At 43.5% G+C, this 65912-nt stretch overlaps 2 protein-coding genes across 2 annotated transcripts; both read left to right on the top strand.

The window, feature by feature from the left end:
- Positions 1–16678: 16678 nt before the first annotated feature.
- Positions 16679–36562, top strand: LOC143767262 (uncharacterized). Its single transcript, XM_077255468.1, has 7 exons — positions 16679–16766; positions 24289–24438; positions 24568–24747; positions 24831–24954; positions 25030–25127; positions 26133–26223; positions 33603–36562. The coding sequence occupies exons 1-7, from the start codon at positions 16740–16742 to the stop codon at positions 34715–34717; spliced, it is 1785 nt and encodes a 594-aa protein (XP_077111583.1). The 5' UTR covers positions 16679–16739; the 3' UTR covers positions 34718–36562.
- Positions 36563–45939: 9377 nt separating this feature from the next.
- Positions 45940–65506, top strand: LOC143767260 (uncharacterized). The gene is made up of 7 exons (XM_077255466.1): positions 45940–45976; positions 56610–56759; positions 56889–57068; positions 57920–58043; positions 58127–58224; positions 58476–58566; positions 63717–65506. The coding sequence occupies exons 1-7, from the start codon at positions 45950–45952 to the stop codon at positions 64868–64870; spliced, it is 1824 nt and encodes a 607-aa protein (XP_077111581.1). The 5' UTR covers positions 45940–45949; the 3' UTR covers positions 64871–65506.
- Positions 65507–65912: the final 406 nt, after the last annotated feature.

The following is a 65912-nucleotide window of genomic DNA, read 5'->3' as shown; positions in this document are numbered from 1 at the left end:
TGATTGCTGTCTGGACTCAGGCCCTGTGACTACTACAGCAACCATCATCCAGTGAACTGTGGGGTGTCATTGGCCATTACTGAGATAAGTGAGAGGGAGGCATCAGTGATGGCGAACCTGTGGCAGTCCAGCTGTTGCAAAACTACAATTCCCATCATGGCTGGCCATTCAAAGCAAAGGCTTTGGCTGTGAAGACATGATGGGAATTGTAGTTTTGCAACAGCTGGAGTGCCACAGGTTCGCCATCACTGGAAGAATTCCCCCTCCCCCTCACTTATCTTAGTTCACGGCACCCCACACAAGTTAAATAATAGCAAGACCAACAAAAGAAACCAACTGACAGATGAACAAAGAAGTCACTAAGCAGGTAAGTTAATTCTAATTATACATATTTGTTATTTAAACTATACATGTCGCAAAATTATGTTTTTTTATCAAGGTGACACACCACCCAAGTTATGCTCGATTTTTTGGCGAATTTTGACACACCGAGCTCAAAAGGTTGCCCATCACTGTACTAATCAGTCTCCTTCTTACTAAAATCGTCCCTCTCCAATCCGTCCTGAATGCAGCAGACAGAATCATATTCCTCGCTAACCGTTACACCGATGCCTCTGCCCTGTGCCAGTCATTGCACTGGTTATCCATCAGCTACAGAGTTCAATATAAACGTATTACTCTCACCCACAAAGCACTCCACGCTTCAGCACCACTTTTCATCATCTCCATCTTCTCAGTCTACCACCTTACCCGTGCCCTCCATTCTGCAAATGCCCTAAGATTAACATCCTCAATAATCCGAACCTCCCACTCCCGTATCCAAGACATTTCGCTTGCTGCGCCAATTCTTTTGAATGCACTACCCAGGACAATTCAATTAATCCCCAATACCCACAGTTTTAACCCCTTTCTGCCATTGGATGTACTATTCCGTCCATGTGGGGTGGGCCTTACTTCCCAAGGATGGAATAGTACGTTCAGAGCGATCGGCTGCGCTCACGGGGGGAGTGCGGCCGATCGCGGCCAGGTGTCAGCTGACTATTGCAGCTGACATCCGGCACTATGTGCCAGGAGCGGTCATGGACTGCCCCCGGCACACTGCGATCAAACATGATCGCAGTGTTCCGGCGGTACAGGGAAGCATCGCACAGGGAGGGGGCTCCCTGCGTGCTTCCCTGAGACGATCGGTACAAGGCGATGTGCTCAGCTTGTACCAAGCGCCTCCTCCCTGCAGGCCCCGGATCTAAAATGGCCGCGAGGCTGCATCCGGGTCCTGCAGGGAGGTGGCTTCACAGCTCCTGCTCAGAGCAGGCGCCCGGGAAGCCTCCCTGCTGTGCATGTCAGATCGCTGATCTGACACAGTGCACAGCAAAGTGTCAGATCAGCGATCTGTCACTTTACTGTGATGTAAAAAAAAAGTAAAAAAAAAAAATTACATGTGTAAAAAAAAAAAAAAAAAATTCCTAAATAATAAAAAAAAAAATATTGTTCCAATAAATACATTCCTTTATCTAAAGAAATAAAAAAAACCAATAAAAGTACACATATTTAGTATCGCCGCGTCCGTAGCGACCCGACCTATAAAACTGTCCCACTGGTTAACCCCTTCAGTGAACACCGTTAAAAAAAAAAAAAAACAAGGCAAAAAACAACGCTTTATTATCATACCGCCGAACAAAGTGGAATAACACGAGATCAAAAAGACGGATATAAATAACCATGGTACTGCTGAAAACATCATCTTGTCCCGCAAAAAAACGAGCCTTGATACAGTGTCATCAGCGAAAAAATAAAAAAGTTATAGTCCTCAGAATAAAGCAATGCAAAAATAATTATTTTTTCTATAAAATAGTTTTTATCGTATAAAAGCGCCAAAACATAAAAAATGACATAAATGAGGTATCACTGTAATCAGGGGTGGATTAAGGGTAGCCAGGGCTGTTCAGACACTGTGGGCCCCTGGTCATGTGACGGGGTCATATGTTGGGTCATGCGACGGGGTCATCATATACCTGAACCAGATTATTCCAGAAAAATAGTTGCTGTGTGAAACTATAACCTGTCAAACATCCATTGATCTAGTCAATTTACCCTTCAGTTAGGAAGAAAAAAAAACAAAACAAAAAAACCACAACACTATCACCATAAGTGCCAGTATTCAGGAGATCTGTACTTAGTATGCAGTGTCTGTGTAGAGGTAATACAGCGATCACTGGTGACATTGTACACAGGAGCTCAGTATATAGTATACAGTGTATAGTGTCAGTGTATAGGTAACACTGACTCACCAGTGACGTCTCTAGGTGAAGTCCTTCATCTTTCATCCAGCACAGACCGCCATCATTTCTTCCAGCCAGGACTTGTCTCTACAGGAAATAACACAGTTATCTCAAGGTCCATTTGCAGAACACATTACTTAATTTTTCCCAACTTCTACATTACACCACATGAAGAAAAAGAGGCGACATAGTGTCACTCTACACAGTAACAGGACCGCTCCCCATTTAAAACAGTGTCCTCAAAAAATAAAATAAATACATCACTGCAGTAATAATATCCCTTAATTAGCCCCTATGGTAATAATATCCCCCATCCTGACCCCGTTTATCTCATTGCTGGCGCCCGCCATATGTTCTCCCATCCTGCCCTCATGAGTATCCATCCTGCCCCATATGATCTCCCCATCCTGCCCCATATAATCTCCCCATCCTGCCCCATCAGTCTCCATTGTATCCATCCTGCCCCATGATCCTGCACGATCTGTCTCCAATCCTGCCCCATGTCTTTCATTCTGCCCCGTGTCTCCAATCATGCCCCGTATCTACATTCTGCCCATGTCTCCAATCCTGCCCCATCTGTCTCCAGTCCTGCCCCCCAGTGTGTCCAGCATCTCTGTCCCCAGTGTGTCCAGCATCTCTGCCCCCAGTGTCCAGCATCTCTGCCCCAGTGTCCAGCATCTCTGCCCCCAGTGTCCATCATCTCTGCCCCCAGTGTCCATCATCTCTGCCCCCAGTGTCTATCATCTCTGCCCCCAGTGTCCATCATCTCTGCCCCCAGTGTCCAGCATCTCTGCCCCCTGTGTGTCCAGCATCCTGCCCAGAGTGTGTCCAGCAATCTGCCACAGTGTCTCCAGCATATTGCCCCAGTGTGTCCAGCATTCTGCCCCCAGTGTCCAGCATTCTGCCCCAAGTGTGTCCAGCATCTTGCCCCCAGTGTGTCCAGCATATTGCCCCCAGTGAGTCCAGCATTCTGCCCCAGTGTCTCCAGCATATTGCCCCCAGTTTGTCCAGCATATTGCCCCCAGTGTGTCCAGCAATCTGCCCCAGTGTCTCCAGCATATTGCCCCCAGTGTGTCCAGCATATTGCCCCCAGTGTGTCCAGCATATTGCCCCCAGTTTGTCCAGCATATTGCCCCCAGTTTGTCCAGCATTCTGCCCCAGTGTCTCCAGCATATTGCCCCGTTTGTCCAGCATTCTGCCCCAGTGTCTCCAGCATATTGCCTCCAGTGTCTGCAGCATATTGCCCCCAGTGTGTCCAGCATATTGCCCCCAGTGTGTCCAGCATCTCTGCCCCCAGTATCCAGCATACTGGCCCGGGCCACCCGGATTGCCGTTCGCAAAAAAACCAAAGTTCTTCTCACCTGTCCGCACTCCTTCGGCGAAGCTCTCTCCTTGCAGCTGAAGCGCGCACTCGCCGGCGACTGACAATGACATCAGACGCCGGCGACGTGCGCCCTGCAGCTGACGTCAGCTGCCAGCCTCCGATTGGCTGGCGGCTGTTACTGTAACTATTAACGTGCGGGTGCACGCCCGCACATCAATAGCGTTTAACTGCCGCAGAGCCGGTAGGGGCATGGTGAGCAGATGAGATGGGGCCGGATGCAGGCCCCCTCTCCCCTCCGGGCTCATACGCCAGTCAGGGCAGTAATGCCCTGATGCCGGCGGGCAATCTGAGCGGAAGCCCAGGGCCCCCCCACACCACTGGGCCCTGGGCTACCGCCCCCAGATTGACCCTATTATTATCCGCCCCTGGCTGTAATCTTACTGACCCAAAGAATAAAACTGCTTTATCCATTTTACCAAGCGCGGAACGGTATAAACGCCTTCCCCAAAAGAAATTCATAAATAGCTGGTTTTTCGTCATTCTGCCTCACAAAAATCAGAATAAAAAGCGATCAAAAAATGTCACATGCCCGAAAATGTTACCAATAAAAATGTCAACTTGTCCCGCAAAAAAACAAGACCTCACATGACTCTGTGGACCAAAATATGGAAAAATTATAGCTCTCAAAATGTGGTATCGCAAAAAAAGCATCTTTTAGTGTGTGACGGCTGCCAATCATAAAAATCTGCTAAAAACCCACAATAAAAGAAAATCAAACCCCCCTTCATCACCCCCTTAGTTAGGAAAAAATTAAAAAAAATGTATTTATTTCCATTTTCCCATTAGACTTAGGGCTAGGGTTAGGGCTAGGGTTAGGGTTGGGGCTAGGGTTAGGGCTACAGTTAGGGTTGGGGCTAAAGTTAGCGTTGGGGTTAAAATTAGGGTTTGGATTACATTTACGGTTGGGAATAGGGTTGGGATTAGGGTTAGCGGCAGGGCCGGCGTTAGGGGCAGGCAGACTAGGCAGCTGCCTGGGGCCCCCGCTACCCTAGGGGCCCCCAGCCAGGGGCAGACATACTGCAGATGGCACTGCTCCAGGGCCCAGAGGTGGAGGGGGCCCCTGCAGGCAGGCCCGGTATCATGCAGGATCGGGCCCATCTCACTCCCTCCTGTAATCATGGAACACCGGGTGCTGGGGAGAGAGCGGGGCGGGAAGTGCAGGAGATCAAAAAGAGGGCGTGTCATGCAGGGAGAGACGCTGGCCAATGAACGCTTTCCTTACTTCACAGTGACTGACCAGACTGGGGAGAGCGTTCACTGGCTGCCGTCTGTCCTGCTGCATGGAGCGTCCCAATGGTGAGTGCTCACCTACAGTCAGGGGCCCCGCAGCACAGCACAAAGAGACAGCAGTGGAGGAAGAGCAGGACTTCTTCTGCTCCCTCCACTGTTCTGTTCAGAGCAGGCTGCAGCGTCTCCTCACAGAGAAGAGATGGGGGAGGAGCTCACTGCAGGGGACAGCACCAGGGGGCTGATATCAGTCCTGTCTGCTCTGTGCCCCATCCCCCACAGTGGGGTCTACAGCCCTCTCCAGCTGAACTGACCTCCTGCAGAGCTCATCTGATCACCTGTACAAGATTAGTATGTATGTATGTATGTATGTGTGCATCTGTGTGTCTCTATGTGTATGTTTCTGTGTGTGTATCTGTGTATGTATGTACGGTATATGTGTGTATGTATGGTATATTTGTATGGCTGTGTGTGTATGCATGTACAGTATATGTGTATCTGTGTATGTGCAATAAATTTGTATGGATATATGGTATATATGTATGTTTATGTGCATGTACATACAGTATATGTGTATGTATATGTGTGTACGGTATGTGTATATACTGTATGTGTGTATGTACGGTACGTGTATGTGTATCTATGTTCGGTATATGTGTGTGTATGCATGTACGGTATATGTATGTATGTACGGTATGTGTATTTGGGTGTGTGTATTTTATATGTATGTACGGTATGTGTGTACTATATGTATATAACTGTATCTGTGTATGTACGGTATATGTGTGTGTGTATCTGTGTGTATGTACGGTATATGTGTACGGCATTTGTGTGAGTGTACGGTATATGCATGTGTGTATGTACGGTATGTATGTATGACGGTATATGTATGTGTATCTGTGTGTATGTATGGTATATGTATGTGTTTGCATATACTGTATTTGTATGTGTATCTGTGTGTATGTACGGTATATGTATGTGTATTTGTGTGTATGTATGGTATATGTATGTACGGTATGTGTATACTATATGTGTATATAACTGTATGTGTGTATGCATGTAATGTGTATGTCTGTGTGTGTATGTACGGTGTGTGTATCTGTGTGTATGTACAGTATATGCCGGAACAAAAATCATTGTTCTCATCAGCCCATCGCCCAGTTAAAACTGCAGATATTCTGCTAAGATGATACTGTATGGGGACAGATTGATTTACTAGTGATCATTCTGTCCCCATCATTGTTACTCAGCCAGTGTAAAGAGGCTGGAAACAAGTGGTGAATGACTTCACTATTTTGTTGATCACACTCGTTTAGTGGCCTGAAATCAGCGCATGTAGCTACAACCAAAATGTTTCTGTTTGATGGTGCATTTGGGGCCCCATTTTAAACTTTTGCCTAGGGCCCCACTTTGCCTAAAACCGGCCCTGGTTAGCGGTGTGTCAGGGTTAGAGGTGTGGTTAGGGTTACCGTTGAGGTTAGTGTTAGGGGTTTGTTTGGATTAGGGTTTCAGTTATAATTGGGGGGTTTCCACTGTTTAGGCACATCAGGGGCTCTCCAAACGCGACATGGCGTCCGATCTCAATTCCAGCCAATTCTGCGTTAAAAAAGTAAAACAGTGCTCCTTCCGAGCTCTCCCGTGTGGCCAAACAGGGGTTTAACCCAACATATGGGGTATCAGCGTACTCAGGACACATTGGACAACAATGTTTGGGGTCCAATTTCTCCTGTTACCCTTGGGAAAATACAAAACTGGGGGCTAAAAAATAATTTTTGTGGAAATTTTTTTTTTTTATTATTTTCACGGCTCTGCGTTATAAACTGTAGTGAAACATCTGGGGGTTCAAAGTTCTCACAACACATCTAGATAAGTTCCTTGGGGGGTCTAGTTTCCAATATGGGGTCACTTGTGGGGGGTTTCTACTGTTTAGTTACATCAGGGGCTCTGCAAATGCAATGTGACGCCTGCAGACCAATCCATCTAAGTCTGCATTCCAAATGGCGCTCCTTCCCTTTGGAGCTCTGCCATGCTCCCAAACGGTGGTTCCCCCACATATTGGGTATCAGCGTACTCAGGACAAATTGGACAACAACTTTTGGGGTTCAATTTCAACTGTTACCCTTGGAAAAATACAAAACTGGGGGCTAAAAAATTATTTTTGTGGGAATTTTTTTTATTTTTTCGGCTCTACATTATAAACTTCTGTGAAGCACTCGGTGGGTCAAAGTGCTCACCACACATCTAGATAAGTTCCTTAGGGGGTCTACTTTCCAAAATGGTGTCACTTGTGGGGGGTTTCAATGTTTAGGCACATCAGTGGCTCTCCAAACGCAACATGGCGTCCCATCTCAATACCTGTCAATTTTGCATTGAAAAGTCAAACGGCGCTCCTTCCCTTCTGAGCTCTGCCATGCGCCCAAACAGTGGTTTACCCCCACGTATGGGGTATCGGCGTACTCGGGACAAATTGTACAACAATTTTTGGGGTCCATTTTCTCCTGTTACCCTTGGTAAAATAAAACAATTGGAGCTGAAGTAAATTTTTTGTGAAAAAAATGTTAAATGTTCATTTTTTTTAAACATTCCAAAAATTCCTGTGAAGCACCTGAAGGGTTAATAAACTTCTTGAATGCGGTTTTGAGCACTTTGAGGGGTGCAGTTTTTAGAATGGTGTCACACTTGGTTTTTTTTATCATATAGACCCCTCAAAATGACTTCAAATGTGATGTGGTCCCTAAAAAAAAAATGGTGTTGTAAAAATGAGAAATTGCTGGTCAACTTTTAACCCTTATAACTCCCTAAGAAAAAAAAAATGTGGTTCCAAAATTGTGCTGATGTAAAGTAGACATGTGGGAAATGTTGCTTATTAATTATTTTGTGTGACATATCTCTGTGATTTAAGGGCATAAAAATTCAAAATTGGAAAATTGCGAAATTTTTAAAATTTTTGCCAAATTTCCATTTTTTTCACAAATAAACGCAGGTAATATCACAGAAATTTTACCACTATCATGAAGCCCAATATGTCACGAGAAAATAGTGTCAGAATCACCGGGATCCGTTGAAGCATTCCAGAGTTATAACCTCATAAAGGGACAGTGGTCAGAATTGTAAAAATTGGCCTGGTCCATAACGTGCAAACCACCCTTGGGGGTAAAGGGGTTAAGCATGCCCTAACAACGCATTTCTTCAGACTGGTCTTCTGCCTCAACATATTGATTTAACTATCCCTGTTTTTCCCATACAAAATTTTCTTCAAAACCAGGACCCTCGTATTATCTGCTCTCACACCCTTCATGTAATTAACAGCCCTCTGTGTCTGTGCTGTTACACATACTGGTTGGTTACTGGTTCATGCAGCATTACATGAACACCCTATTTTTTACATTGATGGCTGAACCATACAATGAAAGAAATTGTTATTATCCACCTTTTGTGTCTGTCCTACTTCCTCCATAGATTGTAAGCTTGCAAGCAGGGCCCTCATTCCTCTTGGTATCTGTTTTATGTGATTATTGTTATTCTACAGGGTGGGCCAATTATATGGATACACCCAAATAAAATGGGAATGGTTGGTGATATCAACTTCCTGTTTGTGGCACATTAGTATATGGGAGGGGGAATTTTCAGCTACTGGATATATATATAACACTCACCTTCCGAAGCTGCATTTTCATTGGAGTACCGATTCCTCACATAGGGGTCTCTGCAGGCTGTCTCCCCCAATCACCTTTGCTTCAAGTCGTTCTGTTCCTGGAACGACTGCTGCCACTGCCACTGCGCCTGCAGTCCTTCTTGTGCTGCTCAGCTGCTGTCAGGACTCTGAACATTTTTTATTACCTTTTTGTGCATTACTGCCCTTTTCCAAGATGGCGTCTTTGGTCTCGTGCACTGTGTCTTCCTGCTATAAAACTCCACCCCAGCCTTCAGTCTGTGCTAGTGTATTCTGCCTTGCATCCAGCTCCTCACCTCTGGTGACTTCCTGGCTATATACCTGCTCCTGTGAACCTGTGGGGTTATCCTGCTACTCTGCTCTGAGTTCCTGCTGCATACACCAGTTCCAGTAATCCTCCTTCATCTGCTGCTCGTGTTTGCTTCCTTCTGCATTTGCTGGACATGTTTCTGCTCTGCAAGAACCTGAGACTATTACCCAGACCTCCCTGGTTGAGCTAAGATATTATTTGAACTGCCTTATAAGCATATCTATCTGTGTTGTGGACTAAGCAAGGACTTATTTGTGTCAAGTATCCTCAAGAATAATTGTGCTTCATAGACTTTCTGCGTGATTGCATTTTCCTCTGAAGTTTCCTATAGACTGCTGAGCTGCATTTGATATTTGCACCAAGTGTTGTGGACTTGAGTTTCTCTCTGCACCTGTTTGAATCACCGTGTGATAATATAGACTTTACCACTTATAAAACTGTGTCCTTTAGTTGTCTTGTTCCACGCAGAGTCTCCTGAGTTATCCCCTATAATTATTACAGCTGCCTCCGGTTGGTGCTCCATATCCAGAGAGGACATTGTAGCGTGCACACATGCTACAGCCCCACGCCACTCTAAAAAGGTGCAACACTCCTCCTCCCCATAGTCCCCCGAAAGTACCTCTGTGCACTTCCGGTTCACGAGCGCTTTAATCCTGCCGCCGGAAGTTAAGTGCCCTTGGCTCCAAGGATGAACGCAGTAAGCCCACTCTGCCTGCATTGCGCCCGCACGACCCAGGGCGGCCTCCTCAAGACCCTGGGATCGCGACATCCATACATCAGACAAGGAGGGATCTGCATGCAGAACACCCCCGACCCTGCTTCCGGTATCCCAGGCTCTGCCGTTTCCACAGACACCGTGCAGCGGCTGCTTGGACCCAGGTATGTCTTCTTCCCGCAGGTTCCCATCAGGACAGGAACTCAAAACTGAGGAGGCAAGGGGACCACCCCCCTTTTTAACCTGTAGGTTCCTTTCCTGATGGTGGGCGGATTCCCTCTCTCTGTGGGTGCTGTCGTGGCGGTAGGAAAAGATTTTTCCTGTTTAATTACCTGTACTCTGTAGGGCAGGGGTGTCAAACTGCATTCCTCGAGGGCCTCAAACCATGCGTGTTTTCAAGATTTCCTTCTCATTGCACAAGGTGCTGGAATCATTCTGTGCAGGTGATTAAATGATCACCTGTGCAATACAAGGAAATCCTGACAACATGACCTGTTTGCAGCCCTTGAGGAATGCAGTTTGACACCCCTGCTGTAGGGAGTCTTAATTAGTTTTGTCACCAACAATTTCCTCATTTCTCATATGTCAACTGTGTAATTCTACTTCAGGTTGTACATTGTAAGTTCTTTCTCCTACTGCGATTTTGTATGAGAGAGGAGAGGGGTGAATGCTTCCTTACTGAAGATATGTTATGGATCTTATTGTTTTTTATGACAAATACCACCGCACTATGGAAAAACAACCGCCATGGCTAAAATACTGCTCAAGTGGCCATTTGTGTGAATGAGCACCGAATATGAAGCTTTGTAAAAAAAAAAAAATAATAATAAAAATTAGGTTGTGTTCATTCACCTGGTTGACCACTGATAGCAGTACACTAATTTTTTCAACCTTAATAACTATGTAACTATTACAGTCATTGATAGACCATTATTTTTAATCTTTAAAGAGTCCATAATAACAGGGTCTGTACCACAGGACTGGCGTATAGCAAATGTGGTGCCAATATTCAAAAAGGGGACAAAAACTGAACTCGGAAATTATAGGCCAGTAAGCTTAACCTCTACTGTGGGTAAAATCCTGGAGGGCATTCTAAGGGATGCTATACTGGAGTATCTGAAGAGGAATAACCTCATGACCCAGTATCAGCACGGGTTTACTAGGGACCGTTCATGTCAGACTAATTTGATCAGCTTCTAAGAGGTAAGTTCTGGACTGGACCGAGGGAACCCAGTAGATGTAGTGTATATGGACTTTTCAAAAGCTTTTGATACGGTGCCACACAAAAGGTTGTTACATAAAATGAGAATAATGGGGATAGGGGAAAATATGTGTAAGTGAGTTGAGAGCTAGAACCAAACAAGACAAAGTGTATGCATACAAATTGGGATCACCACAATTCAAAATTTATACAAAAAACATCTTTATTTAGGGAACACCATACAAAAAACATAAAAACACTTAAAAACCCCATAATATGACCTGGGATAACGGGTCCATACAAATCACAGATAAATGCTATAGCACAGCAAACAACATTGTACAGCCCATATGCACAAATACACAGATCACAGAACCAATATTGTATAATGTAACGTGTCACCACACACCAGATCAAATAACCTTAAATAAAGCCAGGCACATATTTCTATGCCCCCTGAGAAAGGAAATGATGAGTGATACACTTAAAAAGTAACAAACACCGTCCGGATCCCTAGACCCTGATGTTCAGGTCCTGTATATCTTACCCTACCTAACAAGATAGGCAGTGATAGGGCTCCTGGCAGGGTGGGTTGAGTGGATTTTCTGGCAGGCTGTACAGTTGCTTAAGACCCACGCGTATCGACGCCTATAGCGTCTTCCTTAAGGTCAGTATGCCATACACGGTGCGGTTCCCTACCTTAAATAGCTATATCATTTCTTTTTACACCTACCAGGTGTGAGCAGCACTGTCATTCATGGCGCGCCAATCTCGGCATCTCACAGGGTCTAATGCGCAGGTGCGACTGCGCTCATCGTCATCTCGCAACATCCGTGGCCAGCGCATGCGCACTCCATGATTCTATGTCCCCCCGTCTCCATGTAAACATCAACCAAGCTCCTAGTAATAGCTATGGCGCCTGCGCAGGATATGCAGGCGCGTTAATGGAGGCACAACTAAGTCAGTCAGCGTCGCACAGTTCTCAATGCGCCTGCGCGTCTGTGTTTTTTAAAATATTTAGAAGTTCTGCGCCTGTGCACAACTTATTGTCAGGGAGAGTATATATCCCCCTAGTGGGCAACTACCCAACTCGCACCCAGTGCCGGCATCATCACATGACGCGCCGGATTATAACACCATTGAGATGAGCAGAAATCTAAATGTGGCGCAAACTACAATAGATAGAAACGTCTGAATATAAGCGGCGATTGCCATTACGACCTAAAACGAACACAGGCTGGTTCCCGTTAGCAATAGTTTGAAAGAGGCAAACAAGACCATACATCAGTATGCCTAGACGTAAACGTGAACTAAAACGGGCGCAAACTCCCCCTATTCCCAATGACCTGGAAAGTGGCGCAGAAAATGAATAAATGCGCCTCGATATATACGGCGCTTGCTCTTGCGGACTAGACCGGGCACAAGCTCGCCCTTACTCCCAATAGATTAGGTAGTGGCGCAAAAGATAGATGCGCCTAGATAAAAGCGGCGGTTAACCTTACGGTCTAGAGCGGGCGCAAGATCGCTCCTCTACACAATAGTCTAAATACTGCCACAAGAGACCATAAATAGATACGCCGAGGATTAATGCAATTGCCATTGCAGACTTGAATCTATTAGAAATGACCACATTAGTAGGCTGAACCAATGTGGTCATATAGTATGTATGCGCATACATTTTTATGGGTGGAGTAAAATTACTCAACCCTGATAGAAAAAAGGCTATAGGCCCGGCATCAAATCCTCAGACAATGTATCCCTAATATGCTGCAAACACACGTAATCAAACAACGTAACGGATTTTAAGGGTGCAATACAGATATTACACCCTAACGGGGAGTCCTATAGTTTCAATATAACAATCGTGTAGCCACCGTGCAAAGTTAACATCTAGATACAGTGGGAACGCATCGTGTATGACATACTGACCTTCAGAAAGACGCTATAGGCGTCGATACGCGTGGGTCTAAAGCAACTGTACAGCCTGCCAGAAAATCCACTCAACCCACCCTGCCAGGAGCCCTATCACTGCCTATCTTGTTAGGTAGGGTAAGATATACAGGACCTGAACATCAGGGTCTAGGGATCCGGACGGTGTTTATTACTTTTTAAGTGTATCACTCATCATTTCCTTTCTCAGGGGGCATAGAAATATGTGCCTGGCTTTATTTAAGGTTATTTGATCTGGTGTGTGGTGACACGTTACATTATACAATATTGGTTCTGTGATCTGTGTATTTGTGCATATGGGCTGTACAATGTTGTTTGCTGTGCTATAGCATTTATCTGTGATTTGTATAGACCCGTTACCCCAGGTCATATTATGGGGTTTTTAAGTGGTTTTATGTTTTTTGTATGGTGTTCCCTAAATAAAGATGTTTTTTTGTATAAATTTTGAATTGTTGTGGTGATCCCAATTTGTATGCATACACTTTGTCTTGTTTGGTTCTCTCTATTATTAGTATGCAGGTGGTGATCCCCTAAAGTGTATTATATATACAGATGGTGCCCGCTCACTAAGTGTTCTTTTGTAGTGAATTGAGAGCTGGCTCAGGGATAGGAAACAAAGGGTGGTTATTAATGGAGCACACTGACTGGGTCGCGGTTAGCAGTGGGGTACCACAGGGGTCAGTATTGGGCCCTCTTCTTTTTAACATATTTATTAATGACCTTGTAGGGGGCATTCAGAGTAGAATTTCAATATTTGCAGATGACACTAAACTCTGCAGGGTAATCAATACAGGGGAGGACAATTTTATATTACAGGATGATTTATGTAAACTAGAAGCTTGGGCTGATAAATGGCAAACGAGCTTTAATGGGGATAAATGTAAGGTCATGCACTTGGGTAGAAGTAATAAGATGTATAACTATGTGCTTAATTCTAAAACTCTGGGCAAAACAGTCAATAAAAAAGACCTGGGTGTATGGGTGGATGACAAACTCATATTCAGTGGCCAGTGTCAGGCAGCTGCTACAAAGGCAAATAAAATAATGGGATGTATTAAAAGAGGCATAGATGCTCATGAGGAGACCATAATTTTACCTCTATACCAGTCACTAGTTCGACCACTCTTAGAATACTGTGCACAGTTCTGGTCTCCGGTGTATAAGAAAGACATAGCTGAACTAGAGCGGGTGCAGAGAAGAGCGACCAAGGTTATTAGAGGACTGGGGGGTCTGCAATACCAAGATAGGTTATTATTACACTTGGGGCTATTTAGTTTGGAAAAACGAAGACTAAGGGGTGATCTTATGTTAATGTATAAATATATGAGGGGACAGTACAAAGACCTTTCTGCTGATCTTTTTAATCATAGACCTGAGACAGGGACAAGGGGGCATCCTCTACGTCTGGAGGAAAGAAGGTTTAAGCATAATAACAGACGCGGATTCTTTACTGTAAGAGCAGTGAGACTATGGAACTCTCTACCGTATGATGTTGTAATGAGTGATTAATTACTTAAATTTAAGAGGAGACTGGATACCTTTCTGGAAAAGTATAATGTTACAGGGTATATATATTAGATTCCTTGATAGGGCGTTGATCCAGGGAACTAGTCTGATTGCCGTATGTGGAGTCGGGAAGGAATTTTTTTCCCCAATGTGGAGCTTACTCTTTGCCACATGGGCTTTTTTTGCCTTCCTCTGGATCAACATGTTAGGGCATATTAGGGCATGTTAGGTTAGGCTATGGGCTGAACTAGATGGACTTAAAGTCTTCCTTCAACCTTAATAACTATGTAACTAATTGGGTTACATCCACAGCATATAAGGTCTCTGCAAGGACCCATCATAAAAGTAATTCTGGACGTCAACCAGATCAGGCTATAAGTGGTTAACACTTCATTAATACCTATATGGTTACAATACAATAGTACATTCACCATGTGAGGGTTACGGCTAGCTTTGTACACAAACAGCTACGCTCCATACACACACGGCTCCACTACGTACACGTCGTACACACATGGCTCCGCTATGTACATGTCGTACACACATGGCTCCGCTATGTACATGTCGTACACACAAGGCTCCGCTTCGTACACACACGGCTCCGCTTCGTACACACACAGACACGGCTACGCTCCGTACTCTTACGGCTCTGCTCTGAACAGATCGTACACACGCGGCTCTGCTACGAACACATCATACATACACGGCTAAAACCCGTACTCACACAGTTCCGCTGTGAACACGTCGTACACACATGGCCCCGCTCCGTACACACATGGCTCCGCTCCGTACACACATGGCTCAGCTATGTACACATAATACACATATGGCTCTGCTACGTACACATCATACACACGGATCTGCTAAGTACATGTTGTACACACGGCTCCCCTACGTACACACACAGCTCCGCTATGTACACTACGAACACACATGGCTTAGCTGCAAACACGTCGTACACACACGGCTACGCTCCGTACATGTCGTACACACATGGCTCCGCTCTGAACACGTCGTACACACACGGACACAGCTACTCTTTGTACTCTTACGGCTCAGCTCTAAACACATCGTACACACGCGGCTCTGCTACGAACACATCGTTCACATGCGGCTAAAACCTGTACTCACACATCTCCAATGTGAAAACGTTGTACACACAAGGCTCCGCTATGTACACATATGGCTCCGTTCCGTACACTCTGTACTCACATTTTACAGACATGGTTCCAGTCTGAACACGGTATACACAAACGGCTATGCTCCATACACACACGGCACCGCTATGTACACATCGTACACAAACGGCTATGCTCCATACACACACGGCTCCGCTATGTACACATCTTAGGCTGCCGTCACACTAGCAGTATTTGGTCAGTATTTTACATCAGTATTTATAAGCCAAAACCAGGAGTGGAACAATTAGAGGAAAAGTATAATAGAAACATATGCACCACTTCTGTATTTATCACCCACTCCTGGTTTTGGCTGAGAAATACTGATCAAATACTGATAGTGTGACGGCAGCCTTACACATACAACTCCGCTACGTACACATCGTACACACGGATCTGCTAACTACACGTTGTACACACACGGCTCCACTACGTACACATATAGCTCTGCTCCGTACACATCGAACACACACGGCTCCGCTCTGAACACATCGAACACATACGGCTCAACTATGTAGACACCGAACACATATGGCTTCGCTCCGTACACGCTCTGAACATGTTGTACACACACGGCTACGCTCCATACACACACGGCTACGCTCCATACACACACGGCTATGCTTCATACACATGGCTCCGCTATGTACACATCGTACACACATGGCTCTGCTCAGTACACACACGGCTCCGCTCCGTACACCTCGTACACATGGCTCCGCTCCATACACCTCGTACACACGTGGCTCCGCTCCATACACCTCGTACACACACGGCTCCGCTCCATACACCCCGTAAACACACGGCTCTGCTCCGTACACCTCGTACACACGCGGCTCCGCTCCATACACCTCGTACACACGCGGCTCCGCTCCGTACACCTCGTACACACATGGCTCCGCTCCGTACACCTCGTACACACGCGGCTCCGCTCCGTACACCTCGTACACACATGGCTCTGCTCCGTACACCTCGTACACACATGGCTCCGCTCCGTACACCTCGTACACACGCGGCTCCGCTCCGTACACCTCGTACACACGCGGCTCCGCTCCGTACTCCTCGTACACACACGGCTCCGCTCCGTACACCTCGTACACACGCGGCTCCGCTCCGTACACCTCGTACACACGCGGCTCCGCTACATCCACCCTATAAACCCCTCCTGACCCCACACATAAACTTCCCCCTCATCCAGCACCATGACAACCAGCCTAGCAGAGTCCTGCGTACACTGAGACCCCTGATCATGTGACCCCTGGCTCCTCCCCTCCTGTGACCTCATCCCAGGTCCTGTGCGCACAGAACAGCCATATATGTGGTGTGCGGCTCTGCAGGTGGAGGTAGGTGGGTGTTTGTTATTACTGGGAATGGTTCTCATGTTCGGCAGTGACATATTGATGATTTCTCCCCAGGATAGCTCTTCAGTGTGAGGTTTTTGGCTCTGACATCATTCCCGCCACCGATCAGCCTTTATCTTCTCCAGCAGCAGTAGGATGTAATCCGTGTACATTGTGTAGTGTATATTGGAGTTTATCTCCCATTCTGGTGAAGATCGATCTCTTCAGTATATGATACTATGTAATAGTGATCAAATGATTGCAGGTTCGAAAAAAAAAAAGGAAGAATAATCCTAAGGCCGTGTTCCCATGTAGCCTAAATGTGAACACGCAGAATGTCCAGACGCACAACGGGCAGGAGCTTTCATGAAAACGCACCACCTTTGACAATTAACAAAGATTTTCTGCACACAATTCCGCACCATTTACTCTATGTGGGATCATGGCCTAATAAATTTTTTAAAAACTAAACAATAATTTTAAATTCCCCCCTCACCCCATTTCCCATAAAAAAATGAATATTTGATATTGCTGTGTCTTTAAAAGTCTAATATATGAATACATAAAATGAATGCACCCTTATAGGAAAGACAAAAAAAAGTGTCAGAAGTGCCATTGTTCAATAATCTCGGCTTTATAACAATTGCAACAAAAAGCGATCAAAATGTATATATAAAAAATAAAACTGTAAAAAATACTCCTCACAGCTCCATCAATGAAGAAATATAAAAACTACAGGTCTCGGAAAGTGGTGACGGGAAACAATTTTTCTTTTTTTTTTTTTCTTAAAGCTGTTGTCCCTTTTCAGTTAATGGTCATCCACGGCTGCAAACTGTTCTGTACTCACCACCCTGGCGAATATACAGTGTCTGGCACTGGCTGCGGCACGAACATCATGTTGGCAGCTCGAGTTTAAAGGGAACCTGTCACCCCCAAAATCGAAGGCGAGCTAAGCCCACCGGCATCAGGGGCGTATCTACAGCATTCTGTAATGCTGTAGATAAGCCCCCGATGTATCCTGAAAGATGAGAAAAAGAGGTAGATTATACTCACCCAGGGGCGGTCCCGCTGTGGTCCGGTCTGATGGGCGTCGCGGTCCGGTCCGGGGCCTCCCATCTTCATAGGATGACGTCCTCTTCTTGTCTTCACGCTGCGGCACAGGCGTACTTTGCCCTGTTGAGGGCAGAGCAAAGTACTGCAGTGCGCAGGTGCTGAGCCTCTCTGACCTTTCCCGGCGCCTGCGCACTTCAGTACTTTGCTCTCCCTCAACAGGGCAAAGTACGCCTGTGCCGCAGCGTGAAGACAAGAAGAGGACGTCATCCTATGAAGATGGGAGCCCCCGGACCAGACTGCGACGCCCATCGGACTGGTGAGTATAATCTAACCTCTCTTTCTTATCTTTCAGGATACATCGGGGGCTTATCTACAGCCAGGGGCGTAACTACCGCGGTCGCCATTGCGACCGGGCCCCGCAGGTCAGGGGCCCCGGGCCGGCAGGTCTGAGCAGGGCCAGGCTGGCCATCAGGCACTTCTGGCAAATGCCAGAAGAGCCGATGCCAGTAGTGGGCCGCTGCACTGTTCCTCCCCCGGAACCCCCCCAGTGCCGCCGCCGCCGCATTTAACTATACCGGCGTCTATGACACCGGTATAGTTCAATGCAATGATGGGAGGAGAGAGCGTCACCTGACGCTTCCTCTCCCATCATTCCCCGCTCTGCCTCTGACAGTACACTGCGGGTGCGCGATGACGTCATATCATCGCGCACCTGCAGTGTCCTGGGCAGACTGCAGCCGCCAGGAGCAGCGCGGGCAAAAGGAAAGGTGAGGAGAGTTTTTTTTTTTTTTCTTTTTAACCGGACTGTGGGGCCATTATTGGGGGGGGGGGGGGGAGATGAGATGAGATGTGGGCTGTGCTCTATATATCCCTGTGCGGGCTCTGCTGTATATACCCCTGTGGGGGCTGTGCTGTATATATCCCTGTGCGGGCTCTGCTGTATATACCACTGTGCGGGCTCTGCTGTATATACCACTGTGCGGGCTCTGCTCTATATACCACTGTGCGGGCTCTGCTGTATATAACACTGTGCGGGCTGTGCTGTATATACCACTGTGCGGGCTCTGCTGTATATAACACTGTGCGGGCTGTGCTCTATATACCACTGTGCGGGCTGTGCTCTATATACCACTGTGCGGGCTGTGCTGGCACCCAACACCATGTTGCAGTGCAGGAGATTCCTGCAACAGTCCGAGGCGTATCTAGGGGAAGCGGGGCGGGGGAAGGTGGGGGGGTTGCGGAGGCGGGGGAAGGTGTGGGGGGGTAGGGGGGGGGCCCCATTTGGAAGTTCGCACCGGGGCCCATAACTTTGTAGTTACGCCACTGTCTACAGCATTACAGAATGCTGTAGATAAGCCCCTGATGCCGGTGGGCTTAGCTCGCCTTCAATTTTGGGGGTGAGAGGTTCCCTTTCATACCTCACAACTTTAGGGGAAGGGAAAGAGGGACAAAGTCAGCGGCGCGCATAGCGCGCCGCGGCAAATTTTAGGCCACACCCATTTCACAACTAGCCACGCCCCAACCACACCCATTTAGCACTTCTGATCACAATGTTTCGTTAACAATAATTATGAACAAAAAAATATGGCCACACACGACGCTCCATACTGTACAATGGCCATTGGCCACATTATGCTCCATACTGTATAATGGCCCCACATGATGCTGCGTACAGTATACTTGCCCCACGTGATGGTCCATACAGTATAATGGCGCCACATGATGCTTTGTACAGTATAATGGCCCCACACGATGCTGGGTATAGTATAATGGCCACACAATGCTGGGTACAGTATAATGGCCCCACACAATGCTGGGTGCAGTATAATGGCCACACATGGTTACCCCACCCCCATCATTGCCTTCTCCATCAGTACACACAAACACCTTTCACCGCGCTCCCTCGCAGCAGCCGGCAGCTTCCACTCCCACGGCGCTGAATGGTGTCATCCAGCTGCGCCGCTGACTGCTGTATCCAGCATTACAGCTCAGTCCCCATAGAATGTAATACAGCACAGCCCCATAGAATATAATGCTGCACAGCCCCCATAGAATGTAACGCAGGCAGGTGGCAGCCCCCATAGAATGTAACGCAGGCAGGTGGCAGCCCCCATAGAATGTAACGCAGGCAGGTGGCAGCCCCCATAGAATGTAACGCAGGCAGGTGGCAGCCCCCATAGAATGTAAGGGGTGCTGCACCAGGTTGGTGGAGAATCCGATGGATGGGTACCAGGGGGAGAGTGGGAGCGGGGTGCGCGCACCATGGGGAGACAAAGTTTAGTTTGTCAGTCCTCCTATGCTGTCAGAGTCTCTGCTGTAACCGCAGCAGGGCAGCGCTGCATGGAGAGGGGGAGAGACACATACATTCACTTACAGTCTGGAGATCCGCTCGCTGCTCCCGCGGTCACACAGACACGGAGTGTCTCACAACTCTGCCCCCGTGCCAGAAACCAGTCCGGGTGCTGCCGCTCTGTCCTCAGAGTCCGCCCACGTCTATAGTTGAGGAGGAAGCCGGAGGCGGGCGGTGAGGCAACTCAAGGGGGCGTGGCTACAACGCAGTCCCAGGGAACGGAACGAACAGCGGGTACTAATCGGGCTCTCTCTACGTCCCGGAAGTGGGCGGGGCTTCACCGGCGGCCGCAAATTCGGGATTTTAAATGCCCGAAGCGGGACAGCGGGACCCCGGTGCCAAAGCGGGACTGTCACGCTGAAATCGGGACGGTTGGGAGGTATGCCCTTTAAGCAGAATGCCCCATTCAGGGCCGCTGAGCTCAGTGATTGGCTGCCACAGTGTCGATGTGATGTCAGTGTCTCAACCAACGCACGACGCCTGGCGCTACATTTCCAACAGTATTTGGGAGATCGGTTCTTTAGCTGGGAATAGGGGAAATATTGATAAATTCTAGCGATAATGCAGTCCTTATAGGACTTTCTTGACCTTATTAATGACTATCTGCTGCAGTATTGGTGATGGAATGTATTTTGCTATAATAGAGAAGACTCCCCTCTTCATCCAGGTAATCCTCGGTGGTCCTGCAGTGATCAGATACAAGAAGAGCATCGGTCACTGGATCTGATGGGAATTTGAGTCATTTTATAATATGACACGTGTGTTGAGTTTCCAAGCTGTAATATTAATAATTAAATTTATACAGCCCCAGAATATTACATTTTACTATTTAGATGATACATGTATAAACAATATCAGACATTACAGAGTAACACATCCGTTAAAAATTCAAAAGAGTGTTGAGGTAATTTGATAAGACTGGCTAGTATGTTTACATCTGTCATCAAGGGCAACATAGGCCTATATGATTCTACCAACTTGGTTTCGGCAACACCACACAGTGAGCCTCATTCCAAGTAATCTTGGAAAATTTCTAACAATTTGTAGTGAGAAGGATGTCCCCATATTTTTTATAAACGTCAACAGATAGTCCATCAAGCCGTGATAACCAATGAAAAGGTGTTGAGTCAGACACCACCTCCAATTCTTCTACAGTAAGAGGAGTTGTTACCTTTTAGACACTGTTCACACTAGCAGTATTTGGTCAGCATTTTACATCGGTATTTGTGAGCCAAAACCAGAAGTGGGTGAAAAATGCGGAAGTGGTGCACATGTTTCTATTATACTTTTCCTCTGATTGTTGAACTCCTGATTATGGCTTAATCAGAGGAAAAGTGTCATAGAAACACATCACCACTTCTGTATTTATCACCCACTCCTGGTTTTGCCTTACAAATACTGATGTAAAATACTGAACATAGATTTAGGTAATTGAGCCTTTACTAAGAGCAGTTTTGTAAAGTATAGAAAGTGAGAAATTCAGATTGTAAAGAATCAAGAAGAGAGTTATCTGAACGATAGTGGATTAGACAGGTTAGACCAATCATTACAGTAGTTTAGAGATTAGAGTATGTTTGAAAGTGATAGGAATATATCAAAAGTAAAAAAGGTTAAATATTTTAGTTGGGCAGTGATGACGGGGGATTGTTAATGAGATTTGTGATAGGGACCTGCACTTTAGGACTAAGGAGAAAGTGACAGGTTTCTAGTGTATTACTGGATAATTAGGTGATGTTGGTGGTGAAGTAGGCTTGTTTGGAAAAGTGAAAATGGAAAGCAATGGATGAAGTATTCTGCCAAATGTGATTATTTTTGTTTTCTCCACAAATCACATTTGGCACACTAGAGCATCCATGAAGAAAACCTGTTTGTGACGTGCCAGGTTTTGTATCATATGTCTATATGTACAGCATTCTATAATGCTGTATTTAAGCTCCCAACCCGACCTGGAAGAGAAGAAAAATAAGTTCTATTATACTCACCTGCGGGGCGGTCCGGTCTGAGGGGTGTCGCTCAAGTTAGTCCGGCGCCTCCCATCTTCTTGCGATGCCGTCCTCCTGCTTGGTTCATGTGGATGACGCATCCCTGCATCATCCACACACACAGTCTTCTCGGCATCGCACGCCTGCGCAGGTGTACTTATCTGCCCGCAAGCGCTGGGGAAGGTCAAAGAGGCCCAGTGACCACCCCGCAGGTGAGTATAATAAAAGTTATTTTTCTTCTCTTACGAGTCGTGCTGGGTTCTTATATAGAGCATTATATAATACTGTATATAAGCCCTGAAAAGTGGTGACTGTAACTTGTATTGGCCAAACCTGGTGACAGGTACCCTTTAAGTGTTTTTTATACTGTTTATTATTAGGGACAATGACAACTGTATATGTTTCACAAGTTGCTGGGTGTTAATGGCATGAAACTTTCTATTTGTACAATATGTAGGGGTGTCCTGAAAGGAGCAACAAAGGAAAGAAGTGGAAGGGAAAAGATGGGTATCCGGCTCACCGACCAGGAAAGAAGTCTTTTTTTTAGAGCATGAGAGAGGAGAGTTAGCAAAGACGTAACCTGAGCAGAGCTGGAAGAATACTAAGTCTAGTATACTCCTGTTTTCATGTGTAGGAGAGTTATTAAGTTGTGGAAGACAAAAAGAGCAAGTTAGAGAGAGAATATGAAAAGCGGATGTCGAGAGTGGATTTTCAGTAGGGATAGTAAAGCTCCTAGTGAGGAGATCGGGTACGTCACAGATAGAAACTGGGGAAGTCAGGTTAGATAGTGATCTTGGAACTTGTGGGGTTGGCCCTGAGGACAGTAAACAAGTGTCCTTTGCAGAGAGAAGAGGCGGAAGAGTCTGACAGTGTGGACCTCAAAAGAGGGAAACATAAGTGAGAGGACAGGGGAATAATTTGAAAAGTGTTTTGTGTTTGTTCTCTTCTTTGGGGTTAAGAGAAAAATGTAGCCCACCATACAAGAGAGCAACAGTGGAGGTGGTCTCCAAGTGTTGAATCCAGATTTCAGTGATAGAATTTGAAAGAAGTTGGTTGAGAACATAAGGGTAGTTTGTTACACACCGACCATGAGTTCCAGTTAAAGGAGACTGGAAAAGGCATGCAATAAATGGTAATAAGATTAGTATGTTTCCTGTGAAATACTGAATAAGCAGTACATTTGAAAGAAAATAGCAGCTAAAACAAAGATTCAAATGCCCTGCCTAATAGCCAAATTTATCCGCCCGGACACTTTGACAAATATGGCACCTAGACAAAGATGGCATCTGCACATGTGCTTCTGCTTAAAGGGAACTTGTCGCCAGGCTTTTCCTGTATGAAGTAGTGCCAGAAATTGTAACAGCATAATAAAATGCTGCCTGTATGATCCCAATGCGTTCTCCATAAAACAAAAAATAGCTTTAATTATACTCACCTACGGCGCTTCCTCTCTTCTCTCTTTGTGCGGATGACGCTTTCTTCATCATCCAGACACTGAACGGCATCACGCTCCTGCGCAGGTGCATCTCTCTGTCCTGCCGAGGGCAGCGCAAAGTACTGTTGTCGGGGTCGTAAACGACAATATACCCTCATTCACCAGTCATTCCAAATTAAACTATAAGCATGTGGTACCGGGTAAGAATGAGTCAGACAGGTAGCTGGTTCAATCTCAGTGCATGCTCATGTGACCATGTGTCAGCCACAGTCATACCAACTGAACTTTATTTTCCAAATACACAGTACTAAAAAGGAATGCATTAGGCGGAGTTTAAGCAGCATACATCTAGTGCTCAGTCTCTCTCTCTGATTCGTCAGAACGTCTCCCGGGGGTTACTTCTTTCTTCACATTCCAGAGTTATCTTTTCAAGAGAAATGAAACTTAACCCTTCACATTCTAAACTGAAATGAAGAATGAACACTGGCAGCCATCTTTAGATACAATTACATTTGCATTAGCTAGCAGATAGGAAAAACTTATTGTTTCACAGTATAAGATATATAAAAGTACAAAAGGTATATAAGAAAGTATATTTTCACCTTGACACTGTAAAGAGCATGTTCAGGTAAAGGCAAAAGAGCAGTGGCGCATGTTACATCGGTTCATTATAATGTTACATCGGCTCATCTTCCTCTCATTCAGGTTCTAACAATATCGGATCCTCTCAGTGGAGATCTTCTATATAAGAGTATTTTCCTGATTGACTCATCAAGGATGGATAGGGACAGGGACAAGATGGCGGAGAGGATATTACACCTCACCCTAGAGATCCTCTTCCGGCTTACTGGAGAGGTGAGAGATTCTGATGACGTCACATTACATCATTCTTATCTATGGGAATAACAGATGGACAGAACTGGAGAGGTGAGGACTCTGGGAATGTCTGTAGTGAGGTTTATTAATGTGTCTCTCCATAACCAGGATTACACAGTAGTGAAGAAGACCTCTAGTGGGCGCTGTCAGGCCCCTGTGTCTGAGGGATGGGGAAGACCCGCGAGCCCAATCAAGGAGGCTCCACCTCATCCCCTGATACATGAGGACATCAATGACCAGAAGATCCTAGAACTCATCTACAAGATGATTGAGCTGCTGACTGGAGAGGTGACACTGCTGGGAATGCTGGGATATTATACAGTAACGCTATGGAGGGATCGGGGGGATGACGGTATCATTGTATGTGTCAGGTTCCTATAAGGTGTCAGGATGTTGCCGTTTATTTCTCTATGGAGGAGTGGGAGTATTTAGAAGGACACAAAGATCTGTACAAGGACGTCATGATGGAGATTCCCCGGCATCTCACATCACCAGGTAATAGGAATAAAAGCACATTGCCTCTATCTGTATTTAAAGAATGAATTCAGTCCCTGTATGTGTTTCCTCCAGTTCTATCCAGTGAGATGACAACACCAGAGAGCTGTCCCAGTCCTCTTCTTCCACAGGACTGTTTAGAAGAAGATCCCAATGTTCCTCAGGATGATCAGGTAGATGGAGAGAATGTGTCACACGATCTTCCATATGATGTGTAGAAGGCTGTGAAGGTTTTGTGTTCAGTCTTGTTTTTTCCACCAGTATTATTTATTTATTTTACCTACTTACTGTATATAGCACCATTAATTCCACTGCACTTTACAAGCATGATCATCACTGTCTCCATTGGGGCTCACAATCTAATTTCAATAACAGTATGTCTTTGGAGTGTTGGAGGAAACCAGAGTACACAGGAGAAACCCACGCAAATACGGGAGAACATACAAAGTCCTTGCAGATGTGGTCTTTGGTGGGATTTCAACCCAGAATACCAGCACTGCAAAGCAACAGTATTATACACTGAATGGCCAGTTTATTAGGGCCCCTTGTCTTTAATGATTAAAGCTTCTCAATATAGAAATTAGACCCATGAGTTGACTTGAGAAAAAAACATTGAAGGTCTCTGGCTCACTTCAGTACTCCATGTCAACTGGTACTCTGGAATCCTGTGTGCCTCTTCAAATTATTCGACCCCCTGCGAGATAGAACAAGCTGTTCAGAGCATGTCAGTACGGCCATCTATTTTGGAGCAATTGCGAGAAGCTATCCTGTTATCATAGGCCAATATTTTTGCAAAATGATCTCAACACCTGGTGCAGCCTATGACATTAGGAATTTTCTGGTATGCTGAAGGCCAAAGAAAGTCCAATGCGATACCAGATGGGTGTCTCTAGTTAGGTGGCCATTCTGTATATGTTTTGTACTTGGTGGAGATGACTTGGAGAAAGATGATCATAGACTTTAGATGTTGTCTGGATCTTCTCACAATTTTTTGGCTATGGAGACTGCTGGTTAAAATTAGGAGCCGGCAAGTCGGATTTATACAGGAGACCTGCAACTATGTGATAACTACTGCTGTCGTGTCATTTATGGTCATCATGCAAATTGATTTTTTTCTACTTTAAATAAATGCTTATGACCTCTCCATCTGTCTGTGACTTTTACCATGTTTGTTTCAGGATAAAGATCTGACCCATATTAATACTACAGAGACATATGCGATGGGTGATGATTGGTGTAAAGTGGAGATATGTACAGACGACTATCCAGGCGAGTAGTAACCACTAAATGCAATTCTACTCATTCACTGCCTGTTCAGCAGAGGTTTTTAATTTATGTAAATTTTACAAGTTGCATTTTTCACTTAGGTTGATAGTTCTTAGAGGAATCTAAACTCCTCTGAAGTAATTCACAGACCACAAGCCAAAACATTGATTGAATGGTACGTCATGTCGGAGACAGACTGTAATCCATCCAATGCAAAAAAAAAACCTTTTTGTGCCACTTGCATGTGACTTGCTGTTGTGCAACAATTTTGGAGCAGCAATTTGACTGTAAGAGAGCAGCCAAAAATTCAATAGTTTTGGAGTTTATGCAACATCAAGGTTTTTATGTTGGTCAATGCTTGCCAGTGCGTAACCATAAAATTTAGCACAGATGAGCAACTATAGGAAGGCCAGGTATTAAAACTTCGGCATTTTGTAGAATCAATTTACTGATCATCTAAATAAATGTACAATGAAATGAACTGTGTAAGTTTGTTACGAAGTCCTTAATGATATGGATCAATGTAGAAATGTTAAAAGGCAGGAACAAGATCCTGGGCTCTGGTAAGAACACACACCCAGAAGTCAAAAGAATAAGATAAGGCCTCCGCTTTCATATTCTTGTCTGCAAAAAAAAGTTCAGGAGAACAGTAAGGACCTATATCCTTGTTGAGGATTCAAGCGATGGGCACATGTTGTATAGATAGATCGCTAGATAGATGTATAAATAGTCAATTAATTACGAGTCCTTCTTTTTATTGGAAGAAAAAGCTTTGGAGAAGTATTAAAAAGTTAAAGATTTTCTTTAAGTATTTCCTTAACCCTTTCACGACATGCGCCGTACATGTACGGTGCGTGTCCGGTCTCCCCGTATGATGTGGGCTCCTGCGATGAGCTTACATCTTTTCCAGCACATGTCAGCTGATTTGAATAGCTGACATCTTCCCCCAACGGCTGCTGGTGAAATCGCGATCTACCCGCGCCTGTTAAATGCCACTGTCAGTCTCTGACAGCAGAATTTAACACGATCGTGCCGGAAGCGCGTCACTAATCCCGCCCATCGGTGCCTCTGTCGCATGACTATGGGTCACCTATGGGTTGGCATGACAAACCGGGGTCTACAGGTGGTTGTCTTTGCTGGATTGCTATGAGCGCCGCCCGGCAAGTGATCATTTCTGCTAAACAGAGCATGGCTGAAAGGCTGGATGAGCGCAACTTCTAGTCTCCCACGGAGACTATTGAAGCAAGTGAAAAGTAAAGAAAATGTAAATATATAAAAAAAATTAAAAGTTTAAATCACCACCCATTCACCCCATTCATAATAAAGTAATAAAACAATACACATATTTGGTATTGCTGCTTTCAAAATCTTTCAATATTTTAAAAGGATTAATTCGATCGGTAAATGGCAAAATGAGGAAAAAAAGTCAAAACTACAGAATTACGTTTTTTGCTCACTGCAACAGTGCATTAAAATGCAATAACGGGCGATGAAAACACTGTATCTAAACCAAAATGGTATCAATAAAAATGTCAGGTCGGTGTGTAAATAAATAAGCCCTCACCCAACCCCAGATCACGAAAAATGGAGATGCTACGGGTCTTGGAAAATGACCCATTTTTGTAACAAACTTTGGATTTTTTTTCACCCCTTAAACCCTTTCTGACATTGGACGTACTATCCCGTCGAGATGGGGTGGGCCCGTATGACCACCGACGGGATAGTACGTCCAGCGCGATCGGCGGCGCTCATGGGGGGAGCGCGGCCGATCGCGGCCGGGTGTCAGCTGACTATCGCAGCTGACATCCGGCACTATGTGCCAGGAGCGGTCACGGACCGCCCCCGGCACACCGCCATCAAACATGATCGCGGTGTGCCGGCGGTACAGGGAAGCATCGCGCAGGGAGGGGGCTCCCTGCGTGCTTCCCTGAGACCCCCGGAGCAACGCGATGTGATCCCGTTGCTGTGAGGGTCTCTTACCTCCTCCTCGCTGCAGGTGCCCGGATCCAAGATGGCCGCGGCATCCGGGTCCTGCAGGGAGGGAGGTGGCTTACCGAGTGCCTGCTCAGTGCAGACGCTTGGTAAGCCTGCAGTGCTGTAAGTCAGATCGGTGATCTGACAGAGTGCTGTGCAAACTGTCAGATCAGCGATCTGTGATGTCCCACCCTGGGACAAAGTAAGAAAAAAAATTTCCACATGTGTAAAAAAGAAAAAAAAAAAATTCCTAAATAAAGAAAAAAAAAAAATATTATTCCCATAAATACATTTTTTTATCTAAATTAAAAAAAACAATAAAAGTACACATATTTAATATCGCCGCGTCCGTAACGACCCCACCTATAAAACTGTCCCACTAGTTAACCCCTTCAGTGAACACCGTAGGGGAAAAAAAAAAAACGAGGCAAAAAACAACGCTTTATTATCATACCGCCGAACAAAAAGTGGAATAACACGCTATCAAAAAGACGGATATAAATAACCATGGTACCGCTGAAAACGTCATCTTGTCCCGCAACAAACGAGCCGCCATACAGCGTCATCAAAGAAAAAATAAAAAAGTTATAGTCCTCAGAATAAAGCGATGTCAAAATAATTATTTATTCTATAAAATAGTATTTATCGTATAAAAGCGCCAAAACATAAAAAAATTATATAAATGAGGTATCGTTGTAATCGTACTGACCCGAAGAATAAAACTGCTTTATCAATTTTACCAAACATGGAACGGTATAAACGCCTCCCCCAAAAGAAATTCATGAATAGCTGTTTTTTTGTCATTCTGCCTCACAAAAATCGGAATAAAAAGCGATCAAAAACTGTCACGTGTCCGAAAATGTTACCAATAAAAACGTCAACTCGTCCCGCAAAAACAAGACCTCACATGACTCTGTGGACCAAAATATGGAAAAATTATAGGTCTCAAAATGTGGAGACGCAAAAACTTTTTTGCTATAAAAAGCGTCTTTTAGTGTGTGACGGCTGCCAATCATAAAAAATCCGCTATAAAAAATGCTATAAAAGTAAATCAAACCCCCCTTCATTACCCCCTTAAAAAATAATAAAATTAAAATTTTTTATTTATTTCCATTTTCCCATTAGGGTTAGGGCTAGGGTTAGGGCTAGGGTTAGGGTTAGGGCTAGGGTTAGTGTTGGGGCTAGGGTTGGAGCTAAAGTTAGGGTTAGGGTTGGGGCTAAAGTTAGGGTTAGGATTGGGGCTAAAGTTAGGGTTAGGGTTTGGATTACATTTACGGTTGGGATTAGAGTTAGGGGTGTGTCAGGGTTAGGGGTGTGGTTAGGGTTACCATTGGGATTAGGGTTAGGGGTGTGTTTGGATTAGGGTTTCAGTTAGAATTGGGGAGTTTCCACTGTTTAGGCACATCAGGGGCTCTCCAAACGCGACATGGCGTCCGATCTCAATTCCAGCCAATTCTGCATTGAAAAAGTAAAACAGTGCTCCTTCCCTTCCGAGCTTTCCCGTGCGCCCAAACAGAGGTTTACCCCAACATATGGGGCATCAGCATACTCGGGACAAATTGGACAACAACTTTTGGGGTCCAAGTTCTCTTGTTACCCTTGGGAAAATATAAATTTGGGGGGCTAAAAATCATTTTTGTGGGTCAAAAAAAGGATTTTTTTATTTTCGCGGCTCTGCGTTGTAAATTTTAGTGAAACACTTGGGGGTTCAAAGTTCTCACAACACATCTAGATAAGTTCCTTGGGAGGTCTAGTTTCCAATATGGGGTCACTTGGGGGGGTTTCTACTGTTTGGGTACATCAGGGGCTCTGCAAATGCAACGTGATGCCTGCAGACCAATCCATCTAAGTCTGCATTCCAAATGGCGCTCCTTCCCTTCCGAGATCTGCCATGCGCCCAAACAGTGGTTCCCTCCCACATATGGGGTATCAGCATACTCAGGACAAATTGGACAACAACTTTTGGGGTCCAATTTCTCCTGTTACCCTTGGGAAAATACAAAACTGGGGGCTAAAAAATCATTTTTGTGGAAAAAAATATTTTTTATTTTCACGGCTCTGCGTTATAAACTGTAGTGAAACACTTGGGGGTTCAAAGCTCTCAAAACACATCTAGATAAGTTCCTTAGGGGGTCTACTTTCCAAAATGGTGTCACTTGTGGGGAGTTTCAATGTTTAGGCACATCAGGGGCTCTCCAAACGCAACATGGCGTTCCATCTCAATTCCAGTCAATTTTGCATTGAAAAGTCAAATCGCGCTCCTTCCCTTCCGAGCTCTGCGGTGCACCCAAACAGTGGTTTACCCCCACATATGGGGTATCAGCGTACTCAGCACAAATTGTACAACAACTTTTGGGGTCCATTTTCTCCTGTTACCCCTGGTAAAATAAAACAAATTGGAGCTGAAATAAATTTTGTGTAAAAAAAAATTTAAATGTTAATTTTTATTTAAACATTCCAAAAATTCCTGTGAAACACCTGAAGGGTTAATAAACTTCTTGAATGTGGTTTTGAGCACCTTGAGGGGTGCAGTTTTTAGAATGGTGTCACACTTGGGTATTTTCTATCATATAGACCCCTCAAAATGACTTCAAATCAGATGTGGTCCCTAAAAAAAAAATGGTGTTGTAAAAATGAGAAATTGCTGGTCAACTTTTAACCCTTATAACTCCCTAACAAAAAAAAATTTGGGTTCCTAAATTGTGCTGATGTAAAGTAGACATGTGGGAAATGTTACCTATTAAATATTTTGTGTGACATATCTCTGTGATTTAAGGGCATAAAAATTAAAAGTTGGAAAATTGCAAAGTTTTCAAAATTTTTGCCAAATTTCCGTTTTTTTCACAAATAAACGCAAGTCATATCGAAGAAATTTTACCACTATCATGAAGTAAAATATGTCACGAGAAAACAATGTCAGAGTCGCCAAGATCCGTTGAAGCATTCCAGAGTTGTAACCTCATAAAGGGACAGTGGTCAGAATTGTAAAAGTTGGCCCGGTCATTAACGTGCAAACCACCCTTGGGGGCAAAGGGGTTAAATAAAAAGCCTAGAAATGTTTGGTATCTACAAAGTTGTAATAACCTGGAGAATCATAATGGCAGGTCAGTTGTAGCATTTGGTGAACATGGTAAAAGAAAAAACAATTGTGGAATTGCATTTTTTTTTGCAATTACACCGCACTTGGAATTTTTTTTCCCATTTTCCTGTACACTATATGGTAAAAGCAAATGTGTTGTTCAAAAGTACAACTCATCCCACAAAAAACAAGCCCTCACATGGGGCTGTTGACGGAAAAATAAAAAGTTATGGCACTGGGAAGAAGGGGAGTAAAAAACCGAACCACAAAAATGAAAACGTGCTGCCTCGTAAAGGGGTTCAGACAGCTCACCAACAGTAGAAATGTCAAATTCCAAATTGAACTTTAAAGACTTCGTGCTCCTTCGCACGTCTTTGATTTTTCTCTATGCAAAAATTGACTAATTTCCATTAGTGTTTTGAATACGGTTTGGTCAATGTGTAACATGAGTGTTTGGTCAGGATTTCATCAGTTGGGAAAAAAATGGAGTTTTCTCAAGCTTCTCCTATCAACTAGTCTGTGAGAAATGAGCAGCATACAGATGGCATCCAAATGCTTTCTGATATTTTTTCAGGGATCCATGGACTTGCATTGGCGAGTTTGATCCGACACTTGGATTAAGGGCTTGTGCACACGCTGCGGATTCCATTGCGGAATTTTCCGCAGCGGATTTGATAAAACCGCAGTGCAAAACCGCTGCGGATTTATCGAGGTTTCTAGTGCGGTTTCCTCTGCGGGTTTTCACCTGCAGTTTTCTATTGGACACGCCCCCTGAAGAAGGAGATCTGTACCGAAACGTACGTTGGGGAGTGAGTCCCAGCTCACCTGCTTTGCACCACTATGGGTAATAGAACTTAACTTTATTTATTGACCTTGCTACTGTCTATTCATGTGTGGTATATAGTGAATGTGGCCAATACATATATAGCTGTTTGGAGTCAGGAGGTCCTTTCTTTGAATTTTTTGCTGGTAGCTGGTTGCACCTATTGGAAATTTACTATGACCAATATATGCCTCGCAGCTGAGCCAATTTATCAGCCACTTAATGAATTAACATTTATAGCAGTAATTGTACCTTCCTTTTTTCTATATTTGCCCATGGTGCTTTGCATTGTGAGCGGTACTCATCATCTTGGATTTTTTGTCACTGACCCAGTATATATAGTTCTTCTTTGTACTGCTCTATACGTTGCTTTTTTAACTTTTGTATTGACTGTTGTGTGATTTGCAGGTTCAAAATAAAATATTGTTAACTTTGTATGTTAAACTAGTATTGACTCAGTTCTCTTTTTTTGTTTATATTCTGTATATTTGAGTCGCTATTATCACAGTATGCAATCAGCATACAGATGCGAATTAACGCACCGCTATACATGTAGCTAAGAATGGTTTGGAGAATGTTTTTTTCTAGTTTTCTATTGGAGCAGGTGTAAACCCGCAGCGGAATCCGCACAAAGAATTGACATGCTGCGGAATATAAACCGCTGCGTTTCCGCGCGTTTTTTTCCGCAGCATGTGCACTGCGGATTTTGTTTCCCATAGGTTTACATTGTACTGTAAACTCATGGGAAACCGCTGCGGACCCGCAGCTGCGGAAACGCTGCGGTTCCACAGCGAAATCTGCAGAGTGTGCACATAGCCTCACAGTGGACAAGTCTCCATGCTCATGTGCAGACCACTCACAACAAATCAGACATGTATACTACTCCATAGACTAATTAAGATATGAGTTCTACCTGAAAAGCGCACTGATACATCTTCTATGAGAAATACCGACGTCTGAATGAAACCTAATGGGGATTATGCCCATGGAAAACTGAGGCAGGGAAGAAAGCCTGTTTTAACTGCTTTAAAGGGAACCTGTTACCAGCAAAAGCGCGACTAACCTGCAGATATGGGCTTAATTTGCCAGTTAATAGCGCCTGCACATAGCTGAATGTTGTGGGGAGAAAATTAACGTAATTCCCCCTAGCAGTGTTCTGGTTTCAGTCACGAGGGCAGCTCTGATTCAGTCACTGCTCTAAGAATAAAGATCTGCGGCTGTAACGGTGTCCCAATATCTGAATTTTGTTAACTATGCTTACCAGTAAGGTGAGGCAAATTGTTAGTAAGCTTTGTGTGTCACCCTAAGCGTGGTCAAAGATTGAACCAGACATGTAGACAGAAGTCTGGTGGGTGGATGTGTAAGTAGGAGATTAGTCAGTTGTACATTGAACTGGGCTGCAATTTGTACAGACCTTTTTATATAGAAATGTAATGAAATAAATAATTGATATGATGTGAAAGCACTGTTATTAAAAAAAGACAAAATTGTTTTTAATCTTGACAGACGACTGTACCAACAATTCAGAGGGACACGTTATAATTTCAGATTTTAAAGTAGAAGATGATATCACACCAGATGCATATGAAGAATATTCCATTACCATTGTCCCAGATACAGATCCAATTCTTCACAGCAAAGTTATGTCACCTGATCCTTCTCAACAGGGTCTATCTACTGATTCGTCACAGCAAGATAAAAATAATACCATGGATGTTGAAAATCAAAGAGAAAACACTGGGGAGAAGCCATTTTCATGTTCCGAATGTGGGAAATGTTTTTCTCGGAAATCCGATCTTGTTAAACATCTGAGAACTCACACAGGGGAGAAGCCCTATTCGTGTTCTGAATGTGGCAAATGTTGTTCTCAGAAATCTGATCTTGTTAGACATCAGAGAATTCACACAGGAGAAAAGCCCTTTTCATGCTCTGAATGTGGAAAATGTTTTAACCATAAATCAATTCTTGTTACACATCAGAAAACTCACACAGGGGAGAAGCCATTTTCATGTTCTGAATGTGGAAAGTGTTTTAATCGCAAGTCAATTCTTATTAGACATCAGAGAATTCACACAGGGGAGAAGCCATTTTCATGTTTAGAATGTGGGAAATGTTGGTTTCAGAAATCTGATCTTGTTAAACATCAGAGAAGTCATACGGGAGAGAAGCCATTTTCATGTTCAGTATGTGGAGAATGTTTTAACCAGAGATCAACGTTTGTTAGACATCAGACAATTCACACAGGGGAGAAGCCATTTTCATGTGCAGAATGTGGGAAACATTATAACAATAGATCAAAACTTGTTATTCATCAGAGAAGTCACACAGGTGAGAAGCCATTTTTATGTTTGGAATGTGGGAAATGTTTTAACCAAAATGCAGATCTTGTTAGACATCAGAGAATTCACACAGGGGAGAAACCATTTTCATGTTCTGTGTGTGGAAAGTGTTTTCGCCAAAACTCATATCTAATTCAACATGAAAGAGCTCACACAGGGGAGAAGCCATTTTCATGTTCTGTATGTGGAAAGTGTTTTGCAAACAAATCAAATTTTCTTAAACATCAGAGAATTCACAAAGATAAAACTCCATTTTCTTTTTCCATTAAATCAGTTTATTGACAAATTCTAGAAAGAAAAAAAACAACAGATCAAGTCATATCAGGCTGTGGAGACTGAGTTGGTTTCTATTTTGGTGAAGTCGGTGTAAAATGGACAGACTCAGACTCCTAAAATATATAATAAATTGGGTACAGTAGTTCACTGCAGTATGAGCAGTAAATTTTTTTCATAAGAATTTTGGAAAGTTATGAAGCCTCTTATAATTATCTGTTCTGTTCCAGATCTAAGGATCTAGGCTTTTTTTGTGAGATGGATCTGTTCTACACTTTATGCACATGCTCAGTAGTGAGTCCAGTGCTGTGGAGTCAGGAGTTGCAGTCGGAGTCACAGTAATTGAGGAGTAGGAGTCAGAGGTGTTTGGCTTACCGACTCCACAGCATGTCATGCAAAAGAATCAAACAGGAGAGCATTTACAGCACTAAGTGTTGATTAATACATGTATGCAATTACCAATAAACATCTATTATATAAAAACAAGTACAAGGGTGGGTCAAAATTAATACGTATTCTGGCTGTAGAATTTTTTGTAAACAACTTTCAGAACCAACATACATAATTTTTCGAAATAATCTGCATTGTTTTCAATACACTTTTTCCACTTGTCACCATGGTTTCGTATTCCCTCATTCAACATTTTTTTTCTCTGATCTGCGAGCCACGAATGAGCTGCTCTTTTTACCTCTCCATCAAATGGCTTGCCACATACAGTGGCTTGCGAAAGTACTCACACGCCCCTCCCCACCCCGGCATTTTTTGTGTTTTGCTAATGCACAACCTGGAATTTGAATGTTTTACTTGAGAGTTTGCATCAGCTCATGTAAAGAACATGCCTACAACTGTGAATCTTTGGATTTATTTTTATTGGGAAGCAAACAACAATAGGACAAAATAACTGAAAACTTCAGTGTGCATAAGTATTCAGCCCCCCAAAGTCAGTACTTTGTGGAGCCTCCTTTTGCAGCAATTACAGCTGCAAGTCACTTTGGATAAGTCTCTATGAGCTTTCCACATCTTGCCACTGGGATTTTGCTCATTCCTCAGGAAAAAACTGCTCCAGTTAGATGGTTTGCTTTGGTGAACAGCAATTTTCAAGTCTGACCACAATCTCTCAATTGGATTAAGGTCTGAGCTTAGACTCGACCACTACAAAACATTTACACATTTCCCATTAAACCACTCCACTGTTTCTTTTTCAGTATGCTTCGGGTCATTGTCTTGTTGGAAGATGAACCTCCATCTGTTGCGGTACTATGTTCTCTCCATTTGATAATAATGGATTTGATAGTGCTCTGGAGGATCATCAAAAAGTGGGATTTTTTTTTTTACAAACCAACCCTGACTTGTACTTCTCAATAACTTTGTCCCTGACTTGTTTGGAGATCTCCTTCGTCTTCATTGTGTTGTTTGGTTAGTGGTGCCTCTTTTTAATGGTGTTGCAGCTTCTGTGGCGTTTCAGAAAAGGTAAAGTGTTTATACTGACCGACATGTGACACTTAGATTGTACACAGGGGGACGTCCTCTCACTACTCATGTGACTTATGGAGGTAATTGCTTGCACCAGACATTTTTAGGGGCTTCATAGCAAAAGGGGTGAATACATATGCACATGCCAATTTTTAGTTATTCAATCCCATAAATGTAATTTATGCCTATATTTTTCTCCCTTCACTTCACCAACTTAGACTATTTAGTGCTTATGCATTGCACACAAATCGATTAACAAAAATATTTAAACACAGGTTGTAATGCAACAAAATACGTAAAAAGTCAAGGGGAGGGGAATACTTTTGCATGCCACTGTAATCCACTGTCATTAAGCTATCCAATAAAATTGGTTCATGTGCATACTCTATTTCATCAGTTGTAGATGTGGACAAGTGTTTGGCAGCACTTCATGGCGTCACTATCCATTCATACACTCGCCACAGCTAAACAAACCTACTTCTCATCTCTCATATCCTCCCTGTCTCACAACCCTAAACAGTTATTCAACACCTTCAATTCTCTCCTCCGTCCCCCAGCACCTCCTCCCTCCTCACTTATCTCTGCTGAAGACTTTGCCTCATTCTTCAAGCAGAAGATTGATAACATCAGAGACAGTTTTGGTCAACAAGCCCCAGAGCCCTTCCTCCCAACTTCCCTACCCTCCACCTCCAAAACCAACTACTCCACCATTACAGAAGATCAACTCGCCACTCTACTCTCAAGATCGCATCTCACCACCTGTGCACTTGACCCGCTCCCAACCCACCTCATCCCAAACCTCACCACAATCTTCATCCCAACCCTAACCCATCTCTTCAACCTATCACTAACAAATGGTGTTTTCCCCTCAAGCTTTAAACATGCCTCCATCACACCTATCCTCAAAAAGCCCTCTCTTGACCCATCCTCTGTATCTAGCTATCGCCCTATATCACTTCTCCCCTATGCCTCAAAACTACTGGAACAACACGTCTACCTTGAACTGTCCTCCCATCTCTCTTCTTGCTCCCTCTTTGACCGCTTACAATCTGGCTTCCGGTCACACCATTCCACTGAAACTGCCCTAACTAAGGTCACCACTGACCTTTTAACCGCCAAGAGCAAGCGACACTACTCTGTTCTCCTCCTCCTCGACCTGTCGGCTGCCTTTGACACAGTGGACCATTCCCTATTATTACAGACCCTCTCATCCCTTGGCATCACAGACTTGGCCCTATCCTGGATCTCATCATACCTAACAGACCGGACATTCAGCGTCTCCCACTCACACACCACCTCCTCACCTCGCCCCCTCTCTGTCGGAGTCCCACAAGGTTCAGTCCTTGGGCCCCTGCTCTTCTCCATTTACACCTTTGGCCTGGGACAGCTCATAGAATCTCATGGCTTTCAGTATCACCTCTATGCTGATGACACACAGATCTACATCTCTGGACCAGATATCACCTCCCTACTAACCAGAATCCCTCAATGTCTGTCCACTATTTCATCCTTCTTCTCCGCTAAATTTCTGAAACTTAACATGGACAAAACAGAATTCATCATCTTTCCCCCATCTCGCGTGACCCCCCCAACGAACCTATCCATTACAGTAAATTGCTGCCCACTCTCCCCAGTCCCACAAGCTCGCTGCCTCGGGGTTATCCTGGACGCTGATCTCTCCTTCAAACCACATATCCAAGCCCTTTCCACTTCCTGCCGACTTCAACTCAAAAATATTGCACGAATCCGTTCATTCCTCAACCAAGAATCTGCAAAAACCCTAGTCCATGCCCTCATCATCTCTCGTCTTGACTACTGCAACCTCCTGCTCTGTGGCCTGCCCTCAAACACTCTCGCACCCCTCCAATCTATTCTAAACTCTGCTGCCCGACTAATCCACCTGTCCCCCCGCTATTCTCCGGCCTCTCCCCTCTGTCAATCCCTTCACTGGCTCCCCATTGCCCAGAGACTCCAGTACAAAACCCTAACCATGACGTACAAAGCCATCCACAACCTGTCTCCTCCTTACATCTGTGACCTCATCTCCCGGTACTTTCCTACACGCAACCTCCGATCCTCACAAGATCTCCTTCTCTACTCCCCTCTTATCTCCTCTTCCCACAATCGTATACAAGATTTCTCTCGCGTATCACCCCTACTCTGGAACCCTCTACCACAACACATCAGACTCTCGCCCACCATCGAAACCTTCAAAAAGAATCTGAAGACCCACCTCTTCCGACAAGCCTACAACCTGCAGTAACCACCGATCAACCAACCGCTGCACGATCAGCTCTATCCTCACCTACTGTATTCTCACCCATCCCTTGTAGATTGTGAGCCCTCGCGGGCAGGGTCCTCACTCCTCCTGTACCAGTTATGACTTGTATTGTTCAAGACTATTGTACTTGTTTTTATTATGTATACCCCTCCTCACTTGTAAAGCGCCATGGAATAAATGGCGCTATAACAATAAATAATAATAATAATAATAATACACACTTGTTTGCGGAAAAAACTGGGACTGGGATAACAGTGACCTTCTACAGAAAGTGCTGATAAGACGGTCAAGAGAAATTTAATTTAACCAGAGTGTGGAAAAGTTTTGACCACCCCTCGTAGGATCCAAATGAAGTGCATTGGATCTCCTTGCTCCCTCACAACCTGCAGCAATTCTTCGTGGCATAGATGTCACTAAGGGTTAAAATCTTTCTGCATTCTGCAGGAACATTGGGCTATGAGGACAAAACAGTTTCTTGAAATTGGCTCAGAAATTGGGCTTCAAGATCACTTCTCACTTGAGTTTTTCCTTTCTTAGTATACTCTCAGTACAGTTGTACAAGTAAACCCTACAAGGCTGACCACTTCAAATACCAACCCAAGGTAATCTCGCACTAGTGACCATGCCTTGTTCGAAAATTACTCAGATCATCTATTTTTCCATTCTTTTGTGGATTCACAGCGAAAGTATCTAGTGTCTAATTTCCATAGAGGGAAGCTCCAGTTAGGAAAGGGCAGATATCTAATGAAGTATCCATTCTGTGTATACCAACCATTTGCATACAATAATTCATGCTTGTATATACAGTATAATTACATCCTAATTGTGTTATCTGGTGCCTATTTCTTTCTCCTGATCTGACACCGATCATGAAGAAGTGCGGCTAAACTTGTCTCGATCATTAGCTGAGCATGAGATAATTGACTTATGAACTGTCCTACTCTCGTTATGTCAGATCAGGCGGAAGAGAGAGATGTTGGACAACCTCTTTAAAATGTGTTCCCAAAGATTAATAAACATCTGCTTTTATAAGCTATATCGTGTTTGGATCATTTTTTCATTTAGGGTATGTGCACACGTTCAGGATTTTTTGCGGTTTTTTTGCATTTTTTTCGCAATAAAACCGCGATAAAAACGCATATATATGCATCCTATCATTTAGAGTGCATTCCGCAATTTTTGTGCACATGATGCGTTTTTTTCCGCGAAAAAAACGCATCGTAAAAAAAAAGCAGCTTGTTCATTAATTTTGCGGATTTTTCTCGTTTTTCTCGCTATTTAATGCATTGGGAAAGCTTCGGAAAAAAAACGCAAAAAAATTGCGCAAAAATGCGAAAAAAAAACGCATGCGGATTTCTGGCACAAATGTCCGTTTTTTGTCGGGAAATTTCTGCAAGAAATCCTGAACGTGTGCACATACCCTTAAGCTACAAAGTCAAATGCACATTACAATGATACAAAAGCAGTGTATGAGTTTAATCAATACAGGTCAAAAGTCCTTGTCTTATCGTATAGCTTTTCCCCTGCTTGACTTCCATCTATCTCCTCCCTTCTCTGGTTCTATGAAGCCAGAGCTGTCCATCAAAAAAGGGGGGATAGGGGCAAAGATGAAAAGGTCAATTTAAATGATTGGCCCTGCCATGAAGCACCAAGCAGCTGGAATTTTTTTTGAACAATCATTCTATGCTGACAGAGTCCCTTTAAAAGCATGTGTGAGATTTATTTCTGATTTCCTGTCAAAAACAGTAGGAATTTTGTATGACCGCCAAAATCAGTAAAAAATATTCTATAGTAGACAGTGAAGGAACTGGGATTTATTGTCAGTATGTCACATCCACTGGTTACACCGCAGAAAGTATAGTATCATGCAACCTTGCAGGCGAAGACCCTTCATCAGATGTATAGGCTATGTTCACTGCATATTGATCAAGATGATTCAAGGGTGTGGGGTGGGATTCCCCTAAACAGGGTTAAGCAGAATCCAGGTTTGAATCCCTTACAGAGTTATTTTCCTCCTATTGAAGCCCTAGATTCCTCTTTCATTGCCCCATAAAGTATGATGCCAACCAAAGTTCCCCCCCCAAACACGGTATGATACCCATACAGTGAATTACTACAAAGAGCCCTCGAGATTCACAGTATGATGACCCTACTGTACCTACCTGGCAAAGTATGATGACCCCGACACAGCCCTCCGCACAATATGATAGTCGCCACACTGTATGTTGGCCCTCACATAGCCCTTCAAACAGTATAACAGCCCACACATAACCCTCCAAACGTTATTATGGCCCCCACATAGCACTACAAACAATATAATGGTCCCCACATAGCCGTCCAAACAGTATAATAGCCCCCACATGGTCCTCCAAACAGTATAATCACCCTAAATAGCCTTCCATATAGTAGAATTGGCTCCACATAGCCTTCCATTTAATATAATAGGCTCCCTTAGCCCTCCATATAATGGTACCACATAACCTTCCATATAATATAATGGTCTCACATAACCCTCCATATAATATAATATCCCCCACATTGCCTTCCGTATAATATAATGGCTCCATTATGCAAAAGAATAGGATATCAGGAAGGGGGCAAACACTTTTTCACATAACTGTATACAGTATCATGCCCCACATTCCACTATATATCGTATGATGCTCCCACAGCCCGTAAATACATTATAACATAACCACAACTCCATACATAAAGTATGATTCCTCCACAGCTCTCTATATACAATATGATGACCCTGCAGTTACCTATATACAAACCCCTAGACACAGTATGATGCAACACAGATCTCTATGTACATGATGGCCCAACAACCCCTATTTACAAAGGAGCCCACCGGCGCCAGTGGGGGAGCAGATGGGAGTTGTTTTTTTTTTTTTTAATATATATTAGCGAGCACATGGTGGCCACACTAATAATAATAATAATAATCTTTATTTTTATATAGCACTAACATATTCCGCAGCGCTTTACAGTTTGTACACATTATCATCGCTGTCCCCGATGGGGCTCACAATCTAAATTCCCTATCAGTATGTCTTTGGAATGTGGGAGGAAACCGGAGTGCCCGGAGGAAACCCACGCAAACACGGAGAGAACATACAAACTCTTTACTATAATGGATGACTATGGGCTGTGCATTATACTATATGTATGACTGGGTTGTGCTTTATACTACATTGATGATTATGGGCTCTGCATTATGCTATCTGTATGACTATGGGCTGTCAATTATACAGTATATGTATGACTATTGACTGTGCGTTATACTATACAGCTCTGGCAAAAATTAAGAGGCCACAGCAAAATTATCAGTTTGTCTATTTTCTCTTTATGGGTATATTTTTTTAGTAAAATGTATATTGTTCTTTTATTCCATAAACTACTGACAACATGTCTCCGAATTTCCAAGCAATAAATTTTGTATTTATTTTCTGAAAATGAGAAATGGTCAAAATAACAAAAAAATGCAGTGCTTGCAGACCTCAAATAATGCAAAAAAAGCAAGTTCATAATCATTTAGAAACAACAATACTAATGTTTTAACTCAGGAAGAGTTCAGAAATCAATATTATGTGGAATAACCATGATTTTTATTCACAGCTTTCATGCGTCTTGGCATGCTTTCCACCAGTCTTTCACACTGCTTTGGGTGACCTTATGCCACTCTTGGTACAAAAATGTTAGTAGTTCTTCTTTGTTTGATGGCTTGTGACTATCCATCTTCCTCTTGATTACATTCCAGAGGTTTTCAATGGGGTTCAGGTCTGGAGATTGGGCTGGCCATGACAGGGATTTGATGTGGTCATCCTTCATCCACACCTTGATTGACCTAGCTGTGTGGCATGGCGCATTGTCCTGCTGGAAAAACCAGTCCTCAGAGTTGAGGAACATTGCCTGAGCAGAAGGAATCAATTGTTTTTCCAGGATAACCTTGTATGCGGCTTGATTCATACATCCTTCGCGAAGAACAACCTGCCCAATTCAAGCCTTGCTGAAGCATCCCCAGATCATCACCGATCCACCACCAAATTTCACAGTGGGTGCAAGACACTGTGGCTTGTATGCCTCTCCAGGTCTCCATCTAACCATTAGATGACCAGGTGTTGGGCAAAGCTGAAAATTAGACTCATCAGAGAAGATCCAGTCCTCTATGGTCCAGTCCTTATGATCTTTGGCAAACTTCAGCCTTGCTCTCCTTTGCTTGTCATTGATGAAAGGTTTTTTTTCTAGCTTTACATGATTTGAGTCTTGCCTCTAGGAACCTGTTACGAACTGTTCTTGCCGTGCACTTCACCCCAGCTGCCATTTGCCATTCCTTTTGTAGGTCACTTGATGTCATCCTGCGGTTGCTGAGTGACATTTGAATAAGATGACGGTCAGCCCGGTCAGTGGAGAGTCGTTATCGCCCTCTGCCGGTCTGTAGCTTAGTTGTCCCCAATGTCTGCTACTTGACCTTGTTGTAATGGACTGCCGTCTTAGAAATTTTAATGATGGAGGCAGCATGGCGCTCACTGTGTCCCTCTGCTAGTAAAGCCAGAATTGAGCCCTTCTTTTCCTCACTCAAGACTTTTCTTTTCAACTCCTTTGGCATGGTTAAAAGTTATTTATTTATTTTACTATTACTTTTGGGATATTACTAGCACTTGTTTTGCCATCCAGCTTGTCCTATTGCAAGAGGATTCTGAACACCACAGCAGTGTTTTTTATACTTTCCTTCTATAAATAAGATTTGGGTCAGGTGATCACCTAATCATAAGTATATTAAGTAGAATGAGGTGTACTCTGCGTGGAATTCAACTGACACTGGAATGGAATGGCTGTCAGACATGTAGAGAAGCTGATTTTTATAAAACTGCAGTGGTCTCTTAATTTTTGCCAGGGCTGTATGTATGACTGGGTTGTGCCTTATTCTATGGTTATGGGCTCTGCATTATACTACATGTATGACTGTGGGCTGTGCATTATACTACATGGATGACTATAGGCTGTGCATTACAGGGGCGGACATACTGCCTGTGAAGCCCATGCAACTGCACAGGGGTACAGAGGGGGAGAGGGGTCCAGCGTTGGAAAGTTCACTATTATGTCTTCTGTAGTGTTGAGCATTCCGATACTGCAAGTATCGGGTATCGGCCGATACTTGCTGTATCGGAATTCCGATACCGAGATCCGATACTTTTGTGGTATCGGGTATCGGGTATCGAAACAACATTAATGTAATAATGTGTAAAAGAGAGAATTAAAATAAAAAATATTGCTATACTCACCTCTCCGACGCAGCCCGGACCTCAGCGAGGGAACCGGCAGCGTTGTTTGTTTAAAATTCGCGCGTTTACTTGGTTACGTGAAGTCCCGGCTTGTGATTGGTCGCGGCGGCCATGTTGCCGGGACGCGGACCAATCACAGCAAGCCGTGACGTAATTTCAGGTCCTTGCAGGATTTTAAAATTACGTTCCGGCGTTGTGATTGGGCGCGTCGTGGTCACATGGGCGACGTAACCAATCACAAGCCGGGACGTCACGGGAGGCTGGACACGCGCACATTTTAAAATGCGCGCGTGTCCAGCCTCCCGTGACGTCCCGGCTTGTGATTGGTCGCGGCGGCCATGTTGCCGGGACGCGGACCAATCACAACGCCGGAACGTAATTTTAAAATCCTGCAGGACCTGAAATTACGTCACGGCTTGCTGTGATTGGTCCGCGTCCCGGCAACATGGCCGCTGCGACCAATCACAAGCCGTGACGTCACGGGAGGCTGGACACGCGCACATTTTAAAATGCGCGCGTCCAGCCTCCCGGCTTGTGATTGGTTGACCGCGATGCAACCAATCACAAGCCGGGACGTCACGGGAGGCTGGACACGCGCCCATTTTAAAATGCGCGCGTGTCCAGCCTCCCATGACGTCACGGCTTGTGATTGGTTAATGGCGGCCATGTTGCCGGGACGCGGACCAATCACAGCAAGCCGTGACGTAATTTCGTCACGGCTTGCTGTGATTGGTCCGCGTCCTGGCAACATGGCCGCCCTGACCAATCACAAGCCGGGACTTCACGTAACCAAGTAAAAGCGCGAATTTTAAACAAACAACGCTGCCGGTTCCCTCGCTGAGGTCCAGGCTGCGTCGGACAGGTGAGTATAGCAATATTTTTTATTTTAATTCTTTATTTTACACATTTATATGGATCCCAGGGTCTGAAGGAGAGTTTCCTGTCCTTCAGACCCTGGGAACCATCAGGAATACCGTCCGATACTTGAGTCCCATTGACTTGTATTGGTATCGGGTATCGGTATCGGATTGGATCCGATACTTTGCCGGTATCGGCCGATACTTTCCGATACCGATACTTTCAAGTATCGGACGGTATCGCTCAACACTAGTCTTCTGTGTTTCAGAGACATAAATACATTGGCCAGAAGGTGGCAGCATTACAGTGTTAGGGCCTCTCTATAGCGCTGGAGGCTGTTGGAAGCCATTTTGGCCTCATGGATGCTGTTTATCTCTCCCTGATTTTCAGCCCAACTGGTTGTTTCCACACAGCACAGTCAGTGAGGTATTTTCCCCTTGTTAGAGCTCACCATATTGTATTATGTAGCTACTCCGTTCTATATGTTTTATATCAAAGTAGTCTTGATATTACAGATGTTTATACTACCGCCATGTTGTGCAATTACACTGTGAATGTCCTGTACTATACATAATGTATGGTGATATGTTGTATGCCTTGTACTGAGTACTTTCATTTTTTCTCATAGTTTTACACTATCCTATTAATAAAAGTTGTAAAGGACCCCATGTGTCTACCTGAATGTGTCAATAGGAAAGAGTTTAGCTGTCTGTCAACTCGCTTTTCTTAAGCACAAAGTTGAGGGTGCCAGAACAGTTGCCACTGTATATACCAGGATGGAGGGGACCCAAATCTTGCATTGGGGCCTATCAGACTCTAGTTATGCCACTGTATGTACATTCTGACGCCCCTATGTACAGTATGATGGCCTCTACAGCTCTGCCTCGTACACGCGCAGCTCCGCTCCGCACACCCCGTACACACACGGCTCCGCTCCGTACACCTCTTACACACACGGCTCCTTTCCGCACACCCCGTACACACACGGCTCCGCTCCGTACACTTTGCACACGCACGGCTCCGCTCTGTACACCTCGTACACACACAGCTCCGCTCCATACACCTTGTACACACAGCTCCGCTCCATACACCTCGTACACACGGCTCTGCTCCTTACACCTCGTACACACACACACACACACACACACACACACACACACACACACGACTCTGCTACATCCACCCTGTTAACCCCTCCTGACCCCACCCAGACACTTCCCCTCATCCAGCACCATGACAACCACCACACACAGCAGACACTGAGGCCCCTGATCATGTGACCCCTGACTCGTCCCCTCCTGTGACCTCATCACAGGTCCTGTGCGCACAGAACAGCCATATATGTGGTGTGCGGCTCTGCAGGTGGAGGTAGGTGCTGGAGATTCCCCATTATGTTTCCACCCTGTCGTTCTCTTCTCACAGTAGGAACTAGAGGGCTATTCCTTACCTCCACATCCCATCCCAGTATGTAGTAGGTGTAAGCTATCCAGCGGTAAATTAGCTGTTAGTGGTCAGAACCATGGAAACCTAAGGCCATGTGCCCACGCTGCGGATTCCATTGCGGAATTTTCCGCAGCGGAATTGATAAATCCGCAGTGCAAAACCGCTGCGGTGTTTACTGCAGATTTATCGCGGTTTTTATTGCGGATTCCGCTGCGGGTTTTCACCTGCAGTTTTCTATTGGAGCAGGTGTAAACCCGCAGCGGAATCCGCACAAAGAAGTGACATGCTGCGGAATATAAACCGCTGCGTTTCCGCGCGTTTTTTCCCGCAGCATGTGCACTGCGGATTTTGTTTCCCATAGGTTTACATTGTACTGTACACGCATGGGAAACTGCTGCGGACCCACAGCTGTGGAAATGCTGCCGGTCCACAGCGAAATCCGCAGCGTGTGCACATAGCCTTACTGTCACTATATAGTGGTCATAACCATGGATACCTGTTACGTTACTGCAATGCCTGCAGATGGAGTAACCGACATAACGAGAACTGTACTACATTTCTAATGGGAGGGATTTGCTAATATTATTATTATTACATCTACTACATATTGGGATAGGATCTTGGAGACGGGAATACCCCTTTAACTTTAAGGAAAATTTAATTCAGGGAAGTGTAAGTAAATAGGTTTTATTAGTAGATATTGTAGCAAGACATCTCGCATTTTTATAAAAAAAATTGTTATATGTAGGATGTATGTTGCTGTAGACAAGGATCCTGTCTTTTATCAGATAATGCTCGCCGATTTTGCAGCCAATCATTGACTTTAGTGGTCACTTCCTTCATCACTACTGAGGACCATGACAGATTACAGGGGACACTGGGATTTTGTATGGTATGTTATCAGGAGGACAGTCGGGGATCTCTTGTCCCAAGATGCTGTAAGGTGAGCCATGAGGATCTTACTCATTATCACACTGCCTGTGGGAGCCATCATCATGGACACTTGTTTGAGGTCCTGGTCTGTAGGTCTTACACCTGGACAATGCAAGAGCTGTGAAGTTTGTAGCCAGAAGGCTTAGGATTTTCTTTTGTACTGTGACATGACTTTTAACCCTGACAAAAAAATAAAACTTGTACTTTTTGTACTAAGCATCTAATCTAGTAGTTGACAATCCCATTAATTAATTTACCCCAAGCACAAATATAATGTAACTGTTAATCTGTCTAATAGAAGAAGAAGTAAAAGAAGCGCAATTTACAGTGTGGCAGTGGGTTAGAATAGCGATATCCCTAACTCCTTACCAAAAAATTACAACTCTATTATATGAGAATATGAGGCATGTGTTTCTGTTTCAGCTTCTTTCCACTGTCCTCGGTTTCTAGTATTGGCCCTCACATTACCTTCCATATAAAATAATGATCCCCCACATAGACTTCCATATATTATAATTGCCTCCACATTGACTTTCATATAATGTAATGGTCTCCACATTGTCCTCCATATAGTATAATATCCCCCTCATTGCCTTCCATATATACACTGCTCAAAAAAATAAAGGGAACACTTAAACAACAGACTATAACTCCAAGTAAATCAAACTTCTGTGCAATCAAACTGTCCACTTAGAAAGCAACACTGTTTGACAATCAATTTCACATGCTGTTGTGCAAATGGAATAGACAACAGATGGAAATTATTGGCAATTATCAAGACACACTCAATAAAGGAGTGTTTCTGCAGGTGGGGACCACAGACCACATCTCAGTATCAATGCTTTCTGGCTGATGTTTTTGTCACTTTTGAATGTTGGTTGTGCTTTCACACTCGTGGTAGCATGAGACGGACACTACAACCCACACAAGTCAGCTCATCCAGGATGGCACATCAATGCAAGCTGTGGCAAGAAGGTTTGCTGTGTCTGTTAGTGTAGTATCCAGAGGCTGGAGGTGCTACCAGGAGACAGGCCAGTACACCAGGAGACGTGGAGGGGGCCGTAGGAGGGCAACAACCCAGCAGCAGGACCGCTGCCTCAGAATTTCTGCAAGGAGGAGCACTGCCAGAGCCCTGCAAAATGACCTCCATCAGGCCACAAATGTGCATGTGTCTGCACAAACGGTTAGAAACCGATTCCATGAGGATGGTCTGAGTGCCCGATGTTCACAGATGGGGGTTGTGCTCACAGCCCAACACCGTGCAGGACACTTGGCATTTGCCACAGAACACCAGGATTGGCAAATTCGCCACTGGTGCCCTGTACTCTTCACAGATGAAAGCAGGTTCACACTGAGCACATGTGACAAGTGACATAGTCTGGAGACGCCGTGGAGAACGATCTGCCTGCAACATCCTTCAGCATGACCGGTTTGGCAGTGGGTCAGTAATGGTGTGGGTTGGCATTTCTTTGGAGGGCCGCACAGCCCTCCATGTGCTCACCCGAGGTAGCCTGACTGCCATTAGGTACTGAGATGAGATCCTCAGACCCCTTGTGAGACCATATGCTGGTGGGGTTAGCCCTGAGTTCCTCCTAAAGCAGGACAATGCCAGACCTCGTGGCTGGAGTGTGGCAGCAGTTCCTGCAAGATGAAGGCATTGAAGCTATGGACTGGCCTGTCCGTTCCCCAGACCTGACTCCGATTGAACACATCTGGGACATCATGTCTCGCACCATCCACCAATGTCACGTTGCACCACAGACTGTCCAGGAGTTGGCGGATGCTTTAGTCCAGGTCTGGGAGGCGATCCCTCAGGAGACCATCCGCTGCCTCATCATGAGCATGCCCAGGCGTTGTAGGGAGGTCATACAGGCACGTGGAGGCCACACACAACAGAACATCATTTCCTTGTCTTGAGGCATTTCCACTGAAGTTGGACCAGCCTGTAATTTGATTTTCCACTTTCATTTTGAGTATCATTCCAAATCCAGACTTCCATGGGATATTAATTTTGATTTACATTGATCATTTTTATGTTTTATTGTTCTCAACACATTCCACTATGAAATGAATAAAGATTTGCAACTGAAATATTTCATTCAGTGATATCTAGGATGTGGTATTTTAGTGTTCCTTTTATTTTTTGAGAGATTAACACAAAGAATGACATCCAATGGTATTATATAGAGATACCCAATAAAATCATTATTTTTATATATAAAAATGCTCAATTAAACACCATAGAATCACCTTACGTGTAAAGACTAAGTGGGAACTAGTGATGAGCGAATATACTCGTTACTCGAGATTTCTCGAGCATGCTTGGGGGTCCTCCGAGTATTTTTTAGTGCTCGGAAATTTAGTTTTTCTTGCCGCAGCTGAATGATGTACATCTGTTAGCCAGCTTGATTACATGTGGGGATTCCCTAGCAACCAGGCAACCCCCACATGTGCTTATGCTGGCTAACAGATGTAAATCATTCAGCTGCGGCAATAAAAACTAAATCCCGAGCACTAAAAAATACTCGTAGGACCCCCGAGCGTGCTCGAGAAATCTCAAGTGACGAGTATATTCGCTCCTCACTAGTGGGAACCACTTATAGAGTAGGACTAATCCATGTACCACGACAGGATCCAAGCAAGAACCACCATAACAAGGAATGTGCAATAAAATATATTAAGAAATACTATGACAATATAACAACATTCGAAAATTGTGCATGTATCAAGATATGCATAATATGTATATAGAAAAAAGACCAATTTTGCGTCAAGCAGATAAGGTAACAAGAATGAATCTATTTATAATATTTTTTTTAATTAAAATATTTAAATTTTTAACTACTAAATGAAAAAAAAGTGAAAAAACGCAATGTGTGTTAAAAAAATATATGTATATACTAAAAAATATATATACTAGATCATATATACACACAGTGCAATAATCAAAAAAGATCAAAAAGCTGTGCCCACATAAAGGAAACAATTTGCCTATCCTATGTACTACAATGAGCAATATAAATAGGAGGCACAGGAGATAAAGTGCAAAAGAGACAATTTGCATATCCTATGTACTACAATGAGCACTGTAAGGGTACCGTCACACAGTGCAATTTTGATCGCTACGACGGCACGATCCGTGACGTCGCAGCGATCGTATGATTATCGCTCCAGCGTCGTAGACTACGGTCACACGTTGCAATCACGGCGCTGGAGCGATGCCGAAGTCCCCGGGTAACCAGGGTAAACATCGGGTTACTAAGCGCAGGGCCGCGCTTAGTAACCCGATGTTTACCGTGGTTACCAGCGTAAAAGTAAAAAAAAAAAAACCGTACATGCTCACCATCTGATGTCCGTCCGGTCCCTTGCCGTCCGCTTCTTGCTCTGACAGATCCGGCCGTACAGTGAGAGCAGAGCGCAGCGGTGACGTCACCGCTGTGATCTGCTCTCACTTTCCGGCCGGCAGACAGTCAGAGCGGGAAGCGGACGGCAAGGGACCGGACGGACATCAGATGGTGAGCATGTACGGTTTGGTTTTTTTTACTTTTACGCTGGTAACCACGGTAAACATCGGGTTACTAAGCGCGGCCCTGCGCTTATTTACCCGATGTTTACCCTGGTTACCAGCGAACACATCGCTGGATCGCTGTCACACACAACGATCCAGCGATGTCAGCGGGTGATCAAGCGACGAAAGAAAGTTCCAAACGATCTGCTACGACGTACGATTCTCAGCAGGATCCCTGATCGCTGCTGCGTGTCAGACACTGCGATATCGTAACGATATCGCTAGAACGTCACGAATCGTACCGTCGTAGCGATCAAAATTGCACTGTGTGACGGTACCCTAAATAGGAGGCACAGGAGATAAGGTGCAAGTGCAATGAACAGCAAGTAAAACAAAGTACATTACTAAAGTGATTTGTGCATGGTGCTCTAATTCCACTTGGGAGTAAATAAGGGGACTGTACCTTTAAATGCCGCCAGATCCTGATACCATGCATCCCGACGCGCGTTTCGGAAATAACATTCCTTCGTCGTTATTTTTTTGAGCAGTGTATAATGACCCCATATGTTACACATTCACAATAAAACACACAAGTTTTGCAGATTTCTAAGGTTTTTTTTATACCTAGTTGAAAGCCAATGGATTAGAAGTTTTGCATTATGAGATTAACATAATGTAAAACACTGAAAAAAATTAAAATCTTTTGACTGTATAAATCATATACCCTCCAATCCAACAAAAACTGAAGCGTTTATGGTTTTCTTCAGTCTAAGTTTACAGAATTTATGTGGTTTGACTTTTCCGCTCCATGTTGCTGCACAGCGATTATGTGCCAAACATGCTGTCATCAGTAATTACCTGTATTTTTCATAGAATGTTAGACTTAGGCCGGGGACACACTTAACGTATAAAAAAACGGTCCGTTTTTCACGGCCGAGAATCGCACAAATGTTTCAAAAACAGTGATCCGTGTGCAGTGCGAGGATGCGATTTCCTCGCATCAAATGATCCGTGTGACATCCGTGTGACATCCGTATGGCATCCGTATGCCGAGATTTTCTCGCAAGCTTGCAAAACCAACATCTAATGGATTTATGTGCTCAAATGTTCGGGAAAACATATATACAGTATATATATATATATATATCATTGAGACACATATATATATATTCTGTATTTATATTTCATTCAGTGCGATATCTGTGAACAGCCGGTAATTCAATTGCCGGCTTTTCATTTCTCCTGCACAAACCCGACAGGATATGAGACATGGTTTACATACAGTAAACCATCTCATATCCCCATTTTTTTTGCATATTCCACACTACTAATGTTAGTAGTGTGTGTATGCAAAATTTCAGCGCTGTAGCTGCTGAAATAAAGGGTTAAATGGCGGAAAAAATTGGCGTGGGTTCCCGCGCAATTTTCTCCGCCAGAATGGTAAAGCCAGTGACTGAGGGCAGATATTAATAGCCAGGAGAGGGTCCATGGTTATTGGCCCCCCCGTGGCTAAAAACATCTGCCCCCAGCCACCCCAGAAAAGGCACATCTGGAAGATGCGCCTATTCTGGCACTTGGCCACTCTCTTCCCACTCCCTGTAGCGGTGGGATATGGGGTAATGAAGGGTTAATGCCACCTTGCTATTGGAAGGTGACATTAAGCCAGATTAATAATGGAGAGGCGTCAATTATGACACCTATCCATTATTAATCCAATTGTTGGAAAGGGTTAAAAAACACACACACACATGATTTAAAAGTAGTTTAATGAAATAAACACAGCGGTTGTTGTAATAATTTATTGTTCTCGCAATCCATCAGGAACACCCTCGCTTGGAAAAATAATAAACGCACAAGATACATACCTTCTGGTGAACCGTCTCGTCCCACGAAGTAATCCATCTGAAGGGGTTAACTAATATTACAAGCAGGAGCCCTGCAAATGCAGCTGTGCTCCGTGCCTGTAATCCCCGGCGAATGAATGAAATGTAGGTCATTGACCTACATTTCCTTCAGTCGCGGTGAGGCGCCCTCTGCTGGATGTTCTCATGAACTGCAGCCTGGGAACTTTTTCCCACGCTCCAGGTCATATGAGGACATCCACCAGGGGGCGCATCACCGCGACTGAAGGAAATGTAGGTCAATGACCTACATTTCATTCATTCGCCGGGGATTACAGGCACGGAGCACAGCTGCATTTGCAGGGCTCCTGCTTGTAATATTAGTTAACCCCTTCAGATGGATTACATCGTGGGACGAGACGGTTCACCAGAAGGTATGTATCTTGTGCGTTTATTATTTTTCCAAGCGAGGGTGTTCCTGATGGATTGCGAGAACAATAAATTATTACAACAACCGCTGTGTTTATTTCATTAAACTACTTTTAAATCATGTGTGTGTGTTTTTTAACCCTTTCCAACAATAGGATTAATAATGGATAGGTGTCATAATTGACGCCTCTCCATTATTAATCTGGCTTAATGTCACCTTCCAATAGCAAGGTGGCATTAACCCTTCATTACCCCATATCCCACCGCTACAGGGAGTGGGAAGAGAGTGGCCAAGTGCCAGAATAGGCGCATCGTCCAGATGTGCCTTTTCTGGGGTGGCTGGGGGCAGATGTTTTTAGCCACGGGGGGGCCAATAACCATGGACCCTCTCCTGGCTATTAATATCTGCCCTCAGTCACTGGCTTTACCATTCTGGCGGAGAAAATTGCGCGGGAGCCCACGCCAATTTTTTCCGCCATTTAACCCTTTATTTCAGCAGCTACAGCGCTGAAATTTTGCATACACACACTACTAACATTAGTAGTGTGGAATATGCAAAAAAAAATGGGGATATGAGATGGTTTACTGTATGTAAACCATGTCTCATATCCTGTCGGGTTTGTGCAGGAGAAATGCAAAGCCGGCAATTGAATTACCGGCTTTTCTATAGAACACCGCTGCGTATTTCTCGCAATGCACACGCATGGTCCGTGTGTAATCCGATTTTTTCTCGCACCCATAGACTTGCATTGGCGAGTCTCGGCCGAGATACGCTGACAATCGCAGCAGGCTGCGAGTTCCCTCGGATCCGAAATACGGTGGAGAAAATATCGGATGATGGGAGCTGCACCATAGATTAACATTGTGCCGAGTGCTATGCGATTTTTTATCGCATAGCACTCGTCCGTATTACGGTCTAGTGTGACCCCGGCCTTAGAAGGGGCCTCCAGGGTCATCATGTCCAACCCCCTTTGCAACGCAGGATTCACTAAACCCTCTCAGACAGATGTCTGTCCAGCCTCTGGAGACTTCCATTGTAGGAGAACTCGCCACCTCTGGTGGCAGCCTGTTCCACTCATTGATCACCCTCGCCGTCAGAAAGTTTTTCTAATATCTAATCTGTGTCTCCTCCCATTCAGTTTCATTCCATTACTTCTTGTGTTTCCATGTGCAAATGAAAATTAGGATGATCCCTCTACACTGTGACAGCCCTTCAGATATTTGTAGACAGCTATTAAGTCTCCACTTAGCTTTCTTTTTTGCAAGCTAAACATTCCCAGATCCTTTAACTGATCCTCGTAGGACATACTTTGCAGTCCACTTACCATCCTGGTAGCTCTTTTCTGAACCTTCTCCAGTTTTTCGATGTATTTTTTAAAATCAGGTGCCCAAAAGTCTACACAGTATTCCAGATGAGGCCTGACCAAAGAGGAGTAGAACGGGATAATTACTTCATGTGATTCAGACTCTATGTTTCTCTTAATAAATCCTAGAACTGTTTGCCTTTTTTGCTGCTGCATCACACTGCTGATTCATGTGTAACCTGTGATCTATGAGTCTTTTTCACATGTGCTATTGCTTAGTTCTTTTCCTCCTATTTTGTAGACGTACTTTTTGTTTTTATGTCCAGATGTAGACTCTTGCTTTTCTCCCTGTTAAATACCATTCTATTAGTTGCTGCCCATTTTTCAAGCTTATCTTATCTAGATCCTTTTGAAACCTTTCTCTCTCCTCTCTAGTGTCAGCTATCCTTCCTAGCTTTGCATCATCTGCAAATTTGATTAGGTTATCTTTAGTTTCCTTATCTATATCACTTATCAAAATCTTGAACAACACTGGGGCCAGGACAGCCTTGCAGTACCCCAATTGAAACACTCTTCCAATTGAATGTGCATCCATGTATTGCCACTCTTTGAGTACGATCACTGATCTACAAAGCCATCCACAACCTGTCCCCTCCCTATATCTTTTTTATTGCTTTTGGTCTCTCTGGCTTTAGCTCTTCTAATGCTTGCCCTGCATTCCCTGCAGACAGCATGATATTCTTCTCTAAATATGCCCACCTATTTCCATTTGATATATTCTGTGTTCATCTGTCCTGGTCTCTTTAAATGCTTCCAATTCTTCTTTTCAGGATTGTTACTGATTGTGCAGCGAGAAGTTCATTTAGGAAAATCTCCCATCCTTCTTGGACATTTCTGTACTTTATAGCATCCAGTTATTGTACATTTCCTACCTTCTTTCTGAGTCCATTAAAATCTGCCTTTCTGAATTCCAGCCTTAAAATCTGAGTCTTCGCTGGCCTTCCTTGAAGCAATGAATAAGAGCAACCAAGCTCGAAACGCGTCTGCGTAGTGATCTCTGGAGAGGCTAGTGATGTTTATGCTGTATGATATTATACTGTTTTTTTAAAGTATTGCTTCAATAAATAATGGATTTAAAGGAACAAAGAGCTGGATCACCTCCTTAATCAATTAGTAATCCTGCTGCACCACAGACTTTCCGTGCTCTGATTCCTGGACATCTAAGGGGTGAGCTGACCTTTTCTTATTTCTTTATACTGCCTAGGTGATTATTACAACCCACAACCTCAGATCTTCACACAACCCATCTCTAGCTAGGAGTCTATCATACAAGTAATTCAATCCATGGTCTAGAAACTCAAAACGTTGCTGATGGCACCATTGATGTAGCCAGTTATTCGCCTGTTGAATTCTGTTCAGTCTCCTTGTTCCATGTTCATTCACTGGGAGAAGGGATGTGAAGATGACCTGTGCTCCCACTTCCTTCACTTTCTGGCCTAGGTCTTCAAAGTCTCTGCATATAGTTTCCAGTTCCTTTTTTGCTGTGTCATTTTCTTATGTATTAGTAGGCATGGATCGTCGTCTGTTCAAAACAAAAATGATTACAAAATAACCAGAGGAGTATAAACCCTTAAAATCATTTTATTAACTTCAATAAATATTAAAATTAATGAATCACATACAGCAATACTACTGGGTAACTACAAAAGAATGGGGACGGCAATTAAATATATCTAATCACATAGTGGCCTGTGCCTTATCAAGCGCACTGTATCCAGATATACATAACAGTATCAGGGGTATACATTCCCACATACCAATAACCAGTTAACATGAATTCATATTTTAAAACCTCAAAAAAAGCAAGATGGCCACACTTACTGAGGTGTATATTTGAAGAAAGCGTCCTCACTGCCTCAACGCAGGTTTTGTTTCAGTATTTCATCAGGAGCACCTCCTGATAGAAACTATAGCACTGAAGAGTCTTGATACCCTAGGAGACACATCTTTGATTTGGGCACCTGGAAGATAGCACACTTCTTGTGAGGTGATGTGCGGTCGGCGGTTAGCGGCTTCTATTCCTCTCAGTAGGAATGCCCCACAACCACCACTGTACTTTTCTTCTTCATGTAAAGGTGTGACATACTTTGACCTCAAATGTTCCAGTCCATCCAGATTTTTTTTGTGATACATTTTCTTCAAATCCAGCAATATCGTAGAACCGCATTCACAATGGCTAGGGAGGGGTTAAAAAAGTTTAAAAAAAAATAATACCTGGTCCTCTGTCTTTTTCAGTCCAGTAGACATCATGGTCTAGGCCATTTTTGAAGTGTGCTTATGGCTGTAATTTTTAAAGATGTCAGACACTACAGGGCACCATAGATGGCCCAGTGAAGGTCGCATAACAGACCAAAGAAGATGACTGGACTGTGCACTGGGACAATTGTGGTTCAAATGAGTATAATTTATTTCATTTTATTTTTACATATATTTTTTATTCTCTGGGGTCCGGAGACAAATCACCTCATTTTCTTCCCTTACAGGTCCCTACAATATCGGATCCTCCCAGTGAAGTTCTTCTATTTAAGAGAATTTTCCAGTTTGACCTTTCTAGGATGGATAAGGAAAGGGCCAAGGTTGCAGCGAGGATATTGCACCTCACCCTGCAGATCCTCTTCCAGCTTACTGGAGAGGTAAGAGATTCTGATGGTGTCACATTACATCATTCTTATCTATGGAAATAACAGAAGGACAGAACTGGAGAGGTGAGGACTCTGGATATGTCTATAGTGAGATTTATTAATGTGTCTCTTCATCACCAGGATTACACAGTAGTGAAGAAGACCTCTAGTGAGCGCTGTCAGGCCCCTGTGTCTGAGGGATGGGGAAGACCCCTGAGCCCATTCACAGGGCCTCCACCTCACCCCCTGAAACATGAGGACATCAATGACCAGAAGATCCTAGATCTCATCTACAAGATGATTGAGCTGCTGACTGGAGAGGTGACACTGCTGGGAATGCTGGGACATTATACAGTAACGCTATGGAGGGTGTTATGATCCTTAGTGGTTGAGGATCACAAATTACTCCAGCTAAGTAACAAACATAGGACAAGCTCTAGGGAGGTGGTAAACTGGACTGACCGCAAAACTGAACCTATCCAAACACACTAAAGGTAGCCGGTGAACGTGCCTAAAAATCCTAGACGTCTCGAGCCAGCCTGAGGAACTAACTACCCCTAGAGAGAAAGAAAGACCTCTCTTGCCTCCAGAGAAATAATCCCCAAAGATATAGAAGCCCCCAACATGTAATAACGGTGAGGTAAGAGGAAGGCACATACACAGGGGTGAAAACAGATTCAGCAAATGAGGCCCACTAATACTAGATAGCAGAAAATAGAAAAGGGGTCTGAGCGGTCAGTAAAAAACCCTTACAAAATATCCACACTGAGATTTCAAGAACCCCCGCACCAACTAACGGTGTGGGGGGAGAAACTCAGTCCCCTAGAGCAACCAGCAAGCGAGGAGATCACATTTTAGCAAGCTGGACAAGAAACATGATGAATGCTGATAATCAAAAAATGAACAAACAAAAACTTAGCTTGTCTTGGAGAGACTGGGAGCAAGGTAGTCACAAGGAATCTGAAGGGCACTGAATACATTGATAGCCGGCAAGGAACTGAGTATCCAGGTGAGCTAAATAGGAAACCAACCAAGGATAACGAACCAGCTGATGCAGCCAACCTGCAGAAAGACAACACTACACAGTACCGCTTGTGACCACTAGAGGGAGCCTAAAAATAGAGTTCACAACAGGAGGGATCGGAGGATGACTGTATCATTGTATGTGTCAGGTTCTTATAAGATGTCAGGATGTTGCCGTCTATTTCTCCATGGAGGAGTCGGAGTATTTAGAAGGACACAAAGATCTGTACAAGGACGTCATGATGGAGGTTTCCCAGTCCCTCACATCACCAGGTAATAGTCAGAACTAAATACACACGGCCTATAATTATCTGTATGTAAAGAATGAATTCAGTCCCTGTATGTGTTTCCTCCAGTTCTATCCAGTGAGAGGATAACACCAGAGAGATGTCCCCGTCCTCTTCTTCCACAAGACTGTAAACCAGAAGATCCCAATGTACCTCAGGATCATCAGGTAGATGGAGAAAATATGTCATTAGATCTTTCCTATGATGTGTAGATCTCTGTGAAGATCTTGTGTTCAGTCTTGTTTTATCCACCAGTACTATATACTGAATCGCCAATATACTAGAGACACCTGCAATGATTTGATTACTGCTGTCATTTCATTTTTGGTTGTCATGTTAATTTATGGTCTTTACTTTTTTTTTTTTAAATCATGTCTTACTACTTCTCTATCTGTGACTTTTACAATATTTCTTTCAGGGTGAAGATCTTAGCTATATTAACACTACAGAGACATATTTGAGGGGTGATGAGCAGTATAAAGAGGAGATTCCTACAGATGACTGCACAAGTGAGTACAAGTTTGTGTTGCATGTTATGATTTTGTTGTCCTTGCAAAAAAATTGATGTGTAAAGAGGGAACACAATATTTTTTTATTAACACATTTTAATGGCAAAGTTTCAATCGGTAAAATATGAAATGGCATGCTTTCCATACAGAAAAAGTACAAAGCTGATCTCTGTATTTTCCTTTGGACCATAGCTTTTCCAATCCTCAAGATAAAATAGTTTTTGAGCATTTTAAGATCTCAGATGTCTTGGACTTCTAATTCAGCATCAGGACCAGCATAGGGATCATAGGCAAGAGAGAGGGATGTCTAGAGAAATGATTGATAGGTCACAGGAAAAGAATTGCAAATCCGCAAAGATGTTGGTTTGTGCAGCTTGCAGCAGACTTGATTGACCTGCCTAATATCCCAGAGATCAGCAAATCTTCTAAAGGTAAACCTGAATTCACCTCAAATTTTATGAAAAAAAATCTGAATTTCTTTTGTGATTCGCTTGATGCAAATCCAGCAAATTCATGGCTGAATTTTTAAGGGCCAATAAAGGGATTAATAAAATTGATGCTTCTCACCTTTCCTGTTTTTCCTGCAGCCCATTGTCTGGCATTCCTCTCTCCAGAGGCAGAACAGTCAGTGGTTTGCGGAGGCTGCAGGACAAATGAGCAGTGAAGTTGATATCAAATTTTTGCATAATTAATTTTCTTTATAAATTTGAGTGATTTGCTGGATTCAAATTTTGAAACATCCTGTCATCATCACAACTACCGTATATTGGAAGTCAAACTTTGCGGAGTAAGTTTGTGAATAGAAGTCCTTAAGTGGATATGTCTTGAGGAAAAATAGACTTTTTCTCTAGATCGAAACTAAGGTAGAGATCTGCATTTTTTTATCAGCCTTTTTTTAAACTGAGAAATAGTTTTAATAAAGAAGTTCTTTGTGTCCTCTCAAATCCGAAGAAAGTCTGTGATTAACTGTTGGTTCCTGTGCTTTTAAGCGATACAAGAGGATGCTGTCAGCATAGAATAAAAATGGAGGCTTTTTGTAATGTACTCCATTACCTAATTTTGCTTCCTTCTACAATGTCTCCAACACCATACTGAAAGTGCTATTTTAGCTGCCTTGTTCATGCTCTTTTATAAGCTGCTTTGAATTGCCTGTGTGCACTGTTTAGAAACACTTTCAGATCTGATCATGGGGAGAGGAACAGAAAAGTTCACAAAGAGAGAACGTTTGAATATGGATTCCTGCTTGATCTGCAAGAATAAAAAAAGCCTACTCAAGCAGCGATTTACGGCTTAAGTATTCAGTTAGCGAGGACTCATCTCTACCACGTGTACTAGTATTTTGTCTCTTAACTATCCCAGTTTTGCTATAGCTGTGCTGCCCTGCAGCAATATAGTGTGCCTTCTGACAAAGTTTCCTCTAGTACAGGGGTGGGGAACCTTTTTCCTGCCGGGGGCCATTTGGAAATTTCTACCATTATTCGGGGGGCCACACAAAAATTATCACCTGGAAAATTACCCTTGTATATTTAGTCAAACAATTATTTACGATAACTCACCCTTCGTGTGATGGCTGGAGCTGCTTCTCTTTGGTGCAGCTGTGATGTTAGGTGATACTGATCATGTTGCTTCTCACAGCTGCTTTTCAAGGTTTGTCGGCCGGAAGAGCAGCCAACTTAAGTTTTGTAAATCATATACATCACATAGGAGACGCTGGGACTACTGTATATACATCACATAGGAGATACTGAGACAGCTGTATATACACCACATAGGAGACAATGAAACTGCTGTATATACACCACATAGGAGACTCTGTGACTGCTATCTATACATCACATAGGAGACACTGAGACTGCTGTATATACATCACATTGGAGACGCTTAGACTGCTGTATCTATATCACATAGAGGATGCTGAGACAGCTGTATATACATCACATAAAAGATGCTGGGACTGCTGTACATACATAACATAGGAAACATTGAGACTGCTGTATATACATCACATAGGAGACACAGAGACTGTTGTATATACATCACACAGGAGACCCTGGGTCTGCTGTATATACATCACATAGGAGAAGCTGGGACTGCTGTATATACATCATATAGGAGATGCTGGGACTGCTGTACAGGGTGGGCCATTTATATGGATTCAGCTAAATAAAATGGGAATGGTTGGTGATATCAACTTCCTGTTTGTGGCACATTAGTATATTGGAGGGGGGAAACTTTTCAAGATGGGTGGTAACCAGGGCGGCCATTTTGAAGTTGGCCATTTTGGATCCAACTTTATTTTTTTCAATGGGAAGAGGGTCATGTGACACATCAAACTTATTGAGAATTTCATACAAAAAGCAATGGTGTGCTTGGTTTTAACGTATCTTTATTCTTTCATGATTTATTTACAAGTTTATGACCACTTACAAAATGTGCTCAAAGTGCTGCCCATTGTGTTGGATTGTCAATGCAACCCTCTTCTCCCACTCTTGACACACTGATAGCAACACCGCAGAAGAAATGCTAGTCTAAGGGGGATAGATTCCTTGTAGGAATGCTCGGACCTGACACCCATAATGTGGTGGTGCACCATCTTGCTGGAAAAACTCAGGGAACGTGCCATCTTCAGTGCATAAAGAGGGCAGCACATCATCATGTAGCAATTTCAGATATCCAGTGGCATTGAGGTTTCCATTGATGAAGAATGGCCCCACTATCTTTGTACCCCATATACCACACCATACCATCAATTATGGGTATCAGGTCCGAGCAGTCCTACATGAACAGTTTCCTGGAAAGTGGTTTGTTCGTCGTGGTCCAGTTGAATGGCCACCAAGGTCTCCCGATCTGACCCCCTTAGACTTTTTCTTTGGGGTAAGATGAAGGCAATTGTCTATGCTGTGAAGATACGAGATGTGCAGCATCTGAAACAACGGATACTGGAAGTCTGTGCTAGCATTTTGTCTGCGGTGTTGCTATCAGTGTGTCAAGAGTGGGAGAAGAGGGTTGTGTTGACAATCCAACACAATGGGCAGCACTTTGAACACATTTTATAAGTGGTCATAAACTTGTAAATAACTCATGAAAGAATAAAGTTACATTAAAACCAAGCACACCATTGCTTTTCTTGTGAAATTCTCAGTAAGTTTGATGTGTCACATGACCCTCTTCCCATTGAAAAAATAAAGTTGGATCCAAAATTGCCAACTTCAAAATGGCCGCCATGGTCACCACCCATCTTGAAAAGTTTCCCCCCTCCCATATACTAATGTGCCACAAACAGGAAGTTGATATCACCAACCATTCCCATTTTATTTAGATGTATCCTATAAATGGTCCACCCTGTATATACATCACATAGGAGACACTGAGACTGCTGTAAATGCTTAAAGTCTTTCTCTATACTTTGCACTGATGAGAGGCAATACCCCAAAACACCGTGTCTGCAAATTGAGATTTTGATTTGACTTTTATCCTAAGTCATATGGCAAAGCTCGTTAAAGGGTCTACTTTCAATAGGTGGCACTAGAGATCAAGTCCTCTTCCTCTCCGAAGAGGCAATTGGCATATTTAATTTCCCAGAGGAGTATTAAAAGCCTTATAAGCCTCCTCACATTGGCATGCCAGGCTAGGCATGTCACTCTCCATTAGGAGAAACGTTACCCTTTAGGTTCTTTATGTATCAATATTAATGACACCATGAATCTTGACCAAATCCCTAACACCGTTGGTTGAAATGCAAACTATCAATGACTCTCTACCATGCTTCACAGTTGCTTGCAAAAACATAATATTGCACCATCTCCAGTCCTTTGGCAAACAAACTGCTTTTTGGTTACAGTCAAATATATAAGATTTTGATAGATCAGATTTGACATTTTTCTGCACTACAATTCCTATATATGTATTCATACATTATTGAGTTACTTGGCCTTGTGTATGGTTGTTAGCTGCAATTCTTCAATGAAAACCACTTCTGGCTAGAATTTTTTACGAACACTGCATAGGTGTAGCTGGGGCCCACTGGTTTCTGTCAGTTGTGAGCTTATGGCACTGCTGGACATCTTCCGATTTCAAAGGAATGCAAGCATGATGTGTCTTTTAAGTTTTATTGGCCAATGCATCTACTGTCCTAAATTATGCCCATTTCCTGATATTCTCAATCCTAAGAAATACAGGCAGCCCATCATCCATCATGCAGTACCATCAGGGAGACATCTGATTAGCTCCAAATTTATTCTGCTGCAAAATAAAAACCCCAAACATGCAAAGTCATTAAGAACTATCATCGTAGAGAAGAATAATGAGCCCTGGAAGTGATGATCTGGGCACCTCAGAGGCTTGATCTCACCGTCCTCAAGTCTGCCTGATATTATATGAAGAGTCGGAAGGATTTGTGCAAACTGATATCCACAGATCTGTGATTAGTTTGCCAAGATTTTTCAGAACAACCTACCTGCCGAGTTCCTTCAAAAATTGTGTGCAAACTTAACTAGAAGAACTGATGCTTTCATGCTGTTCTGAACGGTGGTCTTACCAAATATTGATTTGATTTGTCTTTTATCTAATGGTCCCCGCTTTCCCATGTGCCATTTGGTTTGACCAGGTATCCTGCATGAACACATGCAGTCTGTTCTGCTTACCTTGAGCTATGGCTTAACAAATTCACCTCAATAGGTGAGCCATTCTACTCTTTAGTTCTGCTAAATAGGAAAAATATACAAAAAAATGAAGAAAAGTAATGCATGTCCTAATCAAGACTTACACTTATTCCAAACTCATTAAATTGCTTTCAAGGGTTAGGGAATGTATGGGACAGACACCACCTAATAGCACTGACTTACAGGCCCCTTTATGAACCTTGTATGAATATTTCACTAGAAAGAAAGATTGGTCACAGTAACACTAAAACGTGGGCCTATGAAGAAGGTTGATCCAAATTAAAGAATACGTCTATAAATCCTAACAGCATAATCTATAAGTACCTGTTTAGACGTTAATGATGCCAGCCATCTTAAGCTGTTTATCATTGAATTTTACTACAGTTTGTATAGAAATGTTATGGAATGTATAATAATGAATTAAAATTTATAATATTTCAAGGCACTGTTATTGGAAACAAATAATAAACTGCGTTTTATTCTTGGCAGATGACTGTGTCGGGAGCTTCACGGAACATCTGATGTTTTCAGATGCACATGAAGAGCATGCCATTATCCCATATATACCTCCAGCCCTTCACAGCAAAAATCTATTCTCTGATCCTTTTCAACGGTTCCTATCCCCTGACTTATCAGAGAATGTCAAGCAAAATAAAATTAACAAAGAAGATGTTGAACATCATAGAACTCACAAAGGGCAGAAGCTATTTTCATGTTTAGATTGTGGGAAATGTTTTAGAGTGAAATCATCACTTGTTGCACATCAGAAAAGTCACACCAGGGGAACGGAATTTTTATGTCCAGAGTGTGGAAAATGTTTTACTCACAAACCATATCTTATTAAACATCAAAGAACTCACACAAAGGAGAAGCCATTTTCATGTCCTGATTGTGGTAAATCTTATAAGTTCAAATATGTTTTAATTGCACATCAGAAAACTCACACAGGAGAGAAGTCATACTCGTGCACAGAATGTGATAAAAAATTTGCTTCAAAACCCCCACTTGTTAGACATCTGAGAATGCACACAGGCGAAAAGCCATATTCATGTTCAGAATGTGGGAAATGTTTTAACAGGAAATACAATTTTGTTACACATAGGAGAATTCACACAGGAGAAAAGCCATTTTTTTGTGCTGAATGTGGGAAATGTTTTACATTGAAATGCTATCTTGATACACATCGGAAAACCCACACAGGGGAGAAACCATATTCATGTGCAGAATGTGAAAAGTGCTTTACAGAGAAAGCTGTCCTTGTTAAACATCAAAGAAGTCACACAGGAGACAAACCATTTTCATGTTCAGAATGTGGGAAATGTTTTACAGTGAAATCAAGTCTTATTGTACACCTGAGAATTCACAGAGGGGAAAAGCCATTTTCATGTTCTGAGTGTATGAAATGTTTTACAGAGAAATCTCAACTTGTTAGACATCAGAGAATTCACACAGGGGAAAAACCATATTCATGTTCAGAATGTGGAAAATGTTTTAATGTTAAATCAACACTTGCTACACATCAGAAAATTCACACGATGGAAAATACATTTTTATGTCCAGAATGTGGGAAGTGTTTCACTGGGAAATGTAAATTCATTCAGCATCAGAAAATTCATATAAGAGAGAGGTCATTTTTATGTTAGCAGTGTTAGAAATGTTTTTCATGGATATAAAATTTTCTAAACCCCTTTACCCCCAAGGGTGGTTTGCACGTTAATGATCGGGCCAATTTTTACAATTCTGACCACTGTCCCTTTATGAGGTTATAACTCTGTCAGAATCACCAAGATCCGTTGAAGCGTTCCACTGTTTTCTCGTGACATATTGTACTTCATGATAGTGGTAAAATTTCTTCGATATACCTTGCGTTTATTTGTGAAAAAAAACGGAAATTTGGCGAAAATTTTGAAAATTTCGCAATTTTCCAACTTTGAATTTTTATGCCCTTAAATCACACAAAATACTTAATAGGTAACATTTCCCACATGTCTACTTTACATCAGCACAATTTAGGAACCACAATTTCTTTTTTGTTAGGGAGTTATAAGGGTTAAAAGTTGACCAGCAATTTCTCATTTTTACAACACCATTTTTTTTTAAGGACCACATCTCATTTGAAGTCATTTTGAGGGGTCTATATGATAGAAAATACCCAAGTGTGACACCATTCTAAAAACTGCACCCCTCAAGGTGCTCAAAACCACATTCAAGAAATTTATTAACCCTTCAGGTATTTCACAGGAATTTTTGGAATGTTTAAATAAAAATTAACATTTAAATTTTTTTTACACAAAATTTATTTAATCTCCAATTTGTTTTATTTTACCAAGGGTAACAGGAGAAAATGGACCCCAAAAGTTTTTGTACGATTTGTGCTGAGTATGCTGATACCCCTTATGTGGGGGGTAAACCACTGTTTGGGCGCACCGCAGAGCTCGGAAGGGAAGGAGCGCCATTTGGAATGCAGACTTAGATGGATTGGTCTGCAGGCATCACGTTGATGTACCCAAACAGTAGAAACCCCCCACAAGTGACTTCATAATGGAAACTAGACCTCCCAAGGAACTTATCTCGATGTGTTGTGAGAACTTTGAACCCCCAAGTGTTTCACTACAGTTTACAACGCAGAGCCGTGAAAATAAAAAATCCTTTTTTTTCCCACAAAAATGATTTTTAGCCCCCCAA

Source organism: Ranitomeya variabilis, chromosome 4, assembly GCF_051348905.1.
Source record: "Ranitomeya variabilis isolate aRanVar5 chromosome 4, aRanVar5.hap1, whole genome shotgun sequence".
In the NCBI taxonomy this organism is placed as follows: Eukaryota; Metazoa; Chordata; class Amphibia; order Anura; family Dendrobatidae; genus Ranitomeya; species Ranitomeya variabilis.
Note: the sequence above shows the minus strand (reverse complement) of the source record. Positions and strands in the feature narration are given on the sequence as shown.

What these genes read in the sequence shown, in the direction of transcription:
- LOC143767262 (XM_077255468.1), top strand. Translation starts at nt 16,740, where the DNA reads ATGTGGTGTGCGGCTCTGCAGGTGGAG. An exon ending in TCTTCCGGCTTACTGGAGAG is followed by an intron (nt 24,439 to 24,567) that starts GTGAGAGATTCT and finishes CTCCATAACCAG; the next exon opens with GATTACACAGTAGTGAAGAA. An exon ending in CCGGCATCTCACATCACCAG is followed by an intron (nt 24,955 to 25,029) that starts GTAATAGGAATA and finishes TGTTTCCTCCAG; the next exon opens with TTCTATCCAGTGAGATGACA.
- LOC143767260 (XM_077255466.1), top strand. Translation starts at nt 45,950, where the DNA reads ATGTGGTGTGCGGCTCTGCAGGTGGAG. An exon ending in TCTTCCAGCTTACTGGAGAG is followed by an intron (nt 56,760 to 56,888) that starts GTAAGAGATTCT and finishes CTTCATCACCAG; the next exon opens with GATTACACAGTAGTGAAGAA. An exon ending in CCAGTCCCTCACATCACCAG is followed by an intron (nt 58,044 to 58,126) that starts GTAATAGTCAGA and finishes TGTTTCCTCCAG; the next exon opens with TTCTATCCAGTGAGAGGATA.